General features: G+C 41.4%; 2 protein-coding genes across 4 annotated transcripts; both read left to right on the forward strand.

Moving 5' to 3' along the window:
- Window positions 1-300: 300 nt before the first annotated feature.
- slc27a4 (solute carrier family 27 member 4) lies at window positions 301-21,839 on the forward strand. Its single transcript, XM_004914188.4, has 13 exons — window positions 301-463; window positions 6,591-6,755; window positions 8,990-9,384; window positions 9,567-9,725; window positions 10,878-10,947; window positions 11,028-11,119; window positions 12,560-12,669; window positions 12,771-12,980; window positions 13,357-13,483; window positions 13,680-13,817; window positions 14,060-14,224; window positions 14,632-14,778; window positions 17,781-21,839. The coding sequence occupies exons 2-13, from the start codon at window positions 6,595-6,597 to the stop codon at window positions 17,936-17,938; spliced, it is 1,932 nt and encodes a 643-aa protein (XP_004914245.1). The 5' UTR covers window positions 301-463; window positions 6,591-6,594; the 3' UTR covers window positions 17,939-21,839.
- Window positions 21,840-35,147: 13,308 nt separating this feature from the next.
- On the forward strand, window positions 35,148-44,327 carry urm1 (ubiquitin related modifier 1). Of its 3 annotated transcripts, none has more exons than XM_012961794.3 (5): window positions 35,148-35,259; window positions 38,656-38,726; window positions 42,919-43,000; window positions 43,440-43,488; window positions 44,016-44,327. In XM_012961794.3, the coding sequence occupies exons 1-5, from the start codon at window positions 35,225-35,227 to the stop codon at window positions 44,082-44,084; spliced, it is 306 nt and encodes a 101-aa protein (XP_012817248.1). In that variant the 5' UTR covers window positions 35,148-35,224; the 3' UTR covers window positions 44,085-44,327. The 3 variants fall into 3 exon arrangements, with proteins under 3 accessions (XP_012817248.1, XP_012817249.1, XP_017952401.1); XM_018096912.2 differs by lacking the exon at window positions 35,148-35,259 and adding an exon at window positions 35,264-35,336; XM_012961795.3 differs by lacking the exon at window positions 43,440-43,488.
- The last annotated feature ends 7,663 nt before the right edge of the window (window positions 44,328-51,990 follow it).

The following is a 51,990-nucleotide window of genomic DNA, read 5'->3' on the forward strand; positions in this document are numbered from 1 at the left end:
CCTAATATATAAAATATATTAAAATATATTAAAAAAAAAAGTCTACCTTCCACTAAATATTAATTCTATTGCAAAACATGAGAGAAAAAAAAGAAAAATAACACGAAGGCTATTGTGTTTTCCTTATGTGACTGAAAATAGTTAGCTCTGATTTAGCCAGTATAGCCAATTACATGAATAAGGGTAACAATGATAATATCCAGGTACTGGAAGCATTTTAGATATTCACTTCCGGTTTCTATGGGTCTCACATCCCGGCATGCCTCTGCGTGTAGCACATGTAGCGCAAGGAGGAGGAGCTTAGCAAAGTCACCTGACTGGGCGCTCCCGGAAGGGTCTTTACACGCCGGGTGGTGTCAGGGGCTGAAAAGCCGGATTCCGGAGCTGGGGAGGGAGAAGGAGGCAGGGGGCTGCGGGGAAGAGCTTCGATTTAAGTGTTGCACGGCCGCCCCTTGAGCTGAAGGTGAGTATGTTATGGGGTATCACTTTAGTGACTGGTGACATTGGAGTAAGGGGACACCAGGTTACAGGGATAGGTAACCCTCTGCATGCCAGCTGCTGCAGCGCTTCCAACCCCCTTCAAAATGGAGCATTCTGGGTGTTGTAGTTCTGTAGCAGCTGTATTGCGCTTGGCTGCCTATTGCATAGTACTGCTCAGTGCTCGGTTCGTTCTACCACTGTTTCTTTTCCCTGGGTCACCCAGTTGTTCGTGGACTAGAGCTCCCATCATGCTTTTACCCATGGTTATAGGTTGAAGGACGGTAGGAGTCGCAATCCAACAACATTGGGGATTCAAGGTTAAAAGCCTACCTGACATATCTGCCATTATGGTGTCATGGGGGATATATATATATATGTAACACAGTCCACACGACAGCACCACACTCCAAAATCAGCTGCCCCTGTGCACGGAATATCATATAAGTATCAAAATAAAACAGCCAGCACCAAGGGTCTTTGTATTGTACAACCTGTTGTACATGCAATTATAATACACAAGAGAATTTTTGAAATGGTGCTGGCTGTTTTATTTATATATAATATATGTGTGTGTGTGTGTATTACAAGTTTCCTAATAATAGAACCTTTAAATATCCAAAACTGGTTCAGTATGTGTAATAGAAAGTATACGTAGATTTTGGTACGCATCTGGTTATTAAAGGAACAGTAACGCCAAAAATGAAAGTGTATTAAAGTATTTAAACTATTATGTACTGTTACCCTGCACAGGTAAAGTTGTGTATTTGCTAAAGTAATGGTACTATAGTTTATATAAATAAGTTGCTGTGTAGCCATGGGGGCAGCCATTCAACCTGGAAAAAAGGAGAAAAGGCACAGGTTACATAGCAGATAACAGATAAGCTCTGTAGAATATAATGGGGCTTTATCTGTTATCTGCGGTGTGCCTGTGCCTTTTCTCCTTTGAATGGCTGCCCCCGGGGCTACACAGCAGCTTTGTTTATATAAACTATAGTAGTCTTTCTGAGGCAAACACACGAGGTGTACCAGCACAGGGCAACAGTACATAATATCGTAATTATTTTTCTTTCAATTTTTGTTACTGTTCCTTTAAAAGCTGTTTGGTTTCAGACACCTAGGTAGTCACTGGCCTAGAGCAGTGGTTCTCATACCTTAGCTCTGGAGCATCAAGGGTCAGTTAGGGCAAGAATGCAAGTCAGGTCTGGACTGGGAATCAAAATAGGCCAGGTATTTCAAGTACACAGAGACCCACACAGCCCCCTATTAGCCCACTTAATAGTGACGGTCTGTGGCATCTTACAGCAGCCCCTCTGGCATTTGCCAGATCCCACAGATTTCCAGTCTGGGCTTGCTGCAAATGTCTATATACAGTATCATGTTTCTGAATATGTTTAACTGTATTAAAGCTAAGGGGTCGGCATTAAACTAATGCTTCTGGCTCATACTCCCACCTCCTTTTAGATTGTAAGCTCTCTTTGTATCCATCCTGCTATTGTTGAGCTGCAGAATAGTTCAGCGCTTTATAGGGAAAGGAAATGTTAAAGGAACAGTAACACCAAAAAATGAAAGTGTATAAAAGTAACTAAAATATAATGTGCCGCTGCCCTGCACTGGTAAAAGTTGTGTGTTTACTTCAGAAAGTCTGCTATAATTTATATAAATAAGCTGCTATGTAGCCATGGAGGCAGCCATTCAAAGGAGAAAAGGCACAGGCACATAGCAGATAACAGATAAAACACTATTGTATTCCACAGAGCTTATCTGTTATCTGCTATGTAACCTGTGCCTTTTTTCCAGCTTGAATGGCTGCCCCCGGGGCTACACAGCAGCTTATTATATAAATTATAGTAGTGTTACTGTAGCAAACACACCAGTTTTACCAGTGCAGGGCAACAGTGGATTATATTTTAATTACTTTAAAGCTCTTTCATTTTTTAGTGTTACTGTTCCTTTAAATTACTGGGGGGTGCCAAAAGTTACATACCCCGGGCCAGTGCTTCTGTTTGCAGAAAACTGCCCTGACTGGGGTATTTCTGCAGATGTTCTTCAGAACGATCTTTCTTTCTCTTCTTTTTGCCAGGGAGCGGGCATGCGCAAGTGCACTAGAGTTAAAAAGCCGGCTTTTTTGTTTCTAAGTTTGGCTTTCACTCTCATGCACATGCGCCTGCCTGGACCAGAACAAAAAGAAGATGGAAGAATCCAAAGAGGAAGGCACTGAGATTCTTTTACAGAAATATCCTGGGCCGGTGCAGAAGTGAACAGGCACCCCCCAGAATCACTGGGGATGGCCTAACGTTTTGGCAACTCCCCCCCCAGGGATTTAAACTTTAGTTCTCTTTTATAAGTAGGAACGAATAATAAAAATGATAGTCCCATGCACTCTTATAAATGCTTTTGTGTGCCACAATCTTGTGTAGCCCTAACAACAATACGATTTAAGGTCTAAGTGGATCTAGATGCTGGTATTGTCCTATCTGCTTAAATAGGATTGACCTCTTAATAAGCAGGCCTTACATTTTCTATACATAGCCGGCACTGAGAATTTAGAGCAAAGGTAAAGCCTTTCCAAAATTTGCCTCATAGTAGTACTTTTCTTCCCAATGATGATTCACTTGGCCTTTTTTGACCCTTTCATTCATGCACGGTATCACCTCTCCCCTACATACCAGTGCATGATGGATTAACGTCGGGCGGTTGTATCCCATTTGTGTGAGTCACTCAACAACGTCTGTACATTTCACAACACAGTCACACAGCCGCGAAGCCACGCTGACCCCTTACCCAGTTTTACTCAGCATAATTGGAACAGTATATTTGTATCATCTAATAGTCGTGTGTGATGATAATGCGTATTCCTTCACTCCCACTCTTGCTCACTTGTTATGTAGAATTGTTCAGCAAACAATTGTCTTATTGTGCAAGTTACTGTCACAAACAAATTGTCTCCCTGCATAATTCACAGAGGTGAATGGGGATAATATTCTATTTATAAGGAAGAATTCATTTACATGGTTGCTGTGAATATATGTTATAAAATGAATGTGCTTTTATGCCCAAAGCATCCTTTTTCTGTATATTTCCAATTATACAGTTAAATTGGATTTATAGTAGGAGGGTATAGATTATTGTGTGCCAAGAACATTCCTTCTTTGTATACTTGTATTTATACAAATGGGAGGGTGGTGCCATATTGTTTCCCTTAGACAGTACAGTATGAGGTTACAGCTTATTGTGTGCCCAGAACATTCCTTCTCTGTATATTTGTATTTATACATATGGGAGGGAGGTGCCATATTGTTTCCCTTAGACAGTACAGTATGCGGGTACCGCTTTTTGTGTGCCCAGAACATTCCTTCTCTGTATCTTTGTATTTATACATATGGGAGGGAGGTGTCATATTGTTTCCCTTACACCAGGGATCCCCAAACTTTTATACTCGTGAGCCACATTCAATTGTAAAAAAAGCTGGGGTGCAACGTGAGCATTAAAAAAAAAAAAAAGTTAATGGGATGCCAAATATGGGCTGTGATTGGTTATTTGGTAACCACTATGTGGACTGGCAGCCTACAGGAGGCTCTGTATGGCAATACACATTTTATGCAACTATAATCTGCCTCCAAGTCAGGAATTCATAAATAAGCACCTGCTTTGAGGCCACTGGGAGCAACATCCAAAGGGTTGGTGTGCAACATGTTAGGGATCCCTGCCTTAGACAGTACAGTATGAGGCTATAGCTTATTGTGTGCCCAGAACATTTTTTTCTCTGTATATCATATTGCTTGCTTAGGCCTATGGTACACTTCACAAGCATTTTAACCACTGCTGCTTCCCTTGCTAATATTATTTAATCAGAAGCATCACATTTTTGAGAGGAGGGCCACCTGTCACGGCTTTATGCTTTTAACACAGCATTTCTGATTAAATAACATTAGCAGCAGTACCAGAGAGGGAATTGCAACTGTTATTCCCCCCACCCCCAGACAGTAGTGGAAGTCAAAATACCCCCTGTGTACCTCACAAGTGCTGAGTTCCCCATAGGCCCAGTTAGGCATTGTTGCTTGCCTTAGAATAACCAGTGCTATTCAGAGATGTATATGTTGCTTTTTTATTCCTTGGTTCTGACACTTAAAACTATGTAGCAGAAGCTCTTTTTCCTCGAGCTCTGTAAATCAGCTGGCTTCTGCTCCATTGTCAAAACCAGCAGTGCAGAGAATATAAACAGCCAAACAGGTTGCTTTCATTAGCAATTACATTTACAATTTATGAATGTATATGGGAAGATTGTGTTTCCATTCATTATGCAGTAAAAAAGGGTTTTGGGCGGAGTTCCCCTGTAATATAGTAGAGCTGGAGGGCGGGGGTGCATCTTAGCACAGAAACAGCCGTAAGGGTCAATTCAAATCTACATTTACATCCCCTTTTGTTTTAAAATTGTTTGATTCACTGCCTATGCATCTACATCATTATGTGTGTTTCTTGGCCAATCTTATTGTGCTAAGGGTGGGCAGGGATAATAAGCTGAACAATAGTAACTCACGGCGAAATGTGTTGTAACCGCAGAAGTCTCCAAACAACACAGTTTACTGTGCCAGAGCTGTATCCAATCACTCTACCAACAATTCTGCCTTGCAGAGCACATGCCTAACAAACATTGGCGCATACATATTTTAAAGGTTAGATAATGATTTTGGAATGAAGCGTAAGTGCATAACAGTTTTTTTTTAAAACTATATTCATTTTTCAGATACCGCAATACCAATATCGCAGTATCAGGGTACTCACCCTGTGCGGCCCGGTCTTGCGCGGCCCGTTGTCTGCGGGACGTTGCACACGCGCGTCCAGGTGCGCGTGCGTCAAAACGCACGTACATGTCAAAGCGTGCATGTCCGCGACGCGCTGACGGCGCCGGTGGGGGTATTTAAAGCTATCAAACGCCTCCTCCTGTGCTATGTTGTCTGCGGCCTTGCCTGGGAAACTAAGCCTGCCTGATTTACCTTACGACTTTCTGTTGCCAATCCTTCACTTGCCTGACTCTGATTTTCAATACTGCAGTAATTATTCTCTAATTTATTAGGAAATGGGGTTAACACCTAATCATGCATGTAAAAAAAAAAATACCGTCAAATACCGTGACACCAATATAATTTTGAAAAATACCGTGATATAAATTTTTGGTCATACCGCCCAGCTCTAATACAAATAAATATAGGAATGCTCTGGTCACACAATAAGCTGTACCCTTATACTGTACTGGCTAAGGGAAAAAATATAGCATCACCCACTCATATGTATAAATACATATATAGAGGTAAGGAATCTTCTGGCCACACAATAAGCTGTACCCTCATACTCTACTGCCTACGGGAATCAATATGGCACCTCCCTTCCATATGTATAAATACAAATATACAGAGAAGGAATGTTCTGGGCACACAATAAGCTATGCTCTCATACTGTAATGCCTTAAAAAAACAAGAAGTGCAAAAGTGTGATTGGCTGGTAAAAAAAAAAGTGGGGGGGACCTCTAATTAGGGGGTTGGTTTGGGTTCATTGTGGGTTATGCTTGGGAATAATGGGCCAAAAACAGACATGGCTGTGCATTTGTGGGCCCTTTTTTTTTTTTTTTTTTTAAATTGAGTCACCATTTTACTTGTTGCCATGGCCTTTCTCCCAGTGGGTCCAAGTGACCAATGCCTAATAACTGGGGTGAGGGCGCATCTAATTTAGTATAATTTAGTAGTATGAGGCCCTGTGATTCCTGATGATATCGACTGTGTGATACAATGAGAGTGTACATGATGGGCACAGTTGTGTAAAATATATTGATTTTGTTTCTCCAACCTGCTAGAGGAAAAAGTTATCTGCTGTATTGTATGTTCTGTACTAGGAAGATACAAACAGCTCTGGGACATGCTGCTCCAACTTTCTAGGATTCCTGTCACTTTCTGTGGCATGGGGCCATGCAGCTGGCATTTAGCCCGGCTAGCCCTGGCTTTGTCCTGGGAGTGTGTTCCACACGTGTGGGGTTGGGGACGTTTGTGGGAGGAGTGAGGGTGATGTACAAGGGCTAAAGTCCCCAGCTCTGCTCAAAGGCTTGTTTGGCTCTGCAGGAGGATGCTACGCGTGGCCTCTTCTACCGCTCTTCTCCTGCTGCTCAGGAAGGCATTGGGGCTGCCATGGTTTCAGTCTATCGGCGCAGTGCTCGTCTTCTACCTCGGCTCCGGAGGATGGAAGTTCATGAGGGTTTTCTGCATGACCATAAGCAGAGATCTCTGGTAAGTGATGTCTCCAACCCAAATGCCCTTGGCTCCCAGTTTGATAAGAAAGGGCAAGTTGCTGGCCCAGTGCTCCCACTAACATAGACTTGGTGTAGATTAGACATGCTGTGGGATTTATTTAATATTAATTATGCCTGTACTCCTCCATAGCAGCCAAGTGAGTTGGTAGCAAGAGCATCTGTCTTTAGGACAGGGCTGAATAACGGGGTAGGAGGTATAACGTGGATTGGGGCAAGATGGCATCCGTAGGGCAGGCACCATTGCAGAAAAATGAAGACAGTAGAGGCACACTATCACTTTATATCAGATGCCCAGGTACAGAGTAAAATTCAAAAAAGGCCCAGATATTTCAAGGACACAGAGGCCCAAACAGCCCCCCCCAGAGGCTAAATAAATAGTGACTGTCTATTGTATCTACAGTTTGCCAGTCTGGGAGTTGCCCAATCTTTGGCCCTTTAGCTGGGCCTTGCTACCATTATTTTAGCCACTGATGTTTGTGGATTCCTTTCTTTCTGTGTTTTTAAGCAACTAGTACTACAGCTTCTAACCAGGCCTTCTGGCAATGCCTTTTAAACCATTTGCAGGTCTTGAAAAACCTGAATGGCCATTGATGTCATCAAACTGTAAACTTCAACCCTTTCTGTACTGTTAGGGGTGTATTTATTAACATTGGAGGCAAACATTGCCAGTGATGCCCATAGCAACCAATCGGATTTTCGTTTTCTAACTTGGAGGTGACTGTTCTATTCTAATTGCTGATTGGTTGCTATGGGCAACATTAAGGTGATGTTTGTCTCCAGTGTTAATAAATATGCCCTTTATTGTACTGGGGATTTGCTCAGCAGGCACTAAAAAAAACTCACAATTTTTATTTCCAGTGCTAATTATGAATGATTTAAGCTTTATTAGTTTTGGAATTTTTTTAAGATGCACTGTGGGTAACAAAATATAAAAAATATAAAAAGTAGAAGATGGGTTTATTTATTTTTTCATATATTTATATACTGGTCTTCTCCTTGTCATCTTCCCTTGGCTACTTGCATATGTAGTTTATCTCCACCATGGAGAAACACCTGAAAACCCCTGTGCCCCTGCTGTCATTGACATAAATGGAGTCTATCTGGCACTGTCATTGATGGCCATTTTCGTCCGGCAAACTCACTGTCAACAGTTTTGTCAGTATCGGGAGCCATGGGGAGGTATAAGAAGGGCCAGATTCTCAATTAGGTGCCCTAGGCACTAGCCTTGGGCCTGCCTAGTGTCAGGGGCCTGGTCCCCAAACTGTAAATAATTAGTAGTGAAATTCTGACACAATTGGATCATGGATCCTATTGCATCAGAGCTCTGGCTCACAGGCGATTCTAAGGTAGACGGAAGCAGACAGTTTGTTACTTTTTAAACCATAATTTTAGTTTAAAACCATAGCATTATTCATTTGTGCAGCAGCTAAAATATGCCAGTAGGAAAAGTTGAATTTGTCAGTTTACAAAAATATTGAATTAAAAACATAGCTTGACTTTGCCTTGGACAACTCACATTGACTTCTACATAACTTGCAAGCTTTTAGATGCTAAAGTTTTACATTCGAATTTAGAATATTGGAAGTTTTAGCACAAAATATAATGTAAACAATCAAATTGGAATGTTGATATATCACCCCCTATGTGTGCCATTAGCCTGGTCACTATGGCAATTCCTAGTAACCAGATTTAAAATCTAACCTTAGAGCTGAATTGCAGAAATATAGATAATTACAAAAAAATGGATTGAAAGTAAAAATTCTATTCTGTACCATACTTAATGTTGCATGGCATAGGGTTGCTGTGCCACCAAAAAGAAGCATTAATGAAATAGAATTTTCAGATGGAAATGTGGTCTGTCACATTTGCACGTTTGCCACATTTGTTGGCTAATAAGTGTGCCAGTGATATTCTTGGTACTGAGAGCCTTGCTGTACCCTTTGGTGCTTAGTACCTGTCATAAAGACATTTGTTTGCTTAACCCGTGCACCCTTGGACTCTGTTTCGTGATATATATCTGCAAGATAAAAGCTGGACTTTGTTACTGAGACCCAATACACAGAGAGCAGATGCACATTTTATTGGGGGGGGGGGGAGGGATGTGTTATTCCCAAGGTGTTGTATTCAAGGAGCTGAGACCTGGTTTCAGAAAATGGCTCAGTAGGAATTAATTGCAATGACCACTGTATAAACAAAATCTCTTCTGAACAGGGGGGCCCTGACCCTGGTGAGGGTGAAGCTTCAAGTGAGAAAGCACCTACGCGAGAGAAACACAATCCCTGACATCTTTAAGGAGTGCGTGAAACGTCACCCCAACAAAACTGCTCTAATTTTTGAAGGAACTGGAGCCTCATGGACATTCATGGAGCTCGATGAGTTCTCCAATGCAGTGGCCAACTTCCTGCACGCCGAGGGCTTCCGCTCTGGCGATGTCATTGCCCTCTTCATGGAGAACTGTAATGAGTATGTTGGTCTCTGGCTAGGTATGGCCAAAATCGGGGTGGAGGCTGCCCTGATTAACTTCAACTTGCGGCTCGATGCCTTGGAACACTGCTTCACTGTCTCCAACTCCAAGGCAGTTATATTTGGGAAAGAGATGTCCCAAGGTGAGAAGGTGGAAATGGGATTTATGCTGTAGTCTATTGGAGAAGGAAGGGGGGATATGGTTCAGGGCAGGGCTAAGGTTGAGACCTTGCATGACTGCTTATCTGTCACATTGTTTGGGTTTCTGGCCTGGTGGGAAAATGTGTTTAAACTGTTAGCACTGAAATTCTGTTTGATGTTCTAGCCATGTGTGATGTCCACTCCTTGATGGGGAAATCAGTCCGCCTTTACTGCTTTGGAGAATGTGACCCCAAAACTGTTCCCGTCGGAGCTGAATTTCTTGATTCCCTTTTGCAAAGTGCTTCTCGCCACCCACCAAAGGGCCCGGGCCGCAGCTTTACAGGTACACAGTATCTAAACATTGTTCTGTTTTAGGTCTGTGTTGACTCATTCCTCTGCCTCTTATAACCAAGCATTAGCTGTAAAGGTGGTCATACAGTGCCCAACTTAGAGCTGACCAAACATGTTATTATGCTATTGGTGAGGTCGCCAAACGAATGTATCTATGCCCACTTTGGACACCCTTGTGCTAGACTGTATTGGGCTGATAAGATCATTTGGACCATGGGCCAATGATTGGATCATAGTGCATGCCTGCAGAAACCTCTTGGCTAGGACCAGACTTTTCAGACCTTCAAAGCTTTTCTTAGGGCCCCATGTGCAGGCCAATACGATCCCTGCATGGCGTAGAGGGGTAGTGTGCAGGTTTTATCAGCCAGTGAATGGCCAGCATTACAGTGACCCAATCATGACTCTACATGTTGATGGCCAAATAGCATGGATCTAAAAAGAGGAGTAGCTATTGCTCCTGCTGCTTCCAGGCTTGTAAGGCCCATTATGACAGTATATATCTCCTATTCGTTTACATGCATTTTCCATTCATCAAAGGGGGTGTGTCCTGTTGGAATTGGAGAGAACATATTGGGCAAAATGCAGCAATTTGCTCTGGGCCATCTGCCTCACTGTCATTGCTTTTGCCACACTGTAAGGACTGAACGCCAGTGACATGAGTTTAATTACAGACGCGCTCCCAACCCTAATAAATAATTTAAGGAAATTGTCCAAATATCAGCGGTTTATTGTTGCCGTATTTCTGTATCTGATTGGGACTTCATTGGTCTTGCACATCATTTGCTACCATGGCAACCACAGCCATTATCATGAGTGAATGATAACAGACATTTTAATTTCCCTAGAGAGGGGGACTTTTTTTTTCCTGTTTTTAATGGTAACTCTGGGAAATTAGGTTTTATTCCTTGGAATCAGGAAGGATAGCTTTATAGATAACAGAATTGCTGTTTTCCTTTACAAATGAGAAAACTTAATATGTATAGATTCTGATATTTAATTTAACCGATCCCTCACCCCACATAGTGCCTCTTTGGTAGATCTCCCATACTCCCATAGTGTTTATAAATTATATAGAATCCACCATGTGGTTTGCCTTGGCTGAGGCCATGTATAGCAAAATTTATGTCATATTTTTCTTTTTCAGATAAATTATTTTATATCTACACATCTGGAACAACTGGCCTTCCTAAAGCTGCAATTGTAGTGCATAGCAGGTGAGTGTGATTTACTACCAAACACAAACAGTTCTGTCTTAATATCCCACCCCATGTTCTGACATGGTGTCTTCCTCCAGGTATTTCCGCATGGCTGCCTTGGTGCATTATGGGTTTGGCATGCGTTCTGATGACGTAGTATATGACTGCCTTCCGCTTTACCATTCTGCAGGTAAAAACTCAAAAGTATTATCTTAATTGCCCCCCTTGCGTTTCTGAGCACTAGTAGTGGGTGCTAGCTAGCCTTGGTATTTGCCATTTATCTATATGTGGAATAAACTGGTGTAAGTAGGGGTTTGATCATCACAAGAGACACTGGGTGTGCCATTTCCCAGAATGCCAAATAATTTGTCATTTCTTTCTTAACTCTCCTGCTTGTGTGCTCTGGTGCCTCTTAAAGTGGTAGTTCACCTTTAAATTTAATATGATGTAGAAAGTGATATTCTGAGACAACTTGCAGTTGGTCTGTTTTTATTTATGGTTTTTCACATATATAGTTTTTTTTTATTCAGCATATTTTCCATTATCTGGTTTCTAGGGTGTCATTTATCCTAGTAACCAGGCAGTGGTTTGAAAGATACTGGAATAGGAGAGGGCCTAAATCGACAAATAATAACACAAATGCACAAAAACACTAACAATAAAGTTGTAGCCTCACAGAACAGTAGTTTTTTTTTTTTGGCTGCTTTGGTCAGACCCCCATTTGAAAGCTCGGAACAGGCAGAACTTTTAGATTGTAAGCTCTTTTGGGCAGGGCTCTCTTTACCTCTTGTATCAGTTATTGATTGCTTTATATGTTACTCTGTATGTCCAATGTATGAAACCCACTTATTGTACAGCGCTGTGGAATATGTTGGCGCTTAATAAATATTATTATTATTAATAATAATAATAAAGAGGTATATAATTTAAAAACTAGAAAAAAAGACCAAAGGAAAAGATGCTAAGAATTAGCTATTCTATAACATACCAAAAGTTAACCTGAAGGTAAACCATCTCTTTAAAGTACAAAGAAAGTAATCTGTAAATTATCGGGTCCCTTCCTGATCCACATTACCCACTATGGTTCCATTCCCCCCTGGGAAAAATATTTACACCAGCACACCCTTACCTCCTCCAGAGAATTACTACTTGGTGCACAGCCTAGAGAGTCGGCACTTTCCACACAGTCCGGTCAAAATATTTCAGCCAGCACAGCAAGTAAAGTGCAAGCAGGGCTTAGCCCTTGCGTGTTTATTCAAAATGCATTCCCCCCTGGCCAGTATTAACTGGGTAGTGTATTGTAACGGGTTGGTGGCCACCATGTCTGACAGAATGACTTCCTATCCGTAGCTGTCTGGTGGCAATAGCTGCTAAGATGTGAGTATGAGCATTGGATCTGGATCAGGTTATCTGGTTCTGATCCAGTAGTGCATACTTGTGGTTGCTGATCCCCACCAGAGAGCTAGCAACAGGAAGTCAAGCTTCCATAATCAAGCCCATATCACTAATACCTGGTAAATAAGGGCAGAGTTTAGCAGCATGGTTGATGGTCTCCAGACCTGTCTCTTTTCTTTGATGACAGTTTATCTTCAGCCCAAATCTGATCTGGTTTTGTGACTTCTCCCTGCAGGGAACATTGTGGGCATTGGTCAGTGTCTCCTACATGGTTTGACGGTCGTCATTAAAAAGAAGTTTTCTGCCTCCCGTTTCTGGGATGACTGTGCCAAATACAACTGCACAGTAAGTACATTATAGTAATTATTGGGAGGATCTCCGACTGCTGCCATGAGTGCCATTCTCATTGGTAACCATCTCTCTCCTCCTGCTTGACACCCATACAGATAGTACAGTATATTGGGGAAATTTGCCGCTACCTCCTGAACCAGCCAGTGCGGGAAGCAGAGTCTCAGCACCGTGTGAGGATGGCTCTGGGGAACGGGCTGCGCCCTGCAATCTGGACTGAATTCACCTCGCGCTTCCGAATCCCACAGGTGGCAGAGTTCTACGGAGCGACAGAATGCAACTGCAGCTTGGGCAACTTTGACAATCATGTAAGTGTGCCTATGTGTTTGCCCAAAATAAGCTCTGAGGTGGGGGACCCTACCCTGCTATAATGCACCCTAGCATTAAAAGAAGTACAGGCCGGGGCTCTGTGATTAGTGATTTTTAAAGGGCCATAATGACCCAAGTATCTCTTTGCCAATGTTTTACTGAGGGTGCTGGAAATATGATTAGCACCTCCTCAAAACTGCCACCCTATAACGTCAACCTGCCTCAGGGCAGATTCATCTCCCATGGGTATTCATGTTTAAAGGGATGAAGAGCGTTGTGATTTTCTTTGCTCCCTGCAGAGGGAGCCAATAGGAAGCAAGTACAAAAGGTTGCACTTAACTTGTGTAATGCTTCTGCATCATGTGTTTATTCCAGGTGGGAGCCTGTGGGTTTAACAGTCGGATCCTGCCTTTTGTGTATCCCATAAGACTAATGAAAGTGAATGAAGACACAATGGAGCTGATCCGTGATGCTCAAGGTCTTTGTATCCCCTGCAGACCAGGTGAGAGCACAGTGCACCCTTATTCACACATTGGATTTATCCAAGGCTCCAAAACCACTAGGGAACACACTAAAGAAAAGGAATGAATCCCTAAAGTGTTAGGTGGGGGGGGGTTATCAGTGACAGCTATTGGCCGGGATATGTTGCATGACATGAATCATAGGTCTTCATAATATTTTACACTCTTCCTCTCCAGGTGAACCAGGCCAGTTGGTTGGTCGTATCATTCAGTCAGACCCACTGCGCAGATTTGACGGTTATGTAAATGAGACTGCAACCAGCAAGAAGATTGCAAAAGATGTTTTCAAGAACGGGGATATGGCATATCTCACAGGTCAGCAGGCAATGTACTATATAGGCCAGTAGGGATATCGTACTTTTGAGGTAGACACCAGTTTTATGATGGCAGTCTGTGTTGCACCTACATCAAATAATGCATAATAGGGAACATTGTGCTCTATGAAGCAGGACACACAGGTGTAGTTACTGTAGGATCACAGGTGTCATTGGCTAAGAATTATTTCACATTCAGTCATTTGCTCTTTAGTAACTTTTCCCTCCCCCACCCTCTTGCAGGAGATGTATTGGTAATGGATGAACTGGGTTACATGTATTTTCGCGATCGCACCGGGGACACGTTCCGATGGAAAGGAGAGAACGTGTCAACCACTGAAGTGGAGGGGACACTAAGCCGGCTGTTGGGGCAAGCAGATGTGGTGGTTTATGGTGTGGAAATTCCAGGTAAGGTTATTGGCTAAATATAAAGCAACTTACCAATATTCATTCATTATTTTTGTGACTGTGTACCATTACCTTACATTACATCCCTTGCATGTTCTGTAATGTAAAGAAGAAAATCACAGAGAGTGTCACAGAGAATCACAAAGTGTCCAAAGCTCTTTTTTGGACTGGCTGGCTTATGTTACATTGTTTCAACGGTCTAAACCAGAAGTGCAGAAAGGGAAAGACTTATACTGATGGCAAGTTAGGTTGAAATTAGGGGGTGAATGCCTTGGTTACATCTACTGGACCATATTATACAGGGGATCAGTCAGGTTGTTATATGGTAGTGCAACTACTAGCGGTTCCTAGTCAGCCAAAAGACCCTATATTAATATTTGCACCAATGGGCAATTTGCTCTTCCCAGGAACGGAAGGAAGGGCTGGAATGGCCGCCGTCGCTGACCCCAACAGCACATGTGACCTCGAGAAGTTTGCAAAGGACCTTAAAAAATCCTTGCCCGCTTATGCACATCCCGTCTTCCTGCGAATACTGCCGGAGGTGAATAAGACAGGTAATACATTTAGTATTTTGTAGAGCTGCAGGTCATAATTGCCTTTGAGGGTACACCCCTTCCTCCTTCTGATGGGATTATAAACACAAGAGGAGCCCTGTGGTACTAATGAGGAGATTTTGAGACAATGATTAAAACTGTATTCACGCAAAATATAGGGAGTATAAAAAATTAAGATAAATTTGCCCTTTAACGTACAGTTGCTGTGGTCAATGACCCTAACAACAAGATTGCATTATAAATACCAGACTGATAGACTGCTTTGGAAATAGCCCCATTGAGCCATTTGTTCATATTGGTATCTGTGGCATAGGTCCTGGAATCCAGCCAAGAGTTCTCTAATCGTAGTCCTGGTGTTTTATCTGCTGTGCCTTATGATACAGATCGCTTGTGCTCTGATAGGTTAATCGTTAACCCAAAGCCAAACCTAGAGCTCTGCTGCTGCCAGGCTTTGGCACATGACAAATGGTTTGAGCGACCACAGAAACCAGCAAGATGGAAGAGGCACATTTTTTTTCTTTTCTGACTGAGGAGCCCACAACTCCATTGACATGTTTGTTTTTGTGACCTTTAGCAAGTCTCTAGACTTCCCTATGCCATAGTTTTATTATATATCTCAGTACAGGTTATAAGCACACTTAGGGGGCTGTTCCTGCTAAATCATGTTAAGTACAGGGGAATACCTATGCTGCCATAGTTTTATGCTATGTTTCTGAACCAGGCTATGAGCAAACTCAGGGCTCTGGCACACGGGGAGATTAGTCGCCCGCGACAAATCTCCCTTGTCACGGGCGACTAATCTCCCCGAACTTCCATCCCACCGGCGAAATTGTAAGTCGCCGGTGGGATGGCACATGCTGCGCAGGCGATTTCGGCAAATCGCAGAAAATGCTTTGCCGGTGGGATGGTAGTTTGGGGAGATTAGTCGCCCGTGTGCCAGAGCCCTTAGGGGGCTGTTTCTGCTGAATTGTGCTTAGTACAGGGGAATCCCTACGCTGCCATAGTTTTATGGTATCTCTCTGTACAGGCTATGAGCAAACTTAGGGGGCTGTTCCTGCTGAATTGTACAGGTCCTTCTCAAAAAATTAGCATATTGTGATAAAGTTCATTATTTTCTGTAATGTACTGATAAACATTAGACTTTCATATATTTTAGATTCATTACACACAACTGAAGTAGGTCAATCCCTTTATTGTTTTAATATTGATGATTGTGGCATACAGCTCATGAAAACCCAAAATTCCTATCTCAAAAAATTAGCATATTTCATCCGACCAATAAAAGAAAAGTGTTTTTAATACAAAAAAAGTCGACCTTCAAATAATTATGTTCAGTTATGCACTCAATACTTGGTCGGGAATCCTTTTGCAGAAATGACTGCTTCAATGCGGCGTGGCATGGAGGCAATCAGCCTGTGGCACTGCTGAGGGGTTATGGAGGCCCAGGATGCTTCAATAGCGGCCTTAAGCTCATCCAGAGTGTTGGGTCTTATGTCTCTCAACTTTCTCTTCACAATATCCCACAGATTCTCTATGGGGTTCAGGTCAGGAGAGTTGGCAGGCCAATTGAGCACAGTAATACCATGGTCAGTAAACCATTTACCAGTGGTTTTAGCACTGTGAGCAGGTGCCAGGTCATGCTGAAAAATGAAATCTTCATCTCCATAAAGCTTTTCAGCAGATGGAAGCGTGAAGTGCTCCAAAATCTCCTGATCGCTAGCTGCTTTGAACCTGCCCTTGACACAGTGGACCAACACCAGCAGCTGACATGGCACCCCGGACCATCACTGACTGTGGGTACTTGACACTGGACTGCAGGCATTTTGGCATTTCCCTCTCCCCAGTCTTCCTCCAGACTCTGGCACCTTGATTTCCGAATGACATGCAAAATTTGCTTTCATCCGAACAAAATACTTTGGACCACTGAGCAACAGTCCAGTGCTGCTTCTCTGTAGCCCAGGTCAGGCGCTTCTGCCGCTGTTCCTTGTTCAAAAGTGGCTTGACCTGGGGAATGCGGCACCTGTAGCCCATTTCCTGCACACGCCATTTCAGTCCACTGCTTCCGCAGGTCCCCCAAGGTCTGGAATCGGTCCTTCTCCACAATCTTCCTCAGGGCCCTCAGGGTCACCTCTTCTCGTTGCGCAGCGTTTTCTGCCACACTTTTTCCTTCCCACAGACTTCCCACTGAGGTGCCTTGATACAGCACTCTGGGAACAGCCTATTCGTTCAGAAATTTCTTTCTGTGTCTTACCCTCTTGCTTGAGGGTGTCAATCATGGCCTTCTGGACAGCAGTCAGGTCGGCAGTCTTACCCATGATTGCGGTTTTGAGTAATGAACCAGGCTGGGAGTTTTTAAAAGCCTCAGGAATCTTTTGCAGGTGTTTAGAGTTAATTAGTTGATTCAGATGATTAGGTTAATAGCTCGTTTAGAGAACCTTTTCATGATATGCTAATTTTTTGAGATAGGAATTTTGGGTTTTCATGAGCTGTATGCCACAATCATCAATATTAAAACAATAAAAGGCTTGAACTACTTCAGTTGTGTGTAATGAATCTAAAATATATGAAAGTCTAATGTTTTATCAGTACATTACAGAAAATAATGAACTTTATCACAATATGCTAATTTTTTGAGAAGGACCTGTACTTACTACAGGGGAATACCTTTGCCGCCATAGTTTTATGGTATCATTGTACAGGCTATGAGCAAAGGAAGCTGTTCCTTAGTACAGAGGGATACTTATCCTGGCATAGCTGACTCTGCTGGGGAGTGTTCTATTTATGGGTCTATCAGTATTATTATGCACCTTGGATTCCCATGCCAAACCCTCTTGACTCCTATTTACAAATACTTCAGGTTCAGGCAGGTTAATCAAGATCTTAGATTGCAAGCTCCACAGAGGCAGGGACTGGTGGGAATTATGAATAATCTCTAAAATCTGCTGAATATGTCTGCGCTATATATTCTATTATTTAACCATGTCTCTTCTTCAATCTCCCAGGAACCTACAAATTTCAGAAGACAGAGATGAGGAAGGAAAGCTTCAATCCACATTTGGTTAAGGATGCACTGTATGTGCTGGATTCCCAGCAAGGACGCTACACCCCCCTGACCCACGACGTGTACAGTAGGATTCAAACGGGCAAGTTCAAGCTTTGAGCCCCATCTTGAATGGTTGGCGGTTCTGGTCGCGGTTTCACGTGACACGGTTGGAACACTATCATCACGTTTGGCTGGTCGGGAGGCACAGGGCTGTCCTGGCATGCGATCCACCAGTAGGGGATTTTTTTTTTTTTTTTTTGCAAACCAAAGTATTACATCGGACAGTATGTCAGAGAAACGGGATTCACGTGCATTAATAGTTAAAAGGGACATTTGTGTGTTTTTTTAAAAAAAAATTTTTTTTCTTTTCTAATTTATTTTTTTTAGCCGACCATGTGAGAAAGCAATGGCAATAAGCTGCACAGAGTGCCCTAGCAATTCCTCTCGTGTCTCGTACACTCCATCTGTTTGTCTGTCCATGCCTTTGCCTGCCTGGGATATGAACGCCACGACAGAAGGCGATTTCATGCATGACCTGGGTTGGCTAATGGCATCCTGTAGTCTGAGGATAATCTGGAGCATGTTAAAATGTTTCCATGCGTCTGGGGGAAACAAACAAAATGTACTGTTTGGTTCTGTAGCCCTGTGGGCAGTGAAGGGAAGCCATGATTCAGTACCCTAAACTATCAAGACTTGTCTCTAGTGTTACACAGGCCAGCCTATAACCTGCAGGAACCCGGGTTTGGGCTGGCACAACAGTCCTTTAGCATGTGGCTGGTGGGCCCACAGCCCCACCCCACCTGCAATATCGGCACATTCTGTATCTCTTCCTTCTGTCAACCATTTTTAATTTATATACTTGTGCCACCCAACTGCTTCCAATGACATCAGATCGGGACAAGGGTAAATAAGTAATGGCTGCACACCTTGGTTGGATTAGCATATCGCTAATTGTCGCCTACCCTGAGAAAAGCCTGTTCATCTTAAAGGAGAAGTAAACATATCACTGAGGCAGTGTCACTGTGTTAGACACTCCCCACTGACCATAATCGTTTACCTACTATCCCAGGTGGCAGCTAGTCTTTTTTGAAAAGTGCACCAAAATGCCAACCCTTGGTGCACCCTGAGGAAAATGATAGGGTGAGGCCTGGACTGGGATTCAAAATGGACCCTGACATTTCCAGTACACAGAGGCCTCAACAGTCCCCTACAATCCCACTAAATAGTGACTGTCTATGGCATCTTACAGCAGCCCCTCTGGCATTTACCAGAACCCACAGATTGCCAGTCCGAGCCTGATTAAGGTCACGGGCCTGTGCACTTCTTAGAAAAGAGGAATACCAACCCAGGTTAGCAGGTAAATGTTTAGCATCAATGAGGAGGAAGGGAGTCCCAAACAAATTACAAATTACTCCCCTAGCAACATTTCCTTCTCCTTTAAATTGAAAAAAAAAAATCTACTTATTGCACAAAAAACATATGAACTTTCAAACTTACATTTATTTATTTAATTTTTACCCCAAAACAGTTATGGATATGGATTTATCCAAAAATTGATCTGGACCCTAATTTGTTGGTTATATAAAATATCTGTATATTGGGGGGGGGGCATATATCCGTATGGTGCATATAGGCACCCCCTGCACTTTAAAATGAAGTAAAATACTGTTTTAATTGCTGAATGCCCCCAATGCTACGGAGACTGTTAGGTGGGACCCAGCCTGTTCTGGGTCTAACCCTTTTTCCCAGTGCTGGTGTTGGGAGTGTTGAATCAAGTACCTTTGGCCTGTGTAGTGTAATATACTGTGACTAACAGTGTGCAAGTTAAAGGGAAGGCAGATTATCAGGGTAGGAACAGTTACAACTGCAGTGGGATATATTAAAGGGGAGGTAAGGAAGAAATATTACAGTATAAAGTGGGCGTGCACCGAACCCACCCTGAAGGATTTGGCTGAATCCTGAACTAAATCCAAATTAATATATGCTAATGAGGATTGGAAGGGGTTAACGTGTGCAGTGAAAATTTTATTCCCTGACCAGTTAACCCTTTCCAAATGCTCATTAGTAAATGCTAATTAATGCTAATTTGGATTCGGACGAATCCTTCAAAAAAAGCCTGGATTTGGCCCAAACCGAATCCGGTATTCAGTGCATCCCTAGTATAAAGGGAATATAAGATATAGATAGGAGTGCTGGTACTGTATGTTTGTGTGGTGGGTGGGGGATATTTATATTTTCTTCTAGTTTTCGAATATTAGCAGTTTTTAAATTGCCCATATAATGTATTGGACCGTAGTGATATATGCCCCAGAAAGTACTATATACGTTGTGTGTTTATAGCTAATAGGTATTGAATCCTTTTACCCCAGGCACTATAAGCAGCATAGGCAGCCAGCACTAAGGATTCTCACTGGAAATGTTTACTTGTACAGGGGTCAGACCAATTATCCAGAATGCTCGGGACCTGGGGTTTTCTGAATAAGGGGTGTTTCCGTAATTTGGATCTCCATACACTCTATGGAGAGAAAATGATTTCAACATTAATTAAACACAATAGAATTGTTTTTCCACAGGTAAGGATTTATTATACCTTAAATAGGTAAAACTTTTATTACTGAGAAAAAGGAAAATATTGTTGAAAAAATCAATTTTTTTGATTGAAATGGAGTTTATGGGGCATGGCCTTCCTGTGATTTGTAGCTTTCAGGATAGCGGGTTTCCGGGTAATGGATCCCACACCTGTATCTGCAAGGGCAGAAAGCTACCATCCCTTGCCTGCACAGGAGCTGGACAGGACTTAATAGACTACTGCACCATGTCTTTCTCCTTCCTTAAATCTACCATGATCATGAAGTTCATTGACCAGAATACCAAGCTCATAGGTGGCTGAAATCTCCCCAGTCCAAGTGCTGCTTTTACTGTATCGCTTTTAGATCCAATCATTTTTTATCTTTTTTTTTTTTTAATACATATTATGTCTTCTCCAGAAGGAGGCAGTGTTGAGCTGACACCTGCGGCAGCTGTAAACTTCATTACTAGGCACAGATGGCAAATAACTGGAGCCTTCAGCTGTGCCTTCAGTGCCACAAACCTCATTGGGCAGGTGTGTTATTAACCCTTTGTGGGACTTTTTAAACAAGGGACTGTGGGTGATACAATGGAAGTACCGTGGAAACATGGCCTTGCTGCTAAATAGCTGTAGTAGAAAGGGCCACAAGGCTGCAAATGAAAACTGCTTCCTTTTGAAATCTTGTTTTCCTAACAAGGGTGGGACACATTGCTTATACAGCTGTAAATGTTACAAGCATGCACCCGTGTTTCCATTCTGCACATGATATTCCTACCTTCTAAAGATTTAACTTCCATTTATTGGCCTGGCAGAGCACTATGAGGTGTATTTTTTTAATTAAAAATTTAAATTGCATTCCAATACCATCCATTCCAGTCTTGTTGTAAAGCTTTAGACTTTATAGGACTATGTCGCCCATTGATAAATACAGCTTGAGCATTTACATGAGTGGGAGCAGCCATTTAGATTGGCTACGACAACGTGTTCCCCAGAGACGGCTACATAATTACAAATGTACTGTACTGTAGCATCTTCCAGCCATAACTATACTACATACAGAGATAGGTTCAGCCCATGTACTCTTTTTTTAAGGAAACATGGCAGCTCCCAGTCATGAAAAGATACAAATATTCAGAGCATAGTAAATGGGGTAAATAAATGGAAGACAAACAAAATACATAAATATTTTTTCCTGTGAACGTGGGTAGATGTGTGTTGGCTACTGATTCATGGGAAGGGGGCTGGAGGTAACCTTATTGAATGTATAAATGCCCAACTGGAATGGTACAAATCATTTTGCCTACATCTTGTGTGCTGTTTGGGGGTGTTCTATCCAACAGGTTAGCCTTTGTTCTGTGGCTATGGAATGCTGTACGCTGGTGCGCAGCCGACACAGTACACGCAAGGACCTACTGTATGCAATAAAGATTCACTGTCACTTTTGTTTGAGCCTTATGCTTATTTTTTTTCCTCTACAGTATTCTCTATGGTAAAACTAAATCCCCTCCCTGCACAGGGACGACTCTGAGATAGGGGCCTAACTGATCCAAGACCAATGCTGGCCAAACATTGGTCTTTTCTTATCCAAGTCGCTGCTTATTGGCTAAATATGAGGCCTGACCAACTGATATCTGGCCGAAAATCAACCATATTACTATAAAGCATTGCTTGCAAATGCACTCAGGCAATAACCACATTTGCTCATTGATGGAAATATGGCCCAATCAAGTTCCAGCGTGGCTCAGTCTTCACTAAGCCGTGCACTTGTTGAGCAAAATAATCTGTGGCTGCATGCATTGCCTACAGTTGCCACAAGGAGCTGCTCTTGATTAGCATTGTCATCTGGTTTCCATGCAGTGCAGCAAAGTATAAATAAAAACGTCAGATCCAGTTAACTTAAAGATTAGACCCAGCCATGGAAATGTACTCAGCCGCAAGTTTCATAATGTTTCTGTTGCTAATCAATTTGCCAGGCTGAGCGCTGGAAGGATAGAATAATACCAGCAGGGTCAATTGGCACATGAAAAAAAAGTACCTATTGCCCCAGTATAGGGCTTATATACTGAGTTTGACCCATGACTGTGTGTGCAATGAGTGCCTCCACTGCTGCCCCACTGCTGCAGGGTGTTTGTATGAGGATCAAAAAATGTGCTTGGGTCACAATGAGAGTACAGTGGGCTGCAATAGAAATGGTTGCCAATTAGATCCAAGTGAGCTCTGCATGGGTATAACAGTAATGGTAGAAGACTGGTGAGCCCATGAGTGCAGGGGGATAGGTGAATTACTGAAAAGGGCAGTTTGTGTTGGCTTGCGTTTACCCTACTTCCCTGTCCCGAACGGAGCTCTGCTTTATAGCCAAGTACATAGAGCCAGAGCAGTCAATTAGCTAGGAGTTGCCAGGCATGCTGTTAGCTTCTAATAACTGATAAATGTGTGAAATCAAGGCAAGAGCTAGCCCTGGGATCTGGCCAATAGGCAATGTTAGAACATAGCTCGGAGCATGTAAGTATGGAAATTGCTGGCTTACATCCAGGGTGTTAGCCTCTTTGACTCTATAGAGCGACAGCTCATTAAACAGCATTATGGTACAGCAGAATTACAGGAGCTTAAGAGAATACAGGAAAAGATTATAAATATGTACCCCCTACTGTAAATTATAGGGATGTTAGAAGTCATTGATGGGTCCTGTGACCATATAAAGGCACAAGGCTGAAGGCTGAGTTTTACAGGGAACTCTATGGGGCACATTCATCAAAGTATGACTGGTCCGAATACAAAAAAAATTTTTTTTTTTTTTTTAAAGGTTACAACTTATGCATATTTTCTGCGGCTTTTTCATAGTTTGCGTCGTGGTTTTCCTGCATTTTATGATCATCCAGATACGAAAAAAAATCATACTTTTCGGCCATTATACGATCAGATCATTATACGATCAGAGAGTTTTTTGATAAATCTGCCCCTAAGTATCACTATGGGATAATGTACCCTGTAATATAAGGATATTAGAAGTCACTGAGGGGTTATGTGACCATATAAAGCCACATGGCTGCAGGCTGAGTTATACAGGGAACTCTGAGTATCACTCATGTATTATAAGGGATAATGTACCCCCTACTGTAAATGATAAGGATATTAGCAGTCACTGAGGGGTTCTGTGCCCATATAAAGGCACAAGGCTGCAGGCTGAGTTATACAGGGAACTCTGAGTATTACTTATGTATTATACCCCCTACTGTAAATGATAAGGATACTAGAAGAGAGTTAGAGTTATACAGGGAACTCTGAGTATCACTAATCTCAAAATTGTGACTTTATTACATCATATGCACAATCACACAGACTGCAGTAAATCTGTGACTGGTTTTAGATTTGAGTCCTAAAACACAGGATTGCACCCTGTACTTTGAGGAATTTGGAATGTTAGGGTTACTTTCTAAATCATATATCTGCAATCTGCAGCTGCATGCCCTGCACCAAGGCCTGGGGATGATTAGTTACGCGACTGGGTATAGTTTTCCTTTAATCCCACCTGGCTGGGAAAATTACATGATGACACTTTTATTCTGCACACTGTGTGCAGAGTTGTCAATCAGGACACCATGATAATACACATTGGGGTGTATTCCTCTATAGTTACGCTTCTGAACTGACCGTTCAAATCTAATTGCTAATTGGTTGCTATGGGCAACATCATCTGCAACATTTGTCTCCAATGTTAATAAATACGCCCCATTGGACAGTGTGGAGGACACCACCTTTATACATACTGTGTGGAGTTGTCAGTGAGGACACCATCATTCCACCCACTGTGTGCGATGAGGACACTATTATAGCATTATACATACAGGTACTGTGTGTGAAGTTGTCAACCAGGACACCATCATTATACACACTGTGTGGAGTTGTCAATCAGGACACCATCATTCCTCAAACTGTGTGTGGAGTAAGTTGTCAATGAGGACACTGTCATTATACACACTATGTGGAGTTATCAATGGGCACATCACCATTCCCCACGCTGTAAGGAGACCATGTCAGCAAGGAAGCCATCTTTCTCAAATCATGCCTCCCACCAGACAAATGATAAAGCCACATTTCTGCCCTCTTAGACCTACACCCGCACAAGTCTAATTCCTTTTTCTCACAAGCTGCAAGCCTTTGCTCATGTTTATTCATCTGTATTCATTGCTGTGTCAGCATCATGTATTGGGATGTGTGAACCTTGCCTGCTTTCAGTTTGGTTTAGGTTTGTAAATATTTTACCTCTGGCCAATGCTGACTACTCCCACCGCAAACTGGCACATAAAGCATAGATGGGCAACAGTGGTGCAACCCAATGAGATAAGTGGTCCAGGTGGACATTGTACCGATGCTGATGGCACTGCCCTGCATTAGCCATCAAATAAAAATGTAAGGATTGCCAGGAACCCAAAAATGCAACTGTCTTACTTGCTCATTGAATTTTATTGCGTACAGTCATTTAAGACTCATTTTGTTATTCTTCAAGTCTGTCGCTGTTTTTTCCATTTGGCCCTGGGATCTACATAGAAACCTCTACCAATATCAGGCACCTGTTAAACACTCATAGCAGAGCCTCCCATTTCCTTTGGCCTGTACAAGGCTGCCTGTTGCTATAATTACTGGATGGCTATTTTGTGTTGGTTGGGGGTGGGTAATTTTGTGTTGCTCCTGAGTCAGGGAGAGGACAGTACTAAGGGGACCTCAAATTGCAAATGGCCTCCAGCTTAGCGAGAAACAAGGAGGTAGGGATAAAGGCTCATTTGCAGCTTTAGTGTCACTTTCAGCCTTTTTTTGGGAGGTTAAATGGCTGTTTAGAGCAGAGCACTGAAGGCCGAGCAGGGGTTCATTGTTCAAGCTTTCTCCTGCATTGTTGAATGCTTTTCAATAGTCGCCTGAATAAGAAAGCTCAGGGGCCCCCTCCTCTCCTCCTCCCTCAGCCGGAACACAAGCAACTTCACATGGGGGAGGCCTAGAATTTCCTGCAGGCTGTGATGGTATTCAAGGCCTCTACCGCTTCAGCTCCTTCTTTCTTATCCTTCCCCCCCCCTACTTTTTTTCCTTCTTCCTTGCAGTTTAACCCAGGCAGAGAAGCTCACTGATCTCTGCTTGACACCCCATTAACACATGAATGCCTTTGAGTGGCTGAAAAAGGCATCTCACTTTTGCTGACCCACTCGGTCCTTCTGCTGAGAGGTTGGAGATCAAACAAAGTTACTACAGGCCAATCTTCATTGTGCCCCCCCTGCAGAGGGAGTCCTCCTCCATTTCAAGCCGCCATTGTCTGCTTTATTATTAAAAGCTTTCGGTGCACAGGATGCAAACAGCTGTTCCAGGACCGCCTTGAGCTTTATGCAGAATTTATTCTTTCTACTCCCCTCCTTTACACATGCTCCAATGCTAACAAATGAACCCAATGCTCCAAGCTAATGAGTTTTTAAAGGAGGAATAGACAACCCTCCAGAGGTTGCTCAACTACAACTTCCAGCACCCACTATCGACAGGTGTTGGTTGCTGTAGTGCTACAGAGTTGGATTATTTGCAGATAGAAATCTCAATTAAATCATAATAAATATTTTATTTATGGGTAATTTTTGAGAGTCAAAGCTTCAGCTGCTTCTGGCTCCTCAGCTAACCCATGTCATTTTCCCACAGACCTTCAATTGTAACATTAAAGGAAAACTATACCCGCAGAATAAATACTTAACCAACAGATAGTTTCTATTATATTAAATGACCTATTGAAGAATCTCACCATACTGTAACAGGAAGTAGTGTGGAAGTAAAAGACAGAACTCTACACATTCATTGGCTGAACTGACCTAGCATGTACAGTATGTGTGCCCTTGATTTGTTTGTATGCACTGTGAATCCTATGATCCCAGTAGGCGGCCCTTAATTCTTAAAATGGCAATTTTCGATTATGCACATTATTATGCACATACAGGTGTGGGATCCGTTATCCGGAAACCCGATATCCAAAGAGATCCAAATTAGGGAAAGCCTGTCTCCTATAGACTCCATTTTATATCATTCTTTCTTTATTGGTTTTCAAATAGGGGATACAGAAAGGAAGAAGGAAGGGGGAACAAGAAACCATTTGAGGATTGCAGACAATATCACATTCGGTAAGTATTAACATGTATAACAAGAAATAAACAAATATCAAATATAGAGTTAGAGATCAAATATTTGTCATAATATGTAGGGATAGAACCTTGGGATTAATCACAAAGAAAAACCAAGGAGGGGTATTGATAGTTCTTATACCAGGGGGGGGAAAAGGGGGAGAGTGGTCCTCATAGATTTCGGTATTTGTGGTTTGTCATTTGCGGTATGAGCTTTTTAAGCATCTGGGATCTTGGCTAAGAATTGTTCCATGCAGACCATATTTTCCTATGTTCCTTGCCTCATCGCCTTAATTTCTTCGAATTTTTTAATTTCCTCCATAGAGGAGTACCATTCTGTTATGGAGGGGGGTGTTTTTTGGAGCCATTTTCTGGGTATTAATGATTTTGCTGCTTGGATCATAAAAAGCAGTAGCTGATTTGTGACCACCTGTTTCGTGGTGGAATCGTAGTGTAGTACAATTAGCGCAGGGAGGTTTACCTTTTTGTGGAAAGGTGTTATTTTTTGCACAATTTCCATTACCTTTGCCCAGAATTTTTTGATTCCTGGGCACTCAAACCAAATATGTTTATACGTGCCATCATGGCTGTGGCATCTCCAGCATGCCTTAGATACATTTTTAAACATTCTGTTTAATCTAGTGGGGGTATAGTACCATTGTGATATCAATTTATAGTTAGCTTCTTGGGTTTTTGAAGCTATGGAGCTTTTATGCATAGATCTATAGATTTGATGCCATATTTTTGTGTTGAGGTTTATCCCCAGGCTTGTTTTCCATTTATTTTCCAGCACTTCGTCCTGGTTGAGGGAATTGTTTGTTAATTCTTTATAGAATGTGGATAGGGTTTTTTTTATTTTGTCAGGTTTGGTCATCGTTTGTTCCCACCATGTGGGTTCTCTGGTCATCTTAGACAGTTTGCTTGAGTTGCAATAATGGTGTAATTGTCTGTAACACCATGTATCTCTTGGTAGAATCTTTTTTGCTTTCTGAATTTCCTTTAATGGTAAGATACCTCCATCTGTTAATAAGTCTGCTAGCACCGTTGCTCTATTATTGGTTGTTGTCCAGTGGTCAAAGGTTCTTTTCTCTAGGCTAGGGGGGAAATCAAGATTATCAATGAGGGGGGTGGCAGGTGATGGGTATGGGGATATTTCCCATTCGTTATTTCCAGCCAGATCTTTAAGGTGGCTCCAATCTTTGGGTGGTGGTATAGCTCCTGGGGGATATTTGAGGGGGATACCCATAGTAGATTATACAAGGGGACTTTACATAATTGTTGTTCTAATCCTAATCAAGCCTTCCCTTTCTCTTTGCCCATGCCCCATGAGAGTATACGTTGTAAATGAGTTGAAACATAATAGAGGTATATATCGGGTACAGCCAGTCCACCTCGGTCTTTACTTAGAATTAGCTTGCTATATTTATGTCTGGGTTTTTTTTTGTTCCATATAAACCTAGAAATTATCGCTTTTATTTTGCAAAAGAAGGATTTTGGTATTTTGATAGGTAGTAGCTGCATGAGATATAGAATTTTAGGTGTAATTATCATTTTGATCACTTGGATACGGCCTAGCCACGATAGTTTGCTATTGTTTTCCCATTTCTTTAGTGTGTTTTCAATTTCCGTTTGGAGAGGTATGAAATTGTAATTGTATAGAGAGGGAAGGTCTTTTACGATATTTGCTCCTAAGTGTTTAATTGAGGTCTTTGCCCATTGGAAAGGAAAATTTCCTTCTATCTGCTCTTGTTCTTTGCTAGATAAGTTTATATTTCAAGCTTCGGACTTGCTGGCGTTAATTTTGAAATTTGAGACTTCTCCAAATTTTTTTAGTAAGGTCATTAGGTTAGGGAGAGTGATATGAGGTCTGGTAATAAATAGAAGCAGGTCATCTGCGAATGCTATTGCTTTATGTTCCTGCTGATCTACTGTCAAACCCTTTATGTTTCTGTCTAGTCTGATATGGGAGAGGAGTGTTTCCATAACTAGGATAAATAAAATCGGAGAGAGAGGGCATCCTTGTCTGGTTCCGTTACAAATGTGAACTATAGACTCCATTTTAATCAAATAATTCAGATTTTTAAAATTGATTTCCTTTTTCTCTGTAAAAATAAAACAGTGCTTTGTATTTAAATCCCAACTACGATATAATTAATCCTTTCTGGCTGCAAAAGAATCCTATTGGGTTTAATTCGTGTTTTATTGATTTTTTTAGTAGACAAGGTATGAAGATCCAAATTACGGAAAGATCCCTTATCCGGAATACCCTTGGCCCCGAGCATTATGGATAACGGGTCCTATAACTGTACTACTAAAAAGTATATTTTTATGAAAATGGTTTATTTAGATTAAGCAGGGTTTTATATATGAGCTTGTTTATGCAATACATTTTTAAAGAGACCTACATTGTATAGTTTCCCTTTAAAAGGGTTGTTCACCTTTAAATTAAAATTTACAATTATGTAGAGCGTGTTATTCTGAGACACTTTCCATTTGGTCTTCATTTTTTGCAGTTTTTTTAATTATTTCACTTTTTATTTAGCTTATTTAGCAACTCTCTAGTTTGGCAGCTATTTAGTTGCTATGGTCCAATTTAGCCTAGCAACCAGGCAGTGGTTTGAAAAAAAAAGACAGGACTATGAAGAGAGCAGGGTCTAAATTAAAGATAAGTAATAAAAAGTCACTATAATAAAAAAAAATTGTAGGATCACAGAGCAAAGCTTTTGGCCATTCTATAACATACTAAAAGTTAACCTGAAGGCAAACCACCCCTTTAAGGGCTATCTCACTAAACTGGCTTATGTTCCCACCTGTACACCAGCTCTGTGCATACAGCAACTCTGGCCAAAGCAACAAGCAAGCACAGCCCCCCAAAGTTTCTACTCACCCCCTGCCATTAAAGTCTCAGCATCTAGGTCCGGCGCTGAGTGTAACAAGACATCAAAGGTTAAAGAGCCTTTCTGTCACTCTTGCAAGCACAAAGGTAACTTCAGTGGACAATTGCTGCTGTGTACAGGCAATCACCATTGCGCAGGGAGGCAGAGCTACTGTGCGGAAGCTGAAAATGGGTTGGTAGAACATCAGAAACATTGTACGCACACTTTTGAAGTAGGGGCCTAATGGACGTTGATATGAAAATAACAACAGGCTAATTTAGCTGAAATATGAGTATGCGGGTGGGGAACCAAATCCCAATTGTTTTGCCCCATTGGCAACATTGGTTAGTTACTATAAGAAAGTATTTATGATATGTTTTCTACAGGCCTGGGATTCCATTCCCAACACTCTAAATCAGACACAGCTGTAAGTTTGATAAGCAGCACAGAACTGCAGCTCAATCTGCCCCATGCCAATCTGGCCTTATGAATTTGTACATATCGCGCAATAGGTTTGCATGACTATTAATGAGGGTTACAGCTGGCGTTTACCCTGCAAGGGAAAAAGTATATCTTCAACCAAATGCAGAATAATCAAATGACTTATCTTCTAAACACAGGATGGTGCTACATAAATAGTTTTGCAGGCCACATCTGGCAACTCAAGCCCCCTGGCTCCTGATGTAAGTTGAATTCATGCAAAGAAATGTTGTCTTGGTCTGTTGTGACCTCCAAAGCCTAAAGTTAAATTGCCATGATACTGAGCATCCTGCCCTGGCAATCTGTGGATTCTGGCAAATGACAGAGGGGCTGCATTTGCCAGACTGACTGGTGGGGGGCTGTTTGGGCTTCTGTGTACTTGAAATGGTAGGTATCAGATGCACCTGCCTATGGCTCAAATATTTTGGGAAAATGGGGAGGGGCAGTTGCAGAGTATACTGTAGCTCCTGGTTCCAGCAGTGAAAATGGCATCCATGTAAAGGCATCCATGTGAAGGGCTACACTAGCACTGTTGGTTACCCTAACTATTTACCTTTTTATAAATTGCCTCCCCCCTGCTTAGGGCAAAGTGCTAGTCTCCCAGGCTGATGTCTCCTTTTTTAAGCCGGGGAAGAGATCTCTAAGACCAACACCCAGCTATAAATTCATTAAACCACTATTAAGGCCAATGGAACAAGTTTTAACCACCACCTATCCACATGGGTCAGCCAGGATACGTTCCTTTTCTTAACATCAGTAGCAACAGACAGGGGTGCTTTGTCCACCATTGTTTACCCCTGGATGTTAGATGCAGTCAAAACTTCTCTGTGTACCATAAACCTTAATGGACAGTGTGGGGGTGCTACATCCAAAATCAAGTTTGAAAGCAGTCAGCTTATGTATAGGACCAAAATGGTCGCCTTCAGGGTATTCTGACAAAACAATTAAAGACATTTTGGGTAGAAATCATAGGGAGTTGTGAGTATTCTTTAACTTTGTCCACTTTTAGATTGTAAGCCCCATGATCTCTTATAAGGAATGATAATTTCCTAGCTATCTGTCTATAGTAGCAGACAATAAAGCAGTTGTTCACTTTAAAATTAACTAAATAGTATGATGTAGAGAGTGCTATTCTGAGACAATTTGTAATTGGTCTTAATCTTTTATTATTTGCAGTTTTTGAATTATTTAGCTTTTTGTTCAGCAGCTCTCCAGTTTGGATTTTCCGCAGCTATCTGGTTGCTAGGGTCCAATTTAACTTAGCAACCAGGCAGTGGTTTGAATGAGAGACAGGAATACAGAGGGTTAAATAGAAAGATACGAAATAAAAGTAACAATAACAATAAAATTGTAGCCTTACAGAGAAATAGTTGTTTGCATTTTTTTGGAAAGAGTCTAAAGAGGGAAGCAAATAATTCAAAAACTATAAGAAATAAAACATTGACCTGAAGGTAAACCACACCTGTAAGGGGCTGGTTTATCTACAATCAAATTAGAATTTTTTTCTCTGATCCAAATTTTTTGCCCGAAAACTCCCGAATTCTAATTATGGTTTTCAAAACTCAAATATTTAATATTTTTTAAGCACAAACAAATGGAAGCCTCAAATGTAAAACTTCAGCATCCAAAAGCTTGGGAGTTCATGTAGAAATCAAAGAGAACTGCCCTAGGCAAAATGCATGTGGGTTTTTTTTTCAATTCAAGATTTTCAAATTTCTTTGAGAGTTCGTAGACCCATTGAAAATGGATAAGAAGGATTCAAGTTTTTTCTTCAAGGTTTGATTCAACAAGTTTTTTTTAACAAAGCATTTGATGAAAATTCAATGAATAAATAAGCATTAAGGAAAATCGATAAATAAGCCTCCATGTCACTGGTGATGTGGAAAATCGCTTTCCACCAGCCAGTTTAAATGTTATATTTTTTATATATTATTATATTATTGTGCATTTATGGGAACACTTAAAGCCACCTGAAGCCACTGCGTCAGCCCAGGTGCAGGTACTTGGAGGGGATTTTGATGCCAAAATGTATACTCAAGTGTTTAGGCACTTAAATCCGCACTGGAAGCCTGCACCTGGGCCAACGTATTGGCTCCAAGTGCAGACAGATCTGAAAGCTGATCACAGCCTTGGGGCTGATTCTCACTCTGATTATCATGCCAATCTGATTTAAGCCTTAGTTTCCTTTTAAAAAAGATACTGAAGCAGGTGCATTCTGCTTAAGATAAAAGGCACAGTGGGCTATTCATGTTCACTGTAACATATTGATTGATAGATAATCCTGTGCATTCCTAAAAAATGGCATCAGAGAAAGTGTTCAAATGCAAAAAAAGCACATTTCCTAATATTCCCTTGAACCTTCTTTCCATTGTTTTGTGTAATCATCTGCAGTAAAGAGAATGTATTGTCTTGCTCTCTTGTCCCATTATACTGTATTGTATAAACTCCCTAAGTTGGCTTAGCCTTAAGGTGGCCACACACGTGGCGATTTGCGATCTTTCGTTCGACCATCGGTCGCACGAAAGATCGTACAATCAGCCACAAACCGTTCAGGGCTGAAACAGCAGATAAGGAGGTAGAAACAATAGGATTTCTACCTCCTTCTGCCGATTCAGCGCTGAAGGCAGATTTTGGTCTGGCGCCTTCTATGGCACCCGATCAAAATCTTTTATCTGGCCCGATCGGCGAGTCGACGGATATCAGCAGCCTCCTGCGATATTGGTCGACTCGCCATACACGCACCGAATATCATACGAAACAAGGTTTCGTACGATATTATCGGTGCGTGTATGACCAGCTTTAGGCTAATGACCCACTAGGTGACTTCCCAAATAATTTTAATGTGGAGTCTAAATCTGACAAACTGCTTACAATATGACATCAATATGGACACTCTAGTTAGAATGCGCCTTAGGGCTCTGGCACACGGGGAGATTAGTCGCCCGCGAGTCTTTTTCGGAGATTTCGGGAAATCGCGCCGCCGCGTGTGCCATCCCGCTGGCAACTTACATGTTCGCCGGTGGGATGGCGGGTCATGACAACTCGGGGAGATTAGTCGCCCGCGAACATGGAGTTTTGTCGCGGGCGACTAATTTCCCCGTGTGCCAGAGCCCTTAAGGGTGAAGACACATGGAGCTACTTGGTACCAGCTACTTGTCACGGCCACTAAATGCCAGACAATACCCTGCCATAGACAATACTGAGAATTGCCTCTGCTAAAACACATGTAGAGACAATTATCAGTAAATGGTCAGCATTGTCTATTCCTGTAGCCATGACAAGTAGCTGCTACTTGGTAGCTCTGTGTGTCTTCACCCTAAAAAATAGAAGCAAGGTTGACTGTAGCACACCACAACATTGCTTTGTTGACTCTATATGTGGTGACAAACAGTATAAGGCAATGTTTGGGGCCTCACTGGGCCCTTTATCAAGCCTAAAAGTGAATAATTTGAGTGGAATATATAGGGTGGGGGGGGGGGGGGGATATGGAAGGGTGCAGTTAAATTGAATACAATTAAACAAATTCCCAAGTGTTGAATTAAAAAATAGAAAGGTTATCCAATGATCTCTGTCAGCTAATGGATATTAAGACTAATGCCAGATAGGGCTGGTGCAATGGCTCTGGGTGCAAGCAAGGGAAAGGCTGAAGCCAGTATAGGAGTTGATTTACCTGCAGCCTGAGAATTAGCCCCATCTGGCATCAGCCTAAAGCAGCGTACGTACGCATACCCAATAAACGCACCGCACAATCCCCGCCGCACTTCCGCATATCCCGGTTTCAACACAGTCCACCAGAAATCCATGAGCGATCGACTGGTGGACCACGATCAACGTTTTGGCCACCCCTGGTCTAAAGGGTAATGACACACAGGATGTGTTGTCACACATGCTAAATCTCCTCCGGATAAAACATACCAAAATCTGCTGGTAAAACATTGAATTGCAAAAAATAGCTTTCTCCTGCCTTTTTGAACTATTCAGCGTTTCAACTGGATTGACTTTTTCGTTTGGACGTTTTGTCACTTGCGCTGGAAAAGTGTGATTGGCCAGATGCAATCTGGCTATTTTTGTATATGGTCACAGAATTTGGTTGTTCTGGTCCATGGCACTGGTAATCCATTTTATTATAAAATAAGAAATTAAATGCAACCGTGGAGAGGCCTGGGAACAAAGAGGGTTCCGGAGCTGGTTGCGAGGTCTGCTGTCCACTTTCTGTCTCCCACAGACTGAGCATACATGGGCGTGAATGCAGGCAGGTAGGGAAGATGGTCAGGGTCAGGGCTTTGTAGTGGCCGGTTGTAGGCCTGAGTTTTTTCAGAGGGTACTTTTTCAGCTTTCAACTGGGGAGGGGGGGGGTCACTGACTCCTGTAGCCAGCCAAAACACCATTGTTCTGTGATGCTACAAATTTATTGTTACTTTTTATTATTTATCTTTGTACTGAGGACATCCCCTATTCATCTGTTAAGGTGGCCACACACCCTTCAGGGCTGAAACAGCAGATAAGGAGGTAGAAACAATAGGATTTCTACCTCCTTCTGCCGATTCAGCGCTGAAGGCAGATTTTGGTCAGGCGCTTTCTATGGCGCCCGATCAAAATTTTCTAACCTGGCCGATCGGCGAGTCGACCGATTTCAGCAGCTTCCTGCGATATCGGTCGACTCGCTGACATACCATACATGCACCGAATATCGTATGAAACGAGGTTTCGTACGATAGTATCGGTGCGTGTATGGCCAGCTTTAGTCTTTTATTTAAATCACTAGATTATGGTTATGGTAACTTGGACCCAAGCAACTGGAAAAGCCAGGGGAATTGCATATGGTGGCAGGATACTGGGGGAAGGGGGTCCAAACCCAGGTATCTTGGGGCAGTTGACATGTCTGGTCATCCAGTGTTGGGCCTCTTCGCCTCCCGGTTCTGATAGCCTAGCAGTGGCATGGGCTCTAGAAACTCATCAGCCAAAAGCTTCCAGACAGCCATGGTGGGAAGAGAAATGTGTAGACATTGCAGCCAACCCCGCTGCAGGGGAAGCAGTTCTGCGGTGTTTGTTTAATGCAATTCGGTACCGGGATCTAAGGGTCCTGTGAAAAAATAGCTTTTCTTTAAATTTAGGTTGGAGCATCACCTAGGCGTCTTTAAATATATATCTGTGCAATATGTGGCGTTTTACACCTGTTTCTTACTTATTATTTCCCCCAGCCAACAGCAGTGCAGGAATTACATCGGACTTCCCATTCTTTGGCTTTGAGACGCTTCCAAGTCACCATGACAACCAGAATGCCAGTTTACTTCCGCTACTCCTCTAGCAGCACATCCGGTTGGGCAGCAATATGGCGGCGCTCGTATCTCTGCTGCTGGAATTCGGGTAAGCTTGCGATTTGACAGCATGCGAGTACAGTGGTTTTGTTTTTTTCTCTCTTGTCTGACCCGCAGAGTCCTGAGGTACATCGGACCCGTACGAATCGGAAAGGGCAGAGAATGCACCAGCCTGTGTGTGTGTGGAAATGCAGCTGGATACTGACAGAAGTCTGACAAGCCAGTTCCTCGATCTCCATCTGTTAACTGTGTTTTGGGGAATTATATTACTGAGGATACAGGTGGCTGAGGTGTTTCTAGGTGCTTTTATGAACTGCTTGTAATGTTCCTGGAAATATAGCAACATATAAACTTTTACAACATATGTCTATGAAGATTCTCATTCATCCAGGTCATGATATACAGTATCTAGTAGAATTAAGTCTAAAACAACTGGACTTTTCTGAGTTTTTTCTTGAAAACGTTTCACCACTCATCCGAGTGGCTTCTTCAGAGGAGGGGGCCTGAGACACCGCTTGTCACCAACATACAATGGCGCGTTGATATCCTTACCCCGGCGGTTTCACAACAGTTCTCACTTCCAGTCATGTACTTTGAAGGATTAACACCTTCATCAATGAGAATCTTGGTACCATTGTGATTGAATCATACCTTCTTACACCTGTCAGTTTCAGCCAACACCTAACTGAATAAGTTCATTGGAACCATTATGATTGGATGTCTGTGACTGTACTACCCTCAAGAGCTTAAATACCGGGGAATTCCCTACCAGTCATTTGAACTGAAGAAGCCACTCGGATGAGTGGTGAAACGTTTTCAAGAAAAAACTCATAAAAGTCCAGTTGTTTTAGACTTAATTCTACTAGATATTTCACAACATATTATTATAAATTGTATGCTGTTCACATCAGTCCATAGTGAATATCAATTAACTAGGGCCACCCAAATCCTTAACAGAGGCACGTAGGGGGTCCGGATCACCCCAGAATGATAAGTTGATCCCCATTGGCATATGTGTCAAACCAGACAAAACATGATGGGACTGCATTTGGGATAGCTATTTATCAGTAAGCACCAGTGGCTGTCCAAGTATATAAACATAGCCATGCAGCTGTGTCTCTGTGGATGCAGGTCTGTGGCCAGGACCAGTTGATGGTTTGTTAAAGCACATGACTTCTTTTTGGGGCCCCAGTGCACCCTGGAGATCATTGCAACCAGTAGAGTGTGCCTTGTACTTTTCATAGGTAATGCAGCAGATGGACCCTGGCTCTAGAACTCTCAAACCACAAACAATAAATAATAGACAGAGAAAGAGACCATCTAGTGTTTATATCTCACAGTAAAAGGAACAGTAACATCAAAAAAGTGTTTTAAAGTAATTTGTAGCAATGCAGGGCAACAGTACATTATATTGTAATTACTTTTATACACTTTCATTTTTTGGTGTTACTGTTCCTTTAAGGTCCTGAATATGCAAACATTTAGTGGTTCTAATTATTTACAAAAATTCAATAAACAAACCATACTATACCAAATTACATACAGGTACATCCCAGTGCCACATGGTGCCCATAATCTACCATCCTTTGTGTTTCGCACCATTGGGTGCTTCATCAAAAGAGGTTTTTTTGAATTCTTGTAAATAGTTAGAACCATTAAATGTTAGCATCATTCAATGTTAATCTCTAGAACTCTCTCCCTATAATAGTTATGAGCTTCTAATATGCTGAATGGCTTCTGGAATTAAGAAACAGATCACAAGCAAGTGGCCTGCACAGTGTGAGTGTCAGAGCTAAGAGGGACATGTGTGTTTCACACTCCTTAAATAAATCAATACTGTTTTCTATAGTAGCATCAGTCAGTTCCTGATGGAGAAGAATCCCATGCTGAGAATTCTGGGAGATACTTAACTAGTGGCCATAGCTTGTCAGCTTTGATAAACTCATTCTTCAGGTTGGATTACCTTCCATTTACACAGGGAGAGTATCATATCCCACCCAAAGAGCAAAACTACTTGTGTGCACAGATCATACTCTATATACATGTGGGCCAAGTTGGGAGCTGATATTGTTTCTGTGAGTATGAGGGTATATCTTATTGTTCTTATTTAATCTGCTTTTTTTACATATGTGCATATTGAGCTGGCACATTATCTCTCTTAAACATTATAATATAAGGGTATGGAATAAAGTATGCATAGAACCTCTGTTCTCTTATATTTGTATTTTTATGTATGAGTGGGAGGTGCCATATTGTTTCCGTTAGACAGTACAGTATGAGGGTATAGCTTATTGTGTGCCCAGAACATTCCTTCTCTGTATATTTGTATTTATACAAATGGGAGGGAGGTGCTATATTGCTTCCCTTAGACAGTACAGTATGAGGGTATAGCTTATTGTGTGCCCAGAATATCCCTTCTCCTATATTTGCAATTATACACATGGGAGAGAGGTGCCGTATTGTTTCCCTTAGACAGTACAGTATGAGGGTATAGCGTATTGTGTGCCCAGAACATTCCTTCTCTGTATATTTGTATTTATACATATAGGAGGGAGGTGTCATATTGTTTTCTTTAGACAAAACATAGTAGGGTACAGCTTATTGTGTGCCCAGAACATTCCTTCTCTGTATATTTGTACTTAAACATATAGGAGGGAGGTGCCATATTGTGTTGCTCAGAAGAGTAGAAGCTGATTGGAGCACAAGCATATTTATTTTTTAAAGGACACTGCCACTTCCATAACACCTCTGGTGGTCTGTACTTGCAGGGTATATTTTCCGTGCTGTAGGTCATTGGCACTAGCTATCAAGTGCTTGACTGCTTGTCCTATAGATTCTACTTATATGGGGGATTCCAGCTGGTTCAGTGCAGGACTCGCTTTCCCGATTGCAATAAATCAGCTGGTGTTCAAAGGGTTACGCAACCTGTTTCTGGATATGTGTCTTTGTTCCTATTGTGCTTGGCTTGTTTTGGTTTGCTGTGTAGATTCTGCACATTAATAACCAAGCAGAGAAAGGAAAGGGTTATCAATGTGCTTTATTGCAGTACAGAAGAGTAACTAGTATGTGGGTCTATTCAGTGCTCCCTATTTTGACCTTTTATGCTGCGTCTTTGTCACCAGTTTAAATAATTCAGGCCTTCGCTGTACTGTCATGGAGAAAATGATCCACCCCCCTCCCTTTACCGTAGGGGTAAACTGCAGTAAATAAAACCTGCATGTCTCTTCTTCATCTCTGCGTGCGGAGCTTGTTTGACTTTTTATTTGGACCCTAGAGAGCATGACATAGAAATGCTAATATCTGTCCTCCATCCTAGGGGTGCCTGCGGGGAATCCTTTGTCTGAGCTCAACTCTGTTATGGCACTGTGCCTCGTATGCCTGTAAACCCCCCCCAGTGTGGGCAAAGCATGTCAGAATAACTCATGTTTTTATTATCTTATTTCAGAGGTGGCGCAGAGCTCCTGTTTGATGGGATCAAGCAACATCAGGTGACATTGCCTAACCAATCGAACCCCTGTGAGTATTCTTAGCAATGACGTTTGCAGGGAGAATACTGCTTTGGTGTTAACGGAAATTGGGTACAGTTCATAGAGATGGTGCTGACGCAGCTGTAAGATCCAGCACGTGAGGGAGAACCGAAATCCCCTTTGGTGCGAGGGGGCTGGGGTATTCTGTGTCGTATTGCTTAAGATCTAAACAGAGGGAGTTTCTCCTGCAAGATCTAGGGGAAGAGAATCATTCTGTTCTGTCGTAGCCAGTTCCATACAAATTATCTAAGTGTCATGTGCGCGTAGGAGCATGTGACTAGTGATGTAGGCAGTATTGCAGGGTGATTCGATGTGAAATGCGTGGAGCCGAAAAGTCTTTTTTGTGAGAATTTAAAAAAAAAAAAAAAAAAAAAAAAAAAAAGGCAGGGGTTATAGGAAGGACAGAGAAGAAGCTGCCAGTAGCAGCTTTCAGGGCTCCTCTGCTGTCTCCCTGGAATTTATGGCCCTGATAGCGCATAAGGGGAGGGGAGAGCACTTTAAACTGATTAGAATGCATTTCACATGGTAGATGGTGCCAGCTGTTCCTCTGCTCTTTCTCTCCTCTCTTTTACCCCTCTCTGTCCCCCCCTGCTAACTGACCGGCACTATTTGCTCAGCTCTGGGCCCCCCCTGTGCGAAATTGCTTTTCAAAAGGAGCACTTTCTGCTTAATTAAACAAAGAGTCAACACATCTGTGGAGTTTTCCCTGCGTCCCTATTATCCCCATACTGATCCCTTCTCTCTCACATCTTCTTTTTCACTCCATGATCCAGGCTCCTGCTGCCTGGGTATCCTAGGCACAACCTAGCACATATGGGGCACTGTCTACAAGGCTTTATTAATGTCATCATTTGGGCTCTGTATGCAGTTTGTTTTTCCATTAATGTTTTAGGGTTTGCTTCTTTTGGAGAAAGCCTCAATGACCCTTCACTCAGCTAATTCCTAGCCTAGTCCTAGTTTCTAATTCAGCACTTTCCAATTTCTTTTATTTGTAGAGGTGGTCATACATGGGCCGATTATGGTCTTCCCTCTGACCGACTGGTCCCCAAGCTGAACAGATGGAGAGCGTATGAAGGGTCAGTCATGGTATGGCTGCCTTTCTATTGTTCTGATCGTTCATACAAAGAGCACTTGCTGAAGTGGTGCATCCTTAGATGAAATGTTCAGAACTCTCCAACCCCGCACGAGGGCCCGTTATCAGCTATAGTCCTTGTTTAGGGGTCTGATGTTATTAAAATGTAGGTACAACCCTTGAGCAGGTGTGTGGGGGGGTCTTCTCTTGAAGGGCCACATTTATCTCATATCCCTCCAGGTTAGGACTAAGATTTAAAATAGGCCCTGGCATTTCAAGTACACAGTACACTGTAGCAGCCTGTATACAAAGTTGATATAGGATGCCGACGTAGCTACTTTTGGCCGACTCAGCAACTCTGATTGATGTTTGGCTTGGCCAATGCTACGTGCCCTTCACAGTGGTGCTCTGATAGATTGCATCTATTCTGGAAGCCTCCTCATGCGGCCACCAATAAACTGTTATCCCTCGTGGTCAACGACTTCCTGTTGTTTAGAAAGGGATCCACCACCAATTTACAACAGTGTAGTAAAACACATTTTTGTAGCAGTTTATTTCTAGATCTGGGAAGGAATAAGTTCAGTAAAGCCAAAGGTATCCTATGGAGAGGTACAAACTGACCCATCCACAATGCTATTCACAAGTGCCTGTAAATTTACAAAAATAATATTACTGTCTTTTAATTAAAAAAAAAACATGTTTTATGAGAAAGGCAGTCTCTTTTACACAATAAAATGATCGGGGGGACTCCCCTTTATGTAAAGCTTTGACTCCATAAAGTTGAGTTGCAGCCGTGATACATTTTATGAGTGCTTCTGTTACTGATTAGACAGGCGGACAGAAGGAAAGGCCTCTTCCCAGGCAGGGAACAATAGGTGGAGTGCAGTGATGCCGGCTTCTCCATGGTAACCCCCCCATACAATGGATACCCTGGACCGAGAATGTGGGTGGGGGGGGCGGCGCAACTTCTCTTTCCCTCTCTTGAGTCAGGCTGATGAACTAGCGTTGGGATCTATGGCTGACCCTACACTGACCAGCAGCTCTCTCCATTCAGCATCAAAGGCCACAATTGGGGTATCCAGAATGTACAGAGGCCTGTGTAACCTGCTGTGAGTGTCACAACTTGGCAGTGTAGGGGTTAAAAAGTTCTGCTAGCTGCTTAAATACAAATATAAGGCAGTGGATTGGTCATATTTATTGGTCTTAATTCTTTCATTTTTATGATTTTTACCTATTAATAGGTAACCTTCAAGCACCTGCTAGAGGGGTTAGTGTACATTTCTTCTTATTTATATATATATATATATATATATACAGTGGTGTGAAAAACTATTTGCCCCCTTCCTGATTTCTTATTCTTTTGCATGTTTGTCACACTTAAATGTTTCTGCTCATCAAAAACCGTTAACTATTAGTCAAAGATAACATAATTGAACACAAAATGCAGTTTTTAAATGAAGGTTTACGTTATTAAGGGAGAAAAAAAACTCCAAATCTACATGGCCCTGTGTGAAAAAGTGATTGCCCCCCTTGTTAAAAAATAACTTAACTGTGGTTTATCACACCTGAGTTCAATTTCTGTAGTCACCCCCAGGCCTGATTACTGCCACACCTGTTTCAATCAAGAAATCACTTAAATAGGAGCTACCTGACACAGAGAAGTAGACCAAAAGCACCTCAAAAGCTAGACATCATGCCAAGATCCAAAGAAATTCAGGAACAAATGAGAACAAAAGTAATTGAGATCTATCAGTCTGGTAAAGGTTATAAAGCCATTTCTAAAGCTTTGGGACTCCAGCGAAACCACAGTGAGAGCCATTATCCACAAATGGCAAAAACATGGAACAGTGGTGAACCTTCCCAGGAGTGGCCGGCCGACCAAAATTACCCCAAGAGCGCAGAGACAACTCATCCGAGAGGCCACAAAAGACCCCAGGACAACATCTAAAGAACTGCAGGCCTCACTTGCCTCAATTAAGGTCAGTGTTCACGACTCCACCATAAGAAAGAGACTGGGCAAAAACGGCCTGCATGGCAGATTTCCAAGGCGCAAACCACTTTTAAGCAAAAAGAACATTATGGCTTGTCTCAATTTTGCTAAAAAAACATCTCAATGATTGCCAAGACTTTTGGGAAAATACCTTGTGGACCGACGAGACAAAAGTTGAACTTTTTGGAAGGTGCATGTCCCGTTACATCTGGCGTAAAAGTAACACAGCATTTCAGAAAAAGAACATCATACCAACAGTAAAATTTGGTGGTGGTAGTGTGATGGTCTGGGGTTGTTTTGCTGCTTCAGGACCTGGAAGGCTTGCTGTGATAGATGGAACCATGAATTCTGCTGTCTACCAAAAAATCCTGAAGGAGAATGTCCGGCCATCTGTTCATCAACTCAAGCTGAAGCGATCTTGGGTGCTGCAGCAGGACAATGACCCAAAACACACCAGCAAATCCACCTCTGAATGGCTGAAGAAAAACAAAATGAAGACTTTGGAGTGGCCTAGTCAAAGTCCTGACCTGAATCCTATTGAGATGTTGTGGCATGACCTTAAAAAGGCGGTTCATGCTAGAAAACCCTCAAATAAAGCTGAATTACAACAATTCTGCAAAGATGAGTGGGCCAAAATTCCTCCAGAGCGCTGTAAAAGACTCGTTGCAAGTTATCGCAAACGCTTGATTGCAGTTATTGCTGCTAAGGGTGGCCCAACCAGTTATTAGGTTCAGGGGGCAATTACTTTTTCACACAGGGCCATGTAGGTTTGGATTTTTTTTCTCCCTAAATAATAAAAACTCTCATTTAAAACTGCATTTTGTGTTTACTTGTGTTATCTTTGACTAATAGTTAAATGTGTTTGATGATCAGAAACATTTTGTGTGACAAACATGCAAAAGAATAAGAAATCAGGAAGGGGGCAAATAGTTTTTCACACCACTGTATATATAATTGGTGTGTGTGTATATACATATATATTACACAAGCTGCCATATTGGGATTTCTTTAGACAGTACAGTGTGAGGGTATAGCTTGAGTGTACAGTTTATTGTGTATACGGGAAAAACATTGCTGTGTGTTCATTGATGATATTAACTGTGTTCTTACTTCCGATAGGGGACATCAGGCAGTTATTGGTTTGGATCAGACACAACCTACTTAAGGAACGACCTGAGCTCTTCATTCAAGGAGATACAGTGTATGTATATTTCATATTGTACACCGGAGGTTGAGGCTTGCAGGGACAGGCACATGGGGCAACCAAAACAATCACAACTAAATGGTCAGGGCAGGGCATCTATTTTTATCCAGTGGACCCTTAGCAAGTGTCCTATTTGGGTCCAAGGACCAGCACACATCTGCAGTTAAGCTGTTTTAAAACATAAACTCTCAACATGCTCTGTGTAGATCAATGGCTACTTTTTACCTATCAAAGTACAGCTGTACCTCTGCCTATAATGCACATGTACATTGACTGACTATTACCTTTAATGCTGCAATGCATTGTGGGATGCAGAATCTGCTGTCATATAGTACAGAACCCTGCTTCCCCTTCCCAAAAGCTGCATTTCAAAAATCAAAGTTTCCTTAAAGTCAAATTTATTTAGGCAACTCATGTCTTCTATATCTCTTCCTAGGCGCCCTGGCATTCTTGTTCTGATTAATGATGCAGATTGGGAACTGATGGTAAGTGAGGTAGAATTTATGAAGGATTATCATACACAGTAACTAAAGTAAATGGTAGGGTTTTAAGAGCTGTGGGCTTTTTTAATGAAATACAAATTCCAGCTTCAAACAGTGGACTTCTGACACATACCTTGGGCCTCTGACACATACTGTGGTTTTCTAATACATACCATATTCATGTATCAGGGGCAAGAACACACATGGCAGATTATGTCTGCAGCATTCTGGGTAACAAAACGTATATGATCACTCTCTGTATGTCATAATTTTGTTTTCTTTCCAATACATAAACAGATTCCAAACATTTTTAGATTTTCCAGGATGATGCTGTTCATATAGCACAAATATTTGTTTTTTGCTTCGTTTAGTGAAGAAGGCTAGAGCTGTCTTGTTGTGCAATAATAATAATATTTTATGTGTATCAGTGCTATCCACCATCGAGAATCCTGCACTTTGGAAATCCGATGGACAGCCTCTATACATATTTTTGGTGGGGTTACAGTGTGTGTTCTGTTCCCCCTTTGCAGGGAGAGCTGGATTATCAGCTGGAGGATAAAGACAACATAGTTTTCATTTCTACATTACATGGTGGATAATGAAGGCCCAAACAAAGACTTTTAAGGTCCTTCCTAGGCCTTATGTCACACTTGCCTTTCATGCCAGGATGCTCATATAAGAATGCCATGAAAAAAGACACTGATAGACTTCTGTGAAGATGCCTGTCTCTCATTTTGTTTTTGGATTTGGATGCAGAAAAGTTGGCCTCTATCGTGATCTTCTAAACTTTATTACTGCATGTTCAAATAACTAAAATAAAGGATTGATCTTTTTTATTTCCAGCTCTGCAAATTCTTCATTGGGCTCAGTTGATATTCATGGTCTCTAAAATGACCGAGATCAAGAGTTGGGCATTCAGGTGACAGACAACATTCCTTTCTTGGCCTAAAGTACATGCAATAATTTGTGGAAAGATTAGAAACCAACAGTGTAAAGGCCATACACGAATAACCACTATAAATAAGAAATAGCTACATTATGGCTCATGCCCATGTCATGTGATGTATAGCCATTTGCTAATATGGCGGATCTAGCATTGTGTGTAGTTTTAAAGTCTTCCCTTTTCATACAGTGGATGGGCACATTTTAAATACGGTTCAGGCTAGGCATGCATAGTTTTCATATTCATTATGTGTACATATTAGTATGGTGTATCAAAGCCAATAATGAATTGTGTGCAGTTCACAGTATGGCTGCACTACTGTCATGTTATGGTGTTTGCATGAGCATGCACACACTGAATACTGTTCTCCCCTAAATCCTCACAGATCCCATGTATAGCCACCTGTAGGCATTAAACAGCCCTGATGTATCACACTGACTATTGTTGCATAGGACAATTGTTGGCAAAGCTGATAGCATCAGTCCTAGGGCCATTGTTTGGATCATCTTGACTTGGCCCAGCATGTGGGCAACCACATTGGAACGTGCAGATCAGGCTGTGTGTGGCCAGCTGTAGAAAGGCCTTTCTAGGTAGATGCGTAATTTCAAGGAGGCCCTCATCCTGCACAAGGCGCCTACAAACTTTGTTTTATCATAATATATATTAAAGTTCCACAATGGCACACAGGGCGATCCCGTGACTTTTAGTAGAGAGTAGTGCCAAATTGCCCATATTCACTTTTCATTGTCCCTATTGGCCTCTGGCAAACACTAGTCAAGTGACTTGGAAATATAACAGTTCATATTATCACACAACAGGCACCTAAAAGCACCATTTGGTTATTTTAGGTGCTACCAAAAAATGTGAGGACCAAATCACCCTTTGTTCATCTTCCTAATTTCAGTGTAAAATGAGTCTACAGTCAAACCTCGATTTTACAGTTTCCAAAGGGACCAGAAAAAAAGAGTAAAATCTGAGCATTTCAGAGCATTTTCTAAAATAGTGTCTTTTATTGTATCTCAGTTGTAAATGAAATACAGACTAGATTGTTCCTTTTTCTAACCAGTAGTGTATGGTTTAACTAGCTTTGTTAGATATGGCCACATCGATACAAAACTTTAGTTATCATGGCAAAAAGTGAGGCTGTCCACTCAACCACAGATTTATGGTGACTGGTTGGACAACTGAAAAATTCAACAAATTATGTGTTACCTGTTAAGGGCAAATGACTCGTACATGGGTCATCCTACTGCGAGGGTAAGATTCACTGGGTGGTACAAAACTATTTAGAAAAAGGGTCATTGTCGCTGGAAGAAATAGGAAGTGATGCCAGTTACTGAGTTTAGGGACCAACTCACAATATACTGTATATATAGGATATAAATGTCACAATATAAGGCTGATTAGTAATTAACTCAGATGATTACTGTATGGCAGCTCTGAAATTAGTGCTATTAGCATCAGACTTTAATCATCAGCCTGTTAGGATCAGCTTATATAACAGACACATCATTTTCTTTGCTTGATAATTTTCAACTACCCCTAAGCTCAGCTTCTGAACAGCTGCTCAGAGCGCACTGAGCATGTGAGTGTCGCAGACACTTCTAATACAAGTGTCCAGTATGGTCACCCCCGGTGACAACTTTAAAGGACTGTATTATTACTACTATAGAGATATTGAACCTTTACGCTGCTTCAATAAGTTCCTTATATAAAATATGGTATGTCTAGCCATATTCATTTTTAGGGTTTAGTTCTCCTTTAGCCCATGGAGTTCTAACCTTTGGTCAAGGTCTCCGTTAGCTCATAACAAGGCTACATTCATCCACAGTTCCAAGAATATCTAGGAAAGCAAATAGATGTTCACATTAGTTGACCTTGAATTTGGATTTTCAGATATATCCAGAAGGACAATATGAATTCTTCTTGGACTTTCTGGTGTATCTAGAAGAAAATTAAGAATTCTTCTCAGATCTCACCCTAATTGACCTTTAAGCTGAACTTTCAGGTGTATCTAGGAGGAAAATAAATATTCTTCTCAAATCTCACCCTAACTGGGTTTCAGACTGAGCCTATATATAAAGGGTCTTAAAGACATTTGGTTGTCATTTTGGTTGTCCTTCTCTTAGACCAGTGATCCCCAACCAGTGGTTCTTGAGCAACATGTTGCTCACCAACCCCATGGATGTTGCTCCTACTGGCCTCAAAGTTGGTGCCAATTTTTGAATTTCTGACTTGGAGACATGTTTTCGAGGCATAAAGACCATGTGTCCTGCTAAACAAAGCCTCTATTAGTCTGCCAGTCCACATTGGGCTACTAATTAACCAATCCTTATTGATCACCTACTAGGAAAGTTTTTGTGCTTGTGTTGCTCCCCAGCTTTTTTCATTGAAATGTTGCTCACGGGTAAAAAAAGGTTGGGGATCCCTGTCTTAGACCATCCTATCATATTACAGTATCTTGTTTTCTATTGGTGTTCAGCCTTTTAAATACTGTTGTTGTTCTATGCACATTTAAGCCAGATGGACACGAATCACGTCAGGCTTTTTTGAGATGAGTATATAATAAAGTTTTCTATTTTTAACTATTGGAGTGGCCTGTTTTTGGATTACCAGAGTGCCTTTCCCCTGTTTTTTTTGTTTTTGTTCTTCTCTTAGACCAACCAATGGCTCACAAGTAACATGTTGCTCACCAACCCCTTGGATGTTGCTCCCAGTGCCCTAAAGCAGGTGCTTAGTTTTGAATTCCTGGGTTGGAGACAAGTTTTGGTTGCATAAAAACCAGATGTACTGACAAATAGATCCTCCTGTATGCTGCTAGTCAACATAGGCGCTACCAAATAGCCAGTCACAGCCCATACTTGGCACCCCCAAGAAGGTTATTTTATGCTTGTGCTGCTCCCCAACTCTTACATTTGAATATGGCTCACAGGTAAAATGGTTGGTAACCTCATCCTTAGACTGTAAACTCTTGGGTACTAGTCTGTGTATCAGAGTAGCTACTTGCTCTGCCAGGCCTATGCTGCCATGTTGGGCATGCTTTATTTTTATATTGTGCATGAATCCTGCAAGCAAAATGGCGGCATGTGAATTAAATAGTAAAAAAAAAAAAGGGAAGCGGCAGCAAATTGTCATGAGGAGGCACAGAATGCAGTTCCCATAATAAAGCGCGCCGCTGTGTTTTATTGAATTATGGTACGTGCACCATTGCCCTTTTTTGTTCAGAGTTGAAGTAATTTTCTCATTTTCAGGAAATGTACTGCGCTGACTGACTCCACCTTCCCCCGTGTCTTTTTCTCTCTCTCTCGTCTTCTCCGTCCCTCCCCTGGTCTTGGCTTCGCACTACTGCAGTGTTTGCTGTAACAGGGTTATAAAAAAACTGTGTGCCTCTTAAATCTTATATCGATTGATGGGGAAGTAAAAGGTCCCCGGAGCCCACGACGTGTCTCTGACAGGAAGGGGGATGGGAGTCACATAGCATCACTGATAGGTTTCTGTCACTCTATCATACTGTTCCCCGCAAAATTGGTTTATTGGCCCCCTCAGCGCTTTGGTCCATGGACCCCTTGCATTCTTTTCTTCCTTGCAAGTGAGGTTTTTTTTAAAAAAAATTTGTACATTAAGATCAACGTATATATTTCAAAGTTTCAGTGCTCACCGCGCAGCATCGGAGATGAGAAAGCCAAACAACAACACCACATCGGCCATCTTTGTTAATAGTAAGGAGTCAGCTGATGTGCCTTGTGGTGGCATTGAACAATGCAGCAATTTTCAAATTTGAAAGAAAAAATAGCCACGTAAAATAATCGCAGTGCCGCCGATCCAAGGGTTTTTTTTTGTCGTTGTGATTAATTGCATCAGAGCCCCCCCCCGCGCTCTCCTATACCCTCTAATGTTAAGTCGTGTTACATGATGCAATTCGTTAACCGTTGTCCTTCCGAGCCTATCTCGGGAGCGTTGGGGGTTAACAGCATCACTGTACCAAAACCCTGCCTCCTTGTCTTAAGGGTATAGAAATATTAGATCTGTTACTGGTGCAAAATCTGAATTCTACTTGCTTATGTTTTTGCTAATATATATATAATCTATGGGAGCATAGCTCATATATAAATTCAACTAGAAATTTTCAAATACCTTTTTAAAATAAATAAATAAATGAATTAGTAGCCAAATACTAGCCCTTAGAGAGTCCTATACAAGTTCAAAGCGGCTGCTTTGCCAACATGCGTGAAACCTTTTGAGGCCCCATTTTTACAAATTCAGAATCTAATCAACCCCACATCATATAGGGAATTGGGGTTTTTTTTTTTTGCCCTAGTCCAGTGGTGTATTCTGAGTTCTGTTATCCACGCTGATCTCGATGGTCGCGTCTGGATTTGTTAGTGAAGCTTGAACACATTGCTTTTTTTTAACTTAACGCTTACAAGAGGCGTTCTATACATGAAGGTCGTTTGTCAATGTCTCCCATCTTGAATTCTGGTCATTTTGATGAATTCCTCGCCACCCTTTTACACACAAAGTAGGGAATTCAATCTGTATTCATGCTCCATGAGTAGGGAAGAGTGTTTTGCATTTGGTTGTACAACACGCAATAGCCAAGTCACCATATGGCCAGTAGAGCCCCCCTTCCCTTATATCGCAAATTAGAATAGCAATTTTTTATGTTTGGTACCATTATTGGATTCAATCTTGATATTCTCTTCTACTTTTCCATTGGAGGGATGTGGAAAGGCTGCAGTAATAATAGTAACATAGGAAGTAGTACTAAAATTTATATATATATTTATGTGTATATATATATTTACTGTGTTTCCCGGAAAATAAGACACTGTCTTATATTTTTTTAAGCTCCAAAATTTCCACTAGGTCTTATTTTTCCATGAAGAAGAATACAGTACACATTTATTCCATCGTTTGGGTGAGATTTATCGTCCAGCCCTAGGTGGGTGTCTTATTTTCGGGGGGTGCCTTATTTTCCGAGGGAGGTGAAAAATCGGGGAGGTGCCTTACTTTCGGAGGATGTCCTATTTTCGGGGAAACAGGGTATATATAGATATATTTGAGGAGGATAGCTATCTTTTCTATATACAGGTATAGGACCTGTTATCCAGAATACTTCGGGCCAGGGGTTTTCCAGATAAGGGATCTTTCCATAATTCCATACCTTAAGACTAGTAAAAAATAATGTAAACATTAATTAAACCTAATAGGATTGCTTTGCCTCCAATAAGGATTAATTATATCTTAGTTGGGATCAAGTACAGGTACTGTTTTATTATTACAGAGAAAAGGAAATCATTTAACCATTAAATAAACCCAATAGGGCTGTTCTGCCCCAATAAGGGGTAATTATATCTTAGTTGGGATCAAGTACAGGTACTGTTTTATTATTACAGAGAAAAGGGAATCATTTAACCATTAAATAAACCCAATAGGGCTGTTCTGCCCCCAATAAGGGGTAATTATATCTTAGTTGGGATCAAGTACAGGTACTGTTTTATTATTACAGAGAAAAGGGAATCATTTAACCATTAAATAAACCCAATAGGGCTGTTCTGCCCCCAATAAGGGGTAATTATATCTTAGTTGGGATCAAGTACAGGTACTGTTTTATTATTACAGAGAAAAGGGAATCATTTAACCATTAAATAAACCCAATAGGGCTGTTCTGCCCCCAATAAGGGGTAATTATATCTTAGTTGGGATCAAGTACAGGTACTGTTTTATTATTACAGAGAAAAGGGAATCATTTAACCATTAAATAAACCCAATAGGGCTGTTCTGCCCCCAATAAGGGGTAATTATATGTTAGTTGGGCTCAAGTACAGGTACTGTTTTATTATTACAGAGGAAAAGGAAATCATTTTTAGAATTTTTTGCTTATAATGGAGTCTATGGGAGATGACCTTCCTATAAGTTGGAGCTTTATGGAGAAGGGATTTCTGAATAATGGATCCCATACCTGTATAAGATATGTTTTTCATGATAACCATTACAATAATATATTCATATTACACGTTTTATTCAGTAATAGGTTCATTATTAGTGTATTTTTCTGTATATTGAAATTATGAATTATTGAATTATATTTTTCTGTATATTTAACTATTATGTTTTTCATCACATTTTAGATTTCTAAATGCTCAAATAAGGTACCAATTTCTAGATAGGAAGGTGCTTTAAAAAGAAATATACATAGTTTTTTCAAAGGTCTCGGACCAGAATTTTGCCCTCAGGATATAGTAAAGGAAAAGGGTCTGTTATGGGGAACCTGGGGTTTTCTGGGTCCATGATCTTTCTGTAATTTGGATCGCCATAACTTAAGTCTGCTAAAATTCATTTAAACATTAAACAAACCCTATAGGATTGGGGCCATGCAGCTTAGTTACCATTAATATTTTAATATTACAGATATGAGGCCGCTTATCCAGAATGCTTAGGACCTAGGGTTTTCTGGATAAGGGGTCTTTTTCCTTTGGAGCTTTATACCTTAAGCCCAATAAAATATCATGTAAACGTTAAATAAACCCAATAGGATTGTTCCAATAAGGATAAATTATATCTTAACTGGCATCAAGTACTGTTTTATTGTTACAGAGAAATTTGATTTAATTATTTGATTCAAATGGAGTCTATTGGAGATGGCCTTCCCATAAGTCGAAGAATTCTGGGTTTCCAGATAACAGATCCCATACCTGTACAGAGAAAAAGGAAATCATTTTTAGAAATTCAAATAATTTGCTTATAATGGACTGTGTGGAAGATGGCCTTCCTGTAATCCAGAGCTTTCTGGATAATAGGGTTTCTAAATAAGGGATCCCCTATGTGTATTTTAAAACATATACTTCTTAATACAGGAAACAAAAACTCTTTACGTACCATATAAGTAAATTTTCAAGAGCTTTATAAAGAAACGTATGCTTTTGTAGGCCTTCATTCTTTTCTACTGCCTACTCTGGTATAGGGAGAAATACAGGCATGGGATCCCTTATCCGGAAACCCGTTATTCAGAAAGCTCCGAATTATGGAAAGGCCATCTCCCATAGACTCCATTTTAATCAAATAATTCAGAATTTTAAAACTGATTTCCTTTTTCTCTGTAATAATAAAACAGTACCTTGTAATTGATCCCAACTAAGATATAATTACCCCTTATTGGGGGCAGAACAGCCCTATTGGGTTTATTTCATGGTTAAATGATTCCCTTTTCTCTGTAATAATAAAACAGTACCTGTACTTGATCCCAACTAAGATATAATTACCCCTTATTGGGGGCAGAACAGCCCTATTGGGTTTATTTAATGGTTAAATGATTCCCTTTTCTCTGTAATAATAAAACAGTACCTGTACTTGATCCCAACTAAGATATAATTACCCCTTATTGGGGGCAGAACAGCCCTATTGGGTTTATTTAATGGTTAAATTATTCCCTTTTCTCTGTAATAATAAAACAGTACCTGTACTTGATCCCAACTAAGATATAATTACCCCTTATTGGGGGCAGAACAGTCCTATTGGGTTTATTTAATGGTTAAATGATTTCCTTTTCTCTGTAATAATAA

Source organism: Xenopus tropicalis, chromosome 8 (assembly GCF_000004195.4).
Source record: "Xenopus tropicalis strain Nigerian chromosome 8, UCB_Xtro_10.0, whole genome shotgun sequence".
Classification (NCBI taxonomy): Eukaryota; Metazoa; Chordata; class Amphibia; order Anura; family Pipidae; genus Xenopus; species Xenopus tropicalis.

Bases quoted from the DNA above. Each gene is read 5' to 3' on its own strand.
- slc27a4 (XM_004914188.4), top strand. From the start codon at position 6,595: ATGCTACGCGTGGCCTCTTCTACCGCTCTTCTCCTGCTGCTCAGGAAG. The intron at 11,120-12,559 runs GTAAAAACTCAA...TTCTCCCTGCAG, and splicing joins TCCGCTTTACCATTCTGCAG to GGAACATTGTGGGCATTGGT. The intron at 14,779-17,780 runs GTAATACATTTA...TCAATCTCCCAG, and splicing joins GCCGGAGGTGAATAAGACAG to GAACCTACAAATTTCAGAAG.
- urm1 (XM_018096912.2), top strand. From the start codon at position 35,281: ATGCGAGTACAGTGGTTTTGTTTTTTTCTCTCTTGTCTGACCCGCAGA. The intron at 35,337-38,655 runs GTACATCGGACC...ATCTTATTTCAG, and splicing joins CTGACCCGCAGAGTCCTGAG to AGGTGGCGCAGAGCTCCTGT. The intron at 38,727-42,918 runs GTGAGTATTCTT...TACTTCCGATAG, and splicing joins GCCTAACCAATCGAACCCCT to GGGACATCAGGCAGTTATTG.